This window comes from Meles meles, unplaced genomic scaffold (genome assembly GCF_922984935.1).
Source record: "Meles meles unplaced genomic scaffold, mMelMel3.1 paternal haplotype, whole genome shotgun sequence".
NCBI classification, from domain to species: Eukaryota; Metazoa; Chordata; class Mammalia; order Carnivora; family Mustelidae; genus Meles; species Meles meles.
In genome coordinates, this window is record NW_025721188.1 from 304,794 (window position 1) to 366,964 (window position 62,171).

The 62,171-nt window shown below is 42.9% G+C and overlaps 1 protein-coding gene across 3 annotated transcripts; it reads right to left on the minus strand.

The window, feature by feature from the left end:
* Positions 1 to 34,607: 34,607 nt before the first annotated feature.
* LOC123936087 (transport and Golgi organization protein 1 homolog) lies at positions 34,608 to 60,744 on the minus strand. 3 transcript variants are annotated; one of them, XM_045996859.1, is made up of 14 exons: positions 60,289 to 60,744; positions 56,740 to 56,761; positions 54,916 to 55,004; positions 54,608 to 54,691; positions 53,566 to 53,629; positions 53,262 to 53,400; positions 50,735 to 50,836; positions 43,239 to 43,299; positions 42,948 to 43,015; positions 42,730 to 42,824; positions 41,670 to 41,734; positions 37,866 to 38,019; positions 37,209 to 37,291; positions 34,608 to 34,774 (listed from the first exon to the last, which is right to left on the minus strand). In XM_045996859.1, exons 1-14 carry the CDS (start codon positions 60,430 to 60,432, stop codon positions 34,754 to 34,756), a joined length of 1,191 nt encoding a protein of 396 aa, XP_045852815.1. In that variant the 5' UTR covers positions 60,433 to 60,744; the 3' UTR covers positions 34,608 to 34,753. The 3 variants fall into 3 exon arrangements, with proteins under 3 accessions (XP_045852815.1, XP_045852816.1, XP_045852817.1); XM_045996860.1 differs by lacking the exon at positions 37,209 to 37,291; XM_045996861.1 differs by lacking the exons at positions 37,209 to 37,291; positions 37,866 to 38,019.
* Positions 60,745 to 62,171: the final 1,427 nt, after the last annotated feature.

Sequence of the window (62,171 nt, forward strand, 5' to 3'; positions counted from 1 at the left end):
GTTAATTCCTCCTACCCTTTTCTATCCCCAGTCAACCACTGATCTGCTTTCTGTGACTACAGATTAGTTTGCATTTTCTTGGATTTTGTGTAACTGTGATTCTACATATGTACTTTTGGGATATCCTTTGGTTTCTTTAAATCAGCGTGCTTATTTTGAGATTCACCCATGTTTATCCCTTTTTATTGATGAATACTATTCCATTGTATGCCTGTTTTGCTGTTTTCTCTATCCACGTGTTGATGGACATTTGAGATCCGCTTTCTGGGTAGTACAGATAAAGCTGGCTTATACATCCCTGGACAAGTCTTGTGTAGATGTACACTTTCATTTTACTTGTGTAAAGCAGTGGAATCACTGGTGTTTTAACTTTTTAGCAAAATGCCACACTCTTTCTTCCTCTCTTTCTCTCATTCTCTCTTTCCTTTCTTTCTTTATTTTTTTTACAATGGTTGTGTGTGTTAAATTGCCAAAACAGTGTGTGAGTTCAGTTGTTCCACATTTTTGCCAGCCTTGTTGTGTAGTCTTTTTAATTTTGGGCAAATAGAGGGTGTCTGATGGTATCTCATTGTGGTTTTGTATTTTCCTAATAAGTAATAAAGATTGTTATTTTCACATGCTTATTTGCCATCTTTTTAAAGTTTTTAAAATATCTTTTACCCATTTTTAAGTTTGGTTGACTTAATGAATTATGAGAGTTCTTTATTTTAGGTTCAGATGTATGTTTTATTTATTTTTTTAGGTTTTATTTATTTATTTGACCGACAGAGATCACAAGTAGGCCAGAGAGGCAGGCAGAGAGAGAGAGGAGAGGAAGCAGGCTCCCTGCTGAGCAGAGGGCCTGATGCAGGGCTGGATCCCAGGACCCTGGGATCACGACCTGAGCCAAAGGCAGAGGCTTTAACCCACTGAGCAACCCAGGCGTGCCCAGATGTATGTTTTAAAAGTCTGTTGAAGAACACTAGGTGAAATCCTGTTTGTTTTTTTTATTTTTTGTGTCATTTTAAGAAATCTTTGCCAAACCCAACATCACCAAAATTTTCTCAGATTTTTGCTAGTAGGAGTTTTACAGTCTTAACTCTTATATTTGGGTATGTAGTCTGTTTTGAAGTGGTACTTGTATACAGATTGATAAGGGTGAGGTAAGCTGGTTTTGGGTTTTTTCTTTGTTGTGTGTTTTTTTGTTTTTTTTTTTTAACATATGGCCATCCTGTTATTCTGGCATCATTTATTGGAAAGATTATTCTTTCTTCATTGAATTGCCTTGGCATCTTGGTGAAAATCAGTGGATTGTGTATTTGATGCTGTTTCTGGACTCTCTCTTGTTCCATCAGTCTGTTTTGTGTTTACACTGGTACTATACTGTCTTAGTGTTGGTTTTTTGTTTGTTTGTTTGTTTTGTTTTGTTTTGTTTTTTAAAGATTTATTTATTTGACAGATAGAGATTACAAGTAGGCAAGTAGGCAGAGAGGCAGGCAGAGAGAGAGAGAGGAGGAAGCAGGCTCCCAGCCAAGCAGAGAGCCCGATGCGGGGCTCGATCCCAGGACCCTGGGATCATGACCTGAGCCGAAGGCAGAGGCTTTAACCCGCTGAGCCACCCAGGCGCCCCTGTTTGTTTTGTTTTTTAAGATTTTATTTATTTGTCAGAGAGAGAGAGAGAGAGTACACACAAGCAGGCAGAGAGGCAGGCAGAGAGAGAGGAGGAAGCAGGCTCCCTGCGGAGCAAGGAGCCTGATGGGGGACCCGATCCCAGGACCCCAGGATCATGACCTGAGCTGAAGGCAGCGGCTTAACCAACTGAGCCACCCAAGCGTTCCCTTAGTGTTGTTTTTTAAGGTCTTGAAATCAGGGGGTATAAGACTACTAATGTTGTTCATTTTCAAAGTCAATTTGCCTCTTCTACCAGATCCTTTGTCTTTGCATGTAAGTTTTAGAATTACCCTGTCAATTTTTAAAATTTTTAAACGATTTTTATTTATTTGTCCAAGAGAGGCAGGCAGAGGGAGAAGCAGGCTCCCCACTGAGCAAGGAGCCCAGTGCAGGACCCAGTCCCAGGACCCTGGTATCATGAACTGAGCTGAAGGCACATGCTTCCATGACTGACCACCCAGGCCTCCCCACCCTGTTACTTTCTTTTTTTTTTTTTTTTAGATTTTTATTTATTTATTTGACAGATGGAGATCACAAGTAGGCAGAGAAGCAGGCAGAAAGAGAGAGGAGGAAGCAGGTTCCCCACTGAGCAGAGACCCGGATGTGGGGCTTGATCCCATGACCCTGGGATCATGACCTGAGCTGAAGGCAGAGGCTAACCCACTGAGCCACCCAGGCACCCCACCTTGTCAATTTCTACAAAAAAGCCTGCATGGCTTTTTATTGGAATTCATTGAATTTGTAGAAAACTAACATCTTAACCAGATTAGTTCGGTGTTCAAATCCCTGAAAATGGTGTCTCCTCTTTAGGTCTCCTCTTTAGTTAGTTGGGTCTTCTCTCAGCAGTGTTTTGTGGGTTTTGATGTACCAGTTGTGCATATCTACTGTCAAATTCATCACAAAGTGTTTCACATTTTTGATGCTCTACAAACATTTCTACTTTAAGGATTTCCATTTCTCGTTGTTCTTAGCTGATTTTTACAAATAGTTACTTTCGTATGTCTTATACTACATTTTTGCTAAACTTACCTATTCTAGTAGCTTTCCGAGGGTTTTGCAGTTTTTTTTTTTCCGTAGATGATCTTATCTGTGAGTTCAGACAGTTTTCCTTTTCCAATTTGGATGCCTTTTATTTTTCTCTTCTTACCTACTGCATGGTTTAACTCTTCAGAACAGTGTTGAATGAAAGTAGTGAAGAGCTCACATCCTTGCATTGTTCTTGGGTTTTAATGGAGTAAAGCACTGAGTCTTTTATCATGAAGTATGGTATGAGCTGTCATTTTTGGTAGGTTGAGGAAGTTCTCTTCTAGTTTGCTAAGAGTTCTTAATTAAGGAATAGATGTTGGATTTGTCAAGTACATTTTCCTGTTCTGCATCTCCTGCATTATTTTGCTCTCCTGCATCTTTTAAGACAGTCATACAGTTTTTCATATTTAATGCTGAATCGCATTGGTTGAATTTTGGAATTCTAAACCAGCCTTTCACTCCTGGCAAAAATCCCACTATGTATTCTCTTGGCAGTAATCTGAGTTAGATTATTTTCTTTTTAAAGAGTATTTGCATCTGGGATGCCTGGGTGACTCTGTCTGTTAAGTGTCTGCCTTGAGCTCAGGTCATGATCACAGCATCTTGAGATGGACCCCTGTGTCAGGGAGCCTGCTTCTCCAACTCTCTTCAGTGCTTGTACTCTCTCCTTATCTCTGTCTCTGTCTGTCAGATTGGTTTAGCTTTCTGGCAGTGTACTTGGTTTTGTATTTAGACTGATGGGGCTCTCCTAGAATAAGTTGGGGATGCATCATTTTTCTTCTCCTCATTTTACGGGAAGAGTTTGGATAGAATTGGTATTATTTCTTTTGAAGCATTTGTTAGAATTCACCAGTGAAGCCATCTGGTCCTTGAGTTTTCCTTATGGAGATTTTAACTACAAATTAAATTTCTGTAAGTGCATAGGGATATTTAGATGATTTGTGCCCTCTTGAATGAGTTTTGGCACTTTGTGCCTTTCAAGAAATGTCGAAATTTACCCATTTTATTGAAGGAAAGGTGTTGATAATATTCCTGTATCATCCTTTTTGATACCTGTAGCAGCTGTCTTGTACATTGATTTTTTTTTCCATTTTATTTATTTTTTTCAGCATAACAGTATTCATTCTTTTTGCACAACACCCAGTGCTCCATGCAAAACGTGCCCTCCCCATTACCCACCACCTGTTCCCCCAACCTCCCACCCCTGACCCTTCAAAACCCTCAGGTTGTTTTTCAGAGTCCATAGTCTCTTATGGTTCGCCTCCCCTTCCAAATTTTTTTTTTAATAAACATATAATGTATTTTTATCCCCAGGGGTACAGGTCTGTGAATCGCCAGGTTTACACACTTCACAGCACTCACGATAGCACTTACCCTCCCCAATGTCCATAGCCCCCTCCCCCTCTCCCAATCCCACCTCCCCCCAGCAACCCCCAGTTTGTTTTGTGAGATTAAGAGTCATTTATGGTTTGTCTCCCTCCCAATCCCATCTTGTTTCATTTATTCTTCTCCTATCCCCCTACCCCCCCATGTTGCTTCTCCATGTCCTCATATCAGGGAGATCATATGATAGTTGTCTTTCTCTGATTGACTTATTTCACTAAGCATGATACACTCTAGTTCCATCCACGTCGTCGAAAATGGCATGATTTCATTTCTTTTGATGGCTGCATAGTATTCCATTGTGTATATATACCACATCTTCTTTATCCATTCATCTGTTGATGGACATCTAGGTTCTTTCCATAGTCTGGCTATTGTAGACATTGCTGCTATAAACATTCGGGTACACGTGCCCCTTCGGATCACTATGTTTGTATCTTTAGGGTAAATACCCAGTAGTGCAATTGCTGGGTCATAGGGTAGTTCTATTTTCAACATTTTGAGGAACCTCCATGCTGTTTTCCAGAGTGGTTGCACCAGCTTGCATTCCCACCAACAGTGGAGGAGGGTTCCCCTTTCTCCACATCCTCTCCAGCATCTGTCATTTCCTGACTTGTTAATTTTAGCCATTCTGACTGGTGTGAGGTGATATCTCATTGTGGTTTTGATTTGTATTTCCCTGATGCCGAGTGACGTGGAGCACTTTTTCATGTGTCTGTTGGCCATCTGGATGTCTTCTTTGCAGAAATGTCTGTTCATGTCCTCTGCCCATTTCTTGATTGGATTGTTTGTTCTTTGGGTGTTGAGTTTGCTAAGTTCCTTATAGATTTTGGATACTAGCCCTTTATCTGATATGTCGTTTGCAAATATCTTCTCCCATTCTGTCAGTTGTCTTTTGGTTATCTTAACGGTTTCCTCTGCTGTGCAAAAGCTTTTGATCTTGATGAAATCCCAATAGTTCATTTTTGCCCTTGCTTCCCTTGCCTTTGCCGTTGTTCCTAGGAAGATGTTGCTACGGCTGAGGTCGAAGAGGTTGCTGCCTGCATTCTCCTCAAGGATTTTGATGGATTCCTTTCTCACATTGAGGTCCTTCATCTATTTGGAGTCTATTTTCGTGTGTGGTGTAAGGAAGTGGTCCAATTTCATTTTTCTGCATGTGGCTGTCCAATTTTCCCAGCACCATTTATTGTGAAGAGGCTGTCTTTTTTCCATTGGACATCCTTTCCTGCTTTGTCGAAGATTAGTTGACCATAGAGTTGAGGGTCGATTTCTGGGCTCTCTATTCTGTTCCACTGATCTATGTGTCTGTTTTTGTGCCAGTACCATGCTGTCTTGATGATGACAGCTTTGTAATAGAGCTTGAAGTCCGGAATTGTGATGCCACCAACTTTGGCTTTCTTTTTCAATATTCCTTTGGCTATTTGAGGTCTTTTCTGGTTCCATATAAATTTTAGGATTATTTGTTCCATTTCTTTGAAAAAAATGGATGGTATTTTGATAGAGATTGCATTAAATGTGTAGATTGCTTTAGGTAGCATAGACATTTTCACAATATTTATTCTTCCAACCCAGGAGCATGGAACATTTTTCCATTTTTTGTGTCTTCCTCAATTTCTTTCATGAGTACTTTATAATTTTCTGTGTATAGATTCTTAGTCTCTTTGGTTAGGTTTATTCCTAGGTATCTTATAGTTTTGGGTACAGTTGTAAATGGGATTGACTCCTTAATTTCTCTTTCTTCTGTCTTGTTGTTGGTGTACAGAAATGCAACTGATTTCTGTGCATTGATTTTATATCCTGACACTTTACTGAATTCCTGTACAAGTTCTAGCAGTTTTGGAGTGGAGTCTTTTGGGTTTTCCACATATAGTATCATATCATCTGCGAAGAGTGATAGTTTGACTTCTTCTTTACCAATTTGGAGGCCTTTAATTTCTTTTTGTTGTCTGATTGCTGAGGCTAGGACTTCTAGTACTATGTTGAATAGCAGTGGTGATAATGGACATCCCTGCCGTGTTCCTGACCTTAACGGAAAAGCTTTCAGTTTTTCTCCATTCAGAATGATATTTGCGGTGGGTTTTTCAAAGATGGCTTTGATAATATTGAGGTATGTGCCCTCTATCCCTACACTTTGAAGAGTTTTGATCAGGAAGGGATGCTGTACTTTGTCAAATGCTTTTTCAGCATCTATTGAGAGTATCATATGGTTCTTGTTCTTTCTTTTATTAATGTGTTCTATCACATTGATTGATTTGCGGATGTTGAACCAACCCTGCAGCCCTGGAATAAATCCCACTTGATCGTGGTGAATAATCCTTTTAATGTACTGTTGAATCCTATTGGCTAGTATTTTGGCGAGAATTTTTGCGTCTGTGTTCATCAAGGATATTGGTCTGTAGTTCTCTTTTTTGGTGGGATCCTTGTCTGGTTTTGGGATCAAGGTGATGCTGGCCTCATAAAATGAGTTTGGAAGTTTTCCTTCCATTTCTATTTTTTGGAACAGTTTCAGGAGAATAGGAATGAGTTCTTCTTTAAATGTTTGGTAGAATTCCCCTGGGAAGCCGTCTGGCCCTGGGCTTTTGTTTGTTTGGAGATTTTGGATGACTGTTTCAATCTCCTTACTGGTTATGGGCCTGTTCAGGTTTTCTATTTCTTCCTGGTTCAGTTGTGGTAGTTTATATGTCTCTAGGAATGCATCCATTTCTTCCAGATTGTCCAATTTGTTGGCGTAGAGTTGCTCATAGTATGTTCTTATAATTGTCTGTATTTCTTTGGTGTTAGTTGTGATCTCTCCTCTTTCATTCATGATTTTATTTATTTGGGTCCTTTCTCTTTTCTTTTTGATGAGTCTGGCCAGGGGTTTATCAATCTTATTGATTCTTTCAAAGAACCAGCTCCTAGTTTCATTGATTTGTTCTATTGTTTTTTTGGTTTCTATTTCATTGATTTCTGCTCTGATATTTATGATTTCTCTTCTCCTGCTGGGTTTAGGGTTTCTTTCTTGTTCTTTCTCCAGCTCCTTTACGTGTAGGGTTAGGTTGTGTACTTGAGACCTTTCTTGTTTCTTGAGAAAGGCTTGTAGCGCTATATATTTTCCTCTCAAGACTGCGTTTGCTGTGTCCCACAGATTTTGAACTGTTGTGTTTTCATTATCATTTGTTTCCATGAATTTTTTCAATTCTTCTTTAATTTCCTGGTTGACCCATTCATTCTTTAGAAGGATGCTGTTTAGTCTCCATGTATTTGGGTTCTTTCCAGCTTTCCTCTTGTGATTGAGTTCTAGCTTCAGAGCATTGTGGTCTGAAAATATGCAGGGAATGATCCTAATCTTTTGATACCGGTTGAGACCTGATTTGTGACCCAGGATGTGATCTATTCTGGAGAAGGTTCCATGTGCACTAGAGAAGAATGTGTATTCTGTTGCTTTGGGATGAAATGTTCTGAATATATCTGTGATGTCCATCTGGTCCAGTGTGTCATTTAAGGCCTTTATTTCCTTGTTGATCTTTTGCTTGGATGATCTGTCCATTTCAGTGAGGGGAGTGTTAAAGTCCCCTACTATTCTTGTATTATTATTCATGTGTTTCTTTGATTTTGTTATTAATTGGTTGATATAGTTGGCTGCTCCCACGTTAGGGGCATAGATATTTAAAATTCTTAGATCTTCTTGTTGGACAGACACTTTGAGTAGGACATAGTGTCCTTCCTCATCTCTTATTATAGTCTTTGGCTTAAAATCTAATTGATCTGATATAAGGATTGCCACCCCAGCTTTCTTCTGATGCCCATTAGCATGGTAAATTGTTTTCCACCCCCTCACTTTAAATCTGGAGGTGTCTTCGCGTCTAAAATGGGTTTCTTGCAGGCAACATACTGATGGGTTTTGTTTTTTTATCCATTCTGACACCCTGTGTCTTTTGATTGGAGCATTTAGCCCATTAACATTCAGGGTAACTATTGAGAGATATGAATTTAGTGCCATTATTAGTCTGTAAGGTGACTGTTCCTGTATATTGTCTCTGTACCTTTCTGATCTACTACTTTTAGGCTCTCTCTTTGCTTAGAGGACCCCTTTCAATATTTCCTGTAGAGCTGGTTTGGTGTTTGCAAATTCTTTCAGTTTTTGTTTGTCCTGGAAGCTTTTTATCTCTCCTCCTATTTTCAATGATAGCCTAGCTGGATAGAGTATTCTTGGCTGCATGTTTTTCTCGTTGAGTGCTCTGAATATATCATGCCAGCTCTTGCTGGCCTGCCAGGTCTCTGTGGATAAGTCTGCTGCCAATCTAATATTTTTACCATTGTATGTTACAGACTTCTTTTCTCGGGCTGCTTTCAGGATTTTCTCTTTGTCACTAAGACTTGTAAATTTTACTATTAGGTGACGGGGTGTGGACCTATTCTTGTTGACTTTGAGGGGGGTTCTCTGCATCTCCTGGATTTTGATGCTTGTTCCCTTTGCCATATTAGGGAAATTCTCTCCAATGATTCTCTCCAATAGACCTTCTGCTCCCCTCTCTCTTTCTTCTTCTTCTGGAATCCCAATTATTCTAATGTTGTTTCGTCTTATGGTGTCACTTATCTCTCGAATTCTCCCCTCATGGTCCAGTAGCTGTTTGTCCCTCTTTTGTTCAGCTTCTTTATTCTCTGTCATTTGGTCTTCTATATCACTACTTCTTTCTTCTGCCTCATTTATCCTAGCAGTGAGAGCCTCCATTTTTGATTGCACCTCATTAATAGCTTTTTTGATTTCAACTTGGTTAGATTTTATTTCTTTAATTTCTCCAGAAAGGGCTTTAATATCTCCAGAGAGGGTTTCTCTAATATCTTCCATGCCTTTTTCGAGCCCGGCTAGAATGTCCAGAATCGTCATTCTGAACTCTTTTTTTTTTAATTTATTTATTTTTATTTGTTTATTTACAGCATAACAGTGTTCATTGTTTGGGCATCACACCCAGTGCTCCATGCAGTACGTGCCCTCCCCATTACCCACCACCTGGTTCATTCTGAACTCTTGATCTGACATATTACCAATGTCTGTGTTGATTAGGTCCCTAGCCTTCGGTACTGTCTCTTGTTCTTTTGTTTGTGGTGATTTTTTCCGCCTTGTCATTTTGTCCAGATAAGAGGATATGAAGGAGCAAATAAACTACTAAAAGGGTGGCAAAGACCCCAGAAAAATGTGCTGTAACCAAGTCAGAAGAGACCCCTAATTGTGGGGGGGGGAGAAAGGGGATAAAAACAGGTTCTGAAAAAAAAAAAAAAAAGAAAAAAAAAGAAAAAAATTTAAAAAATAAAACAAATAAAAAATATAAAAAAGAAAGAAAAATATATATATTTAGATAAACTAGTCAAAAAACGTTAAAAAAGAAAAGGGTAAAGGTTTTAAAAAATTTAGCAGAAGAAGAAAAAAAAAAATTGAAAAAAGAGAAAAAAAAAATTGAAGTAGCCGCAAGACTAAAGAATCATGGGGAGAAAGCCATGAGTTCCGTGCTTTGCTTTCTCCTCCTCTGGAATTGCGCAGCTGTCTTAGGAAATGAACCTACTTTCCTTGATAGGAGAACTTCGTCCTGGCTGGATATTTTGTTGCTCTTCTGGGGGAGGGGCCTGTTGTAGTGACTCTCAAGTGTCTTTGTCCGAGGCGGGATTGCACCGCCCTTACCGGCGGCTGGACTAGTAATCGGCTCGGGTTCGCTTTTGGGAGCTTCTGTTCCCTGAACGCTCTCCGTAGAGTTCCGGAGGACGGGAATGAAAATGGCGGCCTCCTAGTCTCTGGCCCGGAGGAGCCGAGAGCCTTGGGCCCCACTCCTCAGTGCGCCCCCAGAGGACAGCACCCAATCACTCCCGTATCCCCAGCCTCTAGCCGCGCTCCGAGCTCACCCAGCCCGCGACCAGTTCAAGGTAACCCCGAGCTGAGAGTTCAGTCCTCGGCTTTGTCTCTGCAGCCGGCTTCTCCGTTCTAATACCTGCGAGCTCTCCGACTCTCTGACACCCCCGATCCTTCTGTGACCCTGCAGGACCTGGGGCCACGCTGACCCCGCGTGGGCTTCACCCTGGTTTAGCCTCTGGAGCAATGTCCCTCAGTGGAACAGGCTTTTAAAAGTCCTGATTTTGTGCTCCGTTCCTCCGCCGCTTGCCGGGAGCCGGCCCCTCCCCCTGCGGTCTATCTTCCCGTCTTTTTAGATTCACTTCTCCTCCAGTCCTACCTTTCAGAAAGTGGTTGATTTTCTGTTTCTACAGTTGCTGTTCTTCTTCTCTTCGCTCTCCCGTTGGATTTGTAGGTGTTTGCAATGTTTAGATAAGCTATCGAGCTGATCTCCTGCTACCTGATGTAGTCTCAGGCTGCTACTTCTCCACCATCTTCTCTTTTTCCTAGGGTTTGTTTTCTTGAAGGCTATTTAAATTTTCATCTTCATGGATCCATTCTATCTTTTCAGCATATTTAATTTTATTTTTGTGTATATATGTGTGTACATATATATAAAAATATATATGCATATATACATGTATGTACACATATAAATATATATGTTACAAGATTATATATGGAAATCTGTAAATTTGTAAACTATAGAAGTATTTTTAATAATATATATCATATAATACTATATACTGTATGTATTATTTATTTATATATTTTTCATATGTATATTTATGGCAGATTTTCCTTCTACACAAGCTTGAGGTGGAGTTTTTTCTAACAAACCAAAAAATACACTCAGGATATGTAGTGTATTGCTCTGTTTTCCCTACATGTCCCATGATATTCTCCCTGTTCTGCTCACCTGTAGGGAGTAACTTCCCTTTTTTCCTCCTTTTTTTTTTTTTTGTTTTTGGACTTTTAAGTTTCATTTATAGGTAATACAATGGCACTAACTTCCTATCTTTTCATAGTTACTCTGAATGTAAATGGAATAAATGGACAATAAAAGGCATGGGGTTTATGATTGAACATTTTAGGATGAAAAGGCCAAGACCCATCCATATTTCATCTAAAGAGAATCATTTTAGACCCAAAGACACCTCCAGATTGAATGTGAGGGGGCTTGGAAAAATATTTATCCTGCTAATGGACATCAAAAAGAAAACTGGGGTAGCAACCCTTATCAATAAATTAGATTTTAGGGGCACCTGGGTGGCTCAGTGGGTTAATGCCTCTGCCTTCGACTCAGGTTATGATCCCATGGTCCTGTGAACAAGCCCCACATCGGGCTCTCTGCTCAGCAGGGAACCTGCTTCCCTCTCTCTCTCTCTCTCTGCTTGCCTCTCTACTTGTGATCTCTGTCAAATAAATAAATAAAATCTTTTAAAAAATTAGATTTTAAACCAAAGACTGTCATAAGAGAGGAAGAAGGCTACTATATCATACTTAAAGGCTCTCTCAAACAAGATCTAACCATGGTAAGTATTTATGTTGCTAACACGGGAGCAGCCAATTATATAAGCCAATTATAACAAAATTAAAGAAACACAGCAACAATAATACAATAGTAGTAGAGGACTTGAACACACCCCCACACAGGAATGGACCTATCATCTAAGCAGAAGATCAACCAGGAAACAAGTGTTTTGAATGACACAGGACACCAGGTGGATTTCACATATATATTCAGAACACTTCATCCTAAAGCAAAACAAAAAAAAAAAAAAAAAGAAGAAGAAGAAGAATAAAGAAGACATTTTTCTTGAGTACACATAGAACATTCTCCATAATAGATTACATACTGGGTCACAATCACATCTCAACCAGTACCAAAAGACTGGTATTATTCCTCACGTATCCTTAGACCCCAGTGCTGTGAATTTGGAATTCAATCACAAAAGGAAATTTGGAAAGAACTCACATACATGAAGGCTAAAGAGCATCCTACTAAAGAATGAATGGGTTAACCAGGAAATTAAAGAAGAATTGAAAAAATTCATGGAAACAAATGAAAATGAAAAAAACAATGGCTCAAAACCTTTGGGATGCAGCAAAGGTGGGCCTGAGAGGGAGGCATATAGTAACACAAGCCTTTCACATGAAACAAGAAAAGTCTCAAATACATAACCTATCCTTACACCCCAAGGAGCTGGAAAAAGAACAGCAAAAAAGCCCAAACATAGCAGATGAAAAGAACTAATAAAGATCAGAGCTTAAAACAATGAAATAGAAACCAAAAGAACAGCAGAACAGATCAACGAAACAAGGAGCTAGTTGCTTGAAAGAATCAATAAGATTGATAAACCCCTGCCAGACTTATCAAAAAGAGAAAAGGAACTAACTAAATACAATCATGATTGTGTTTCTATTTGTTGTATTGTTCTATTTGACCAACAACAAAGAAATACAAACACCAAAGAAACACAAACAATTAGAAGAACATATAATGAGCAATTATACATCAACAATTAGGCAATCTGGAAGAAATGGAGGCATTCCTAGAGATGTCTAAACTACCAAAACTGAAATGGGAAAAAGCAGAAAGCCTGGACACATCACCAGCCAGGAAATTGAACCAATAATCACAAATCTCCCGACAAACAAGAGTCCAGGACCAGACAGCCTCACAGAGGAATTCTACCTCAAGGGGAATTCAACCAAACATTTCATGAAAAACTTATACCTATTCTTCTGAAGCTGCTTCCAAAAACAGAAACAGGAGGAACACTTTCAAACTCTTTCTATGAGGCCAGCATTACCTGCTCCCCAAAACAAAGACCCCAGCAAGAAGGAGAATTACAGACCAATATCCCGATGAACATGGATGCAAAAATTCTCACCAAAATACTAGTCGAGAGGATCCAACAGTCCATTAAAAGGATTATTCACCACAACCAAGTGGTATTTATTCCTGGGTTGCAAGGGTGGCTCAACATCTGCAAATCAATCAATATGATATACTCCATAAATAAAAGAAAGGACAAGAACCATATGCTCCACTCAACAGATGCAAAAAAAGCACTGATAAGTATAGCATCCTTTCTTGATTAAAACTCTTTACAGTCTAGGGCTAGAAGGAACATACCTCAGTATCATAAAAGCCAAATAAGAAAAGGCTACAGTGAATATCATTCTCAATGGGGAAAAACTGAGAGCTTTCCCCCTAAGGACAGGAACATGACAGGGATGTCCACTATCACCACAGCTGTTCAACAGAGTACTAGAAGTCATAGCCTCAGCAATCAGATAAAAAAGAAACAAAAGACATCTGAATCAGCAAAGACGTAGTCAAACTCTCACTCTCTGCAGATGACAAGATACTCTATGTGGAAAACCCAAAAGACTTCACTCCAATATTCTAGAACTCATACAGAAATTCAGCAATATGGCAGGATATAAAATCAATGCACAGTAATCAGCAGCACTTCTATATAATGTGAGAGAAGAAAGGAGAAATAAAGAAGTCGATCTCCTTTACAATTGTACTCAAAACTGTAATATACCTAGGAATAAACCTAACCAAAGAGGCATAGGATCTGTCCTCATAAAACTATAGAACACTCATGAAAGAAATTGAGGAAGACACAAATAAGTGGAAAAACATCGCATACTCATGAATTACAAGAACAAATACTGTTCAAATGTCTACGCTGCCTACAGCAATCTATAAATTCACCGCAATCCCTATGAAAATACCATCAACTCTTCACAGAGCTGGAAGAAATAATCCTAAAGTATGTACAGAGCCACAAAAGACCCTGAAAATCCAAAGGAATGTTGAAAAATAAAACCAAAGCTGGTGGCATCACAATTCCTGACTTCAAGCTCTATTACAAAGCTGTAGTCATCAAGACAGTATGGTACTGGCACAAAAACAGACACACAGAGCAATGGAACAGAACAGAGAGCCCAGAAATGGACCCTTACCTCTATGGTCAACCAATCTTTGACAAGGCAGGAAAGAATAGCCAATGGAAAAGAGGCAGTCTCTTCAACAAATGGTGTTGGAAAAATTGGACAGCCACATGCAGCAGAATGCAAGTGGACCATTTCCTTACACTATACTCAAAATGGATGAAAGACCTAAATGTAAAACAGGATTCTAGAGGAGAACACAGACAGGAACCTCTATGAGCTCGGCTGCAAAAACTCCATGCTAGACATATCTCGAAAGGCAAGGGAAATAAAGGCAAAAACGAAGTACTGGGATTCATCAAGATAAAAAGCTTTTGCACAACACAGGAAACAGCTGACAATACCAAACAACCGACAGAACGGGAGAAGACTGTTGGAAATGACCTATCAGATAAAGGTCTGGTGTCCCAGATCTATAAAGAATTTCTCAAACTCAACACCCAAAGAACAAATAATATAGTCAAGAAATGGGGAGAAGACATGAACAGACACTTCTTCTAAGAAGACATACAAATGGCCAACAGGTACATGAAAAAAATGTTCCACATCACTCAGCATCAGGGAAACAGAGTTCAAAAGCACAATGAAATAAAAGAAAGAAAACAGAATGAAATACCACCTCACACCAGCCAGAATGGCTAAAATTAACAAGTCAGGACATAACAGATGTTGGTGAGGATGCAGAGAAAGAGGAATCCTCTTACAATGTTGGTGGAATGCAAGCTGGTACAGGCACTCTGGAAAAGAGTACGGAGGTTCCTCAAATAATTGCAAATAGAGCTACCCTATGACCCACCCATCACAGTACTGGGTATTTACCCTCAAGATACAAATGTAATGATCTGAAGGGGCACATGCACCCAAATGTTTACATCAGCAATGTCCACAATAACCAAACTGTGGGAATAGCCCAGATATCCATCAACAGATGAATGGATAAAGACGATGTGGGTTGTGTGTGTGTGTGTGTGTGTGTGTGTGTGTGTGTGTACACATACATACATACATACACACAATGGAATACCACTCCGGCATCAAAAAATGAAATCTTGCCATCTGCAATGTCATGGATGGAACTAGAAGGTATTACTGTAAACAAAATGACATGCATGGAAGTAGAAGGTATTACCGTAAACAAAATACATCAGAGGAAGACAATTATTATATAATATCATACTATCATACTAGTGATAGCATGTGCAATTTAAGGCACAAAACAGAGCATCATAGGGGAAGAGAGGGAAAGATAAAACCAGATGAAACCAGTGAGGTGCACAAACAGTAAGTACTCTTAATCACAGGAAATGAACTGAGAGCTGCTAGAGAGGAGGATGGTGGAGGGATGCGGCAACTGGGTGATGGGCATTAAGGGGCTCATGTGATGTAATGAGCACTGTGTTTGATAAAAGACTGATATCACTGACCTCTACCTCTGAAACCTATAATGTATACTAACTAACTGGAATTAAATTAAAAAACTAAGAAACTGAAAACAAAACAATGTACTGCCTACTATGACTAATGTTTTGAAAAGCATGTAGCAGCTCTTGATTTGAATTTCTTTTTCAAATTTTGAAAGATGACAAAACGCCTTCAGGGGCACCTCAGTGACTCAGTTATTTAAGCATCCAACTCTTGATTTTGGCTCAAGTCATCATCTTAGGATCATGACATCAAGCCCTGAGATAGGGCCCAGGCTCAACAGACAGTGTTAAGTGAGCCTCTCTCTTCCCTCTCCTCTCTCTCTCCCCCACCACGTGTCTCTCAAAAACAAATAAATCTTTAAAAAAAAAGATTACATATAAACTTCTTGGATAGTTCTAGACACTTGTCTGATTTTTTTTTCCTGTAGGTTCACATGCCAACCATAGATTCCTATTGGGTTTCTGCCACAGGAAAGAAAGTTTCTCTCTTTTGAGATGATATGCTACTGTACAGAGATCTTTTGCATTTCTATACACTACTAATGAAAATGTAGAAAGAGAAATTAAGGAAACAATCCTGTTTACACCTAGCAATAAACTTAACCAAGGAGGTGAAACACCTGTACTCTGAAAGCTATCCAACACTGGTGAAAGAGATGGAAGAGGACAGAAACAAATTCATGAGCAAATGCCACGTTCATCAACTGGGACAACCAAGATTAAAATGTCCATACTACCTAAAGGAACCCACCGTTTTAATGCAATCCCTACCAAAATGTCAACACCAGTTTTCACTCAACCAGAACAAAGAATCCTACGGAACAGAAAAGACCCTAAGTGGCGAAAGCAATCTTGAAAAAGAAGAACAAAACTGGAGGTACCAAAATTCCAGATTTCAAGATATACACTACAATGCTGTAGTAATCAAAACAGTCAGACCTGCTACAAAAATGAACACACACAGCAATGAACAGAACAGACAATCCAAAAATAACCCCATTCTTGCATGGTCAGTTCATCCATAACAAAGGAGATCAGAAATGCACAATGGGGAAAAGATCTGTCTCTTCCACAAATGATGTGGAAAGACGGGACAGCCACCCACAAACAATGAAATTGCACTGCTTCCTTACACCGTGCCTAAGAAAGACTCAAAACAGATTAAAGACTTACATGTGAGACCTGAAGCCATAAAATTCCTATAAGGATATAGGCTGTAATGTCCTTAACATTGACCAGACAGGCCCAGCAATTGGGCCCAGACAAGGAGAAACAATGTTGCAAATCTAATGACATAAAAATAAAATAAATAAATGATAAAAAATATAATAAAAAACATAAAATAAGAGAATGGTCGAGTTTCATTCTTCTACATATCGCTGTCCAGTTTTCCCAGCACCATTTATTGAAGAGACTGTCTTTTTTCCATTGAATATTTTTTCCTGTTTTGTCGAAGATTATTTGACCATAGAGTTGAGGGTCCATATCTGGGCTCTCCACTCTGTTCCACTGGTCTATGTGTCTGTTTTTATGCCAGTACCACGCTGTCTTGGTGATCACAGCTTTGTAGTAAAGCTTGAAATCGGGTAACGTGATGCCGCCAGTTTTGTTTTTGTTTTTCAACATTTCCTTAGCAATTCGGGGTCTCTTCTGGCTCCATACAAATTTTAGGATTATTTGCTCCAGCTCTTTGAAAAATATCGGTGGAATTTTGATCGGAATGGCATTAAAAGTATAGATTGCTCTAGGCAGTATAGACATTTTAACAATGTTTATTCTTCCAATCCAAGAGCATGGAACAGTCTTCCATCTTTTTGTGTCTTCTTCAATTTCTTTCATGAGTGTTCTGTAGTTCCTCGAGTATAGGTCCTTTACTTCTTTGGTTAGGTTTATGCCCAGGTATCTTATGGTTCTTGGTGCTATAGTAAATGGAATCGACTCTCTAATTTCCCTTTCTGTATTTTCATTGTTAGTGTATAAGAAAGCCACTGATTTCTGTACATTGACTTTGTATCCTGCCACGTTACTGAATTGCTATATGAGTTCTAGTAGTTTGGGGGTGGAGTCTTTGGGGTTTTCCATATAAAGAATCATGTCATCTGCGAAGAGAGAGAGTTTGACTTCTTCCTTGCCAATTTGGATACCTTTTATTTCTCTTTGTTGTCTGATTGCTGTTGCTAGAACTTCTAATACTATGTTGAACAAGAGTGGTGAGAGTGGGCATCTTTGTCGTGTTCCTGATCTCAACGGGAAGGCTGCAGGCTTTTCCCCATTGAGGATGATATTTGCTGTGGGTCTTTCATAGATAGATTTTATGAAGTTCAGGAATGTTCCCTCTATCCCTATACTTTGAAGCGTTTTCATCAGGAACGGATGCTGGATTTTGTCAAATGCTTTTTCTGCATCAATTGAGAGGATCATGTGGTTCTTCTCTCTTCTCTTATTGATGTGTTCTATCACACTGATTGATTTGCGAATGTTGAACCAACCTTGCAACCCAGGGATGAATCCCACCTGGTCATGGTGGATAATCTTTTGAATGTGCTGCTGGATCCTGTTTGCTAGGATCTTGTTGAGAATCTTTGCATCCATATTCATCAGTGATATTGGTCTGAAATTCTCCTTTTTGGTAGGGTCTTTGCCTGGTTTGGGGATCAGGGTAATGCTGGCTTCATAAAAAGAGTCTGGAAGTTTTCCTTCTGCTTCAATTTTTTGGAACAGCTTCAGGAGAATTGGTGTTATTTCTTCTTTGAAAGTTTGGTAGAATTCCCCAGGGAATCTGTCAGGTCCTGGGCTCTTGTTTCTTGGGACGTTTTTGATCACTGCTTCAATCTCATTACTAGATATCGGTCTATTCAGGTTGTCCATTTCTTCCTGGTTCAATTTTGGGAGTTTGTAGTACACAAAGATAAACTCAAAATGGATAAAAGACCTCAACGTGAGACAGGAATCTATCAGAATCCTAGAGGAGAACATAGGCAGTAACGTCTTCGATATCAGCCACAGCAACTTCTTTCAAGATATGTCTCCAAAGGCCAAGGAAACAAAAGCGAAAATGAACTTTTGGGACTTCATCAAGATCAAAAGCTTCTGCATAGCAAAGGAAACAGTCAACAAAACAGAGAGGCAACCCACGGAATGGGAGAAGATATTTGCAAATGACAGTACAGACAAAAGGTTGATATCCAGGATCTATAAAGAACTTCTCAAACTCAACACACACAAAACAGATAATCATATCAAAAAATGGGCAGAAGATATGAACAGACACTTCTCCAATGAAGACATACAAATGGCTATCAGACACATGAAAAAATGTTCATCATCACTAGCCATCAGGGAGATTCAAATTAAAACAACATTGAGATACCACCTGACACCAGTTAGAATGGCCAAAATTAGCAAGACAGGAAACAACGTGTGTTGGAGAGGATGTGGAGAAAGGGGAACCCTCTTACACTGTTGGTGGGAATGCAAGTTAGTGCAGCCACTTTGGAGAACAGTGTGGAAATTCCTGAAGAAATTAAAAATAGAGCTTCCCTATGACCCTGCAATTGCACTGCTGGGTATTTACCCCAAAGATACAGATGTAGTGAAAAGAAGGGCCATTTGTACCCCAATGTTTATTGCAGCAATGGCTACGGTCGCCAAACTGTGGAAAGAACCAAGATGCCCTTCAACGGATGAATGGATAAGGAAGATGTGGTCCATATACACAATGGAGTATTATGCCTCCATCAGAAAGGATGAATACCCAACTTTTGTAGCAACATGGACGGGACTGGAAGAAATTATGCTGAGCGAAATAAGTCAAGCAGAGAGAGTCAAGTATCATATGGTCTCACTTATTTGTGGAGCATAACAAATAACATGGAGGACATGGGGAGATGGAGAGGAGAGGGAGTTGAGGGAAACTGGAAGGGGAGATGAACCATGAGAGACTATGGACTCTGAAAAACAACTAGAGGGTTATGAAGGGGCGGCGGGGGGGGTGGGGGGGTTGGGAGGTTGAGGAACCAGGTGGTGGGTAATAGGGAGGGCACATACTGCATGGAGCACTGGGTGTGATGCCAAAACAATGAACACTGTTATGCTGTAAATAAACAAATAAAAATAAATAAATTAAAAAAAAAAGAATTCAGAATCTGTAGATCTAAAAAAAAATAAAATAATATAAATAAATAAATAAATACATAAATAAAATGATCAAAAGAGAGAATTCAGGCTTGAAGCAAAGAACAATCTGGCCCTGCTCAACATTCTATAATTCCTACTCCTGACAACTGTATCAGCATTCAACCATTGGTCTGCTGACAGCTTGAGAGAGTTCATGAACCACTACTGGCAGGGAAATGTTACAAAGACTGCAAAAAGGGCATACCTTGCTTGTCCCACTTGTCCAAAATACAATTCTGGGAAACAAATCCGTACCTCCCCTGGGCATTTTAAACCACTCAATGAACCATCTGACATTTGGCAAACTGACATTTGAAATTTGCAATTTCATGCAATTTCCTCATCTCATGGATATAAGTAGGTGTTAGTCAATGTGCCTTTGTCTTCTCACTGGACAACAGCTTTCCTTTGGAGAAAGGCCAAGGACTCTTCTGCGGCTAAAATCCTGTTAGAAAAAAATTACGCCTCCCAGGGAAGCCCTCTTGAAGTATACACAGTGACCAGAAAACCCATTCTACCATGCAGGCGTTTCACCAATTTGTGAAGTTTTGCTAGTTTTACAACAATTTCATTGTATGCTACTGTCCTCTATCTTCAAAGTTAGTCTCACACGATGACCGCACTACTGGGGACTCAATTGGCAAAATCTACAGAGACTTTCCAGCTCCCTGGGTCAAAGGGATTCCTGTCACTCCTAAATCTCAAGTCCACCCTTTGTGGAAATCAGTCTCTCCCCCTGGGAGATAGTCACTGGACACCGTGCATTCGACCACTGCCTCTCTGGACCCACAGTTGGGAAAAGGGGATATATTTTAATAAAGCACAGATCGAGTTGCCTCTATTCAACCTAACCACACTGCAGTAGACTTTTTCACAGCAGCCTTTACACAGTGCACTCCCAGGGGACACTTCCCTTGACTGTCACACCTTGCAACCTGGAGATTCAGTTGGGAAAAACCTCCACAAAGATTCTCTCCAACCTCCCCTAAGAAGCCCCTCTCCAATACTGCTAACCAAACCTTGCACTGCCAAACCTCAGGGAATGGATGCTTGGGTCCTCGGGACACCTTTAAAGAAGGCACCAAAACCTGACTCGACCTGTACATCGTCTGGTCACAAGAAGGTTAATACTGCGCCAACTGAAATACAGAACATCTGGGAAGACAGCTTTCCCCACATGTCCCGACCAGGCCTGCATTCCTCTCCTCACTATTGCTCCTCCTCTGTCTTCTGTGCAAAGAACATGCCATTTTCTGCATCTCCCAGTCTCTTGCAAAAGGAGGAAACGTCTTTGGATTATGACCTTTCCAGAAAACACTCATTTTGATCTTGTGAGCATTTCGAGAGGTTTAGAAGGTTCAGAATTCAAAAGTCGTTCCTTTACCTCTACTATTAACTGAATCCTGATTCTAATCCAAATGTATGGTTTCTGAATTTACAACATAACAGACCGCTTTTGATAACACATAGAGTTCTAAACAGTTCTTTTGAAAAAACGATACTGTTTGGGAATGGCCCGGAAGTATTCCTATTCTTGCAACAAGTTCTCTAACATAGGCTTCACATTTTTCAGTGTATTCTATGTCTCCAAACGTGCTCCCTGATTTCATTCAGTGAACTCTCCCAGTATTTCACTATTTTGCTCATAGCCACTCTTGGAGGACACTTCCAGGAGGCAAACAGGACTCCGAGTTGACCTTCATAGGGAGAAAACCATTCTTCTTCAGTCCAAAGAAGTGCCAATAACTATTTTCAGTGGCTACTTTCCTACCTGGGTCCTGGTTTAGACCCAATATATGGTTTGGAATTGTCACCTTGCTTTGGTTCTGCACTTGCTGTCTCTCAAATCCTCTGTAGAAACACTGTCCCCAGTGAGGTGACGCTGGCTCACTGATCTCCATCTTGAGCAGACACAGACTTCACATGGGGAGCTGGTGAGAGTTTCTGCCTTATAACCCTCCCTGCTCCTCAAGGTCACTTGAATAGTTTACAACTGTGATGCACATACCCTCCAATATGAGACATGCCAACCAGAAAAGGCTTTGCTGGCACTGAAACACAAAACCACTAAATACAAAGAACTTGACTCTTGATTTGAAATTCCTCCAAGGAAACTTTTCTAAAGTTTTCATTTATATTACAATTAACTCACACACTGTTCTATTCATTTCATGTGTATAATCGTGATTCAGTACTTCCATGCAACACCTGGCGCTCATCACAAGAATACAACTCAATCCCCATCGCCTGTTGAACCCATCCCCCCACCAACACCTCCTCTATGATTACCAACAGGTTGTTCTCTAGTTATTAGTCTGTTTCTTAGCTTGCCTCTTTTTCCTTCTCTTTGCTCATATGTTTCTTATCACAATTTCCACAAATGAGTGAAATTGTATAGTATAGTGTATTTATGAAGGGAGGGGTGCAAACACTACACATTGTGTAATGACATTGTCAAATTTGGCTTCATTCATCACTCACACAGAAAGGAGAAGGAATCAATTTGTGTCTGAGGCGCTGTCACAAAGGTCTGTCTCAGTGTAGTGAACAGGCTCCCTGGGACCAGAGCTGCCTCAATGCCTCCCGCTGAGCCTACTTTGACACCCACCCTACTTAGAGCTTGCTGAGATTCCCAGGGTATCCTGCAGAGGGCGATCGCGTGCCTCCAGCTGGCTGGGGGCTGTTTGCACGTGTGCACAGCAGCCTCAGGGGACCGAGTGTGCCCCATGGCGTCATCTGACGCTGGGTTCTTCAGGGACCAAAGGGTTTCTGCCACCAGCTGAGGGCCCAGTACCCCTCAGAGGGCCAGGGCTGCATTTGCAGCCAGTTCTGATGCTGCCCCGGAGATACACTAGGGGCTTTGCAGCAGCTTGGTGCCTCCTGTAGTGTGATGCAGAAGTGGCTTTGTTGGCTGAGAGCTGAGGAGGGGGCTCTGGGCCGCTTTCCGAGTCCTGCTGGTAGGTGAGCCGCCTTGTGTTGCATTTTTGGTGTTGTTCCCACAGTTTGGTCCCCATTTTCCTTGAGGGTATTTGAATAAAACCTATTTTACTTGGGGCCTGATCTCTGGATGGAGGGGTCACATGATGCCATACCAGAGATGCCATGGTTGGTTTGTTACAGAAGCAGGCCTCTTTTTGGGGAGAAATCCTGACTCAAATTAAGTGGAACAGGAGCAGCATGTAGTTGGGAGCTGAAAACACAACCTGCTGAGTCTCAGCGTGTCTTAGAAGAATGTGCTTGGGGCCCACCTGCAGATTACTGCTGGAATCAGAACCCCAGGTAAAAGCAAAGTGCCATCCAGTTTGTAACCTTCAAGGTTAGAATTATCAGCAGATGTTGGGTTTGTTGAGAAGGAAGAAAACTGAATGGAGGCCAAAGAAGCTGTGACTGATCCTTTGGCACATTGGGGAACTTCGGAGAGGTTCACTGTTGTCAGACACTGGGGGCAATTTGAAAGGCTGTTAAGAACCAGAAGTGCATTGGAGGCATCTGGTAGTTCAAATCTTTATGACTTTTCATGGGTGAGTCCTGTTGGAGGAGGTGGGGGGGCTGGATGGAGAGATGAGAATAGAGTTCTGCTAGCTGGAATAGTGGGGCACCCATGTGCAAGATCAAGTCCATGTCCTCTTGTTGATTCCCCAGTTTATTTGGAGTGGTAGTGTGTCAGAACACAACCTACCAAAACCTCTTCCCTCTGCTGTGACATTCCCCTTATGACTTTGCCCCTTCTGATAAAGATTTGCCTTGATAAATGAAATAAGTCAGTCAGAGTCTCTCTCTGTGTCAAATAAATAAAATCTTTAAATATATATATATATATATAGACACAGTATATATATATATATGAACATTATATATGTATATATGGTTGATTTCAAGTTACACAGTTAATTGTTAATGTTTATAGGAAGGGAACATGATTAGATTTTTAAATTTTTTATTACTGCAATATACTGTCAATTGTTGTTCAACGTGTAAAGCTGCACTTATTAATACTGATTTCAAGGATAGTGAGCACTCTTAAGCCTCAGATCCTATGCCTTCTGAGACTCCAAGGAATGGGATTTTTTTCCTGGGGAGAAAAGTGTTCACTGTTCTTGGGACAAGGTATACGTTGTCAATAGTCCTCCATCCCTTGTTAAAGGTGCACGTCTTTGTCCCTGGCAAGATTTAAAGAGCGCTTGGAAGAAGAGTTGCTTGAATTGAAACTTCTGGAGTGAAAGAGTGGGGTTGGAGTAGTCATGGGACAGAAGTTACTCGTTATTGAAGAAGTATCAGTGTTGAGACTGTAAGTGATCATGAAAGTAAGGTATCCTGACCGTCACTTGGTGTATGATGTGCAGTGCTACACTAATTTCTCAGCATTTCAGATCCCATGGGTCATGATAGGGAATACACCCATGAGAGGAGAGGGTTGGTGCCCTCTGGTGTCTTCACTGGCAAGCCCTGTCTTGTACACACAGTGGCTGCCTCCCTCAGTTGGCTGCAGCTCTTTGCCTGAGGGTGTCCATTGGCTTCCTTGGCTTCTTTGGCCATGGCAGTGAGCTCGTCAGCCAGGTAACCAATGTCCATAAGAACAACACTCATCCCGTGCAGGTCTTTTCACACTTGGATGGGATGACTCAGGGCTGTTCGGCACATATTTAGGACGTTCCCAGTGGATGGAGACAGAGTTGCCCAAACAGTGACCTTTAAACTAACGCCCTGTCTTGTGTGTTGGCTGCACTCCTCCTTCACGTCTTAGCTCCCATCATTTCTTCCCATCAAAGACCCTTCCAGAGAAACTACTTATACTCACATCTTTGTCTTAGAGTCACTTTCTGAGGGACCCAACCCCTCATAACTCCTGGTGCTGCTGAGAATGGTGGGTGTTGTCCCTCTGTGCCCCAGGGGAGGATCTACCTTTTAAAAGACACACATTCTTGGGAGGTCTCAAAGCTCAGTCATGAGAATCAACTTACATTTTTCCCTTGTGTAGGAGCACTGAAAATCCATGCTTGCAAGGCAGTAGAGTGACCTAGATAATAGCAGATTATTCAACTTGTCACACAAAGTGGAACGCTCAGGTTGGAAGGAGACATTTATTGTAGTATCGTTATCAGTGGTACTGTTACTGATTTCAAACATCCTATCCCTTGACGGTTCTTCTTTGAGTACCATTTTGCCCATAAGGGTACTTCTTGGATATGTGCTCCCCTTCAACTCTAGCCCAGTCCTTATCTTTGTATCCAGTCCTAGACTCACTCTCATCTAACCCTGCCTTCCCTCTTCCCACTTTCTGTGTCCCTTCCTCCTTTCCTGCTCCCCAACTTTTCCCAAGATCCATCTTGGCTCCAGACTCTCACCCTTCAGGTGTCGGAGGTTCCTTGCATCCACCATCTCTCCTGATCCCCTCTGGTTAGTAGAAGGGGGTGTGAGTATAAATGAAGGTCTTGCTCTACCTTTCCTTATGTCCTGGCCCTCCAAGTGGGAATGCGCCCCAGTCTGGAGTCCTGGATTGCCTGGATATTAGTCTATAACAATGAAGGAATTGAATTCAACACAAATATGTTGAACTGTAGGCCTTTGCTGGGCACCGGAATGACAACCAGCATATTTGTGGGAGGGTGGAGGTCAGGAGACACAGTCTGGTTAGGCCTTGCCCTGAAAGATGATCCAGATGTGAAGTCAGGAACTCAAAAATGCGAGGGAAGAAAATGTAAGTAATAGGATGTCATGTTTATTGAATGTTTATGTCAGGTGTGCTCCAAAACCTTCTGTTCTCAGGGGACAGTGCCTTACAGTACATAAATCTCATTGTCCTCCCCATTTTGGAGGTGAGCACGTTGAGACTCAGAGACAGTCACACAGCTAGGGAGGGAGGGGGCTAAGATACCAACCAAGAAGGAGCCTTCCCTTCCACTCAAGACTCTCTAAGCTTTTGTAGAGCTCCTTGCCACTTGATTGTTACCAGTGAAGGGAGAAAAGGAGTATTCAATCCTAACAGAAGTCAAAATATTCTGCACGGAGGAGAGAAAACATAAAAAAAGCAGGCCCTCCCAGGAAAGAGTACTTTCAGATTGCCTGTCTTGGGGGAAGATGCCATATTGACCTCAGGTCAGGGCCTTCTTAGTCCACCTCTGATGAGGTTACTTATCAACCAGAACCTTGATCAGACCCTTCACTTTGTTCCCCAAACTTCCTGGACTCTAGTATAGACTGAGAGACTTTTGTATCCAAGGAGATGTGAATCTTGTCTCAGCCTCTGGGTTTCCATGCCTGAACTTGTTCAGACTGAGAATGAGGATATCTTCATGTGAAAAGGATGCAGGAACCAGCTTGAAAGGGTCACCATTGAACAAATCAAGACAACCTGCACCAAAATGAATCATGGCAGGATTGCTTTCCCAACACTGAATAATAATCCGTAAATCTAGAGTACTACTTAAGAGAACCTTTAGAATCAGGATTGGAGAGAAGGGAAAGATCCTTACAAAAGACTGCTCAGAAATAAAGACAGAAGTAGAAAGTGGAAAGAAGAAATCATCTTTCAAAAGCATAGGAACCAGGTGGTGGGTAATAGGGAGGGCACGTACTGCATGGAGCACTGGGTGTGATGCCAAAACAATGAACACTGTTATGCTGTAAATAAGCAAATAAAAATAAATAAATTAATTTAAAAAAAAAAGCATATGTAAAAATTCAGCCACCGGTTTTCAGTAGATGCTAAGGTCTTTGGGTGAAATGATGTTGGAGCACAGGACATGGACTGTGGGAACCATGGTGAACTTGACACCACTTCCTTATAGTGAAACTAGGCTGTTGCCATGTGGCTCATGAGGCAGGGTCAAAGTGAAGGGTATGATATCAGTAACCGATTTTCCAAAGAAGCAAAAATAGAGAATTCTGGACAAATAAAGAGCAGATCATGAGATGGTGAATGTAAAATTGAAGAGAATAGGGTCCCAATGACTGCTAATGGACAGGAAGATCAGATGAAAATCCACAACTTGATAAACCAACCAACTGACCAATCAGTGTAAACTTTTGATATGATAATCCTCTAAGAATTAACGTTGTAGATATTTGGAAAATAAGACAGAGGAAAAACAATGAACCATGCAAACACCAATTAAGGAAATGCTGCTCTGACTATAGTAATATTGGGCAAAAAGCATTACTAGATACAAAGAAAGTTGGTACAAAATGATAAAATCTGTGGTTTACCCAGGAACGTCAAACTGTGGATCTTGGTTACATGGATGTCAAACCCATAAAGGAATGTTTGACAAGACTGCAAGAAGACAAGCACCTGGGTGGCTCAGGTAAGCATCTGCCTTCAGCTCAGGTCATGGTCCCAGGGACCTTTGATGGAGCTGCACATCCAGCTCCCCAACAGCAGGAGTCTGCTTCTCCCTCTCCCTCTCTCCTTACCTCCACTCATGCTTTCTCTCCTAAATAAATAAATACAATCTTTTAAAAAATACTGCAAGAAAAATAAAATCCTCTATGAGGCAAATTTTCACAGCCCTCCCTCTGCAGCTGATAAAAAGCAGACCCCGAATCAGTAAGGATGCAGAAGATTTGGACGGTTAAACCATCTGAATGTAGAAATAGATACATAATCAAATACAAGTACATATCATATAGAAGTATGTACAAAATAAGTATATGAAATGTATGTACGGCAATTATACATTTCGATATTATCCTCACGTCCAATGAGCATCCTGACGCAGGATGTTAGGTGGACGGTTTCAACCCCTGCAGCCTTCTCTTACATCCAAGCAGAAACATCTACTTCACCAAGCCTCCTTCTGCTAGTGAAGAGATGGCAATTAGTTATTTCGAAGGTAAAATTGGTTCCCTGCCAGACTGATGGAAATGATTTCATCCATCTACCATGTCTAAATCCCCTTTCATTGAAAATATGATCTAAAGAGACATGCAGTAAATTCATAATGCACGTGTAGCTCTATCTAGGTTTGCATTTTGGATGGTAACCTATGTGTCCCCAAACACTTTATTGGCAAGGTTGAAAATAAAGTCTCAGAATCAAGATCGTAGTGATGGATGATGTCTTTTATCAGTGGACTTTCATATATCCTGATCTGACTGGAAATTTCTTCCTAAAAGGAAGAAGAAGGAAAGAAAAACTAAGATAGTGTAATGGGTATCAGTGATTTATGTAGTAGGAATATTTGGGTGGGTAAACACAGTTATTTGTTACTTTACATTTGTATGTTTGTAGTCAGTTTTTTAAATAGACTATTTATTTGACAGAGATCACAAGTAGGCAGAGAGGCAGGCAGAGAGAGAGAGGAGGAAGCAGGCTTCCCAATGAGCAGAGAGCCCAATGCAGGACTTGATCCCAGGACCCTGGGATCATGACCTGACCCGAAGGCAGAGGCTTTAACCCACTGAGCCACCCAGGCACCCATGTTTCTTCTTCTTCTTCTTCTTCTTCTTGTTCTTCTTCTTCTTCTTGTTCTTCTTCTTCTTCTTGTTCTTCTTCTTGTTCTTCTTCTTCTTCTTCTTCTTCTTCTTCTTCTTCTTCTTCTTCTTCTTTTTTTGAGAAAGAGAGAGAGAAAGAAGACTGAATGGGTGGGGTGGACTAGTGGGAGAGGGAGAATCTTTTTTTAAAGATTTTATTTATTTATTTGACAGAGAGATTGCAAGTAGACTGAGAGGCAGACAGAGAGAAGGGAGAAGCTGACTCCCCACCAAGCAGAGAACATGATGTGGGGCTCGATCACAGGACCCTAAGATCAAGACCTGACCTGAAGGCAGAAGATTAACCCACTGAGCCACCCAGGCACTGGAGAGGGACAATCTTAAGCAGACTCCATGCTCAGTGTGGAGCCTGATTTGGGCTTAGGCTCATAACCCTGAGATCATGACCTGAGGCAAAATCCAAAATGAAGACTCTGATTCTTCACCAACTGAGCCACCCAGGAGGCCCCCCTATCAACTCTCTTTTATCCCCTCCAGTAACCTCTAAATAGCCTTTGTTGGTATTAATTGCTCTAATATTACAACCACGATTTTTCTCCCCATGGATAATTAGCCCCTGGAATGGCAGGCACCAACTTCGCAGAGCGCCATGTGATGACACACCCATTCTAGATTAGAAAACTACATTATGATAGAATACATAATGTTATATGTGTTTTACCTTAACATAAAAGATCTGCAATAGCTCCTTCTGTGGTTTCTATATTGTTGTGTATTACTCAATTTCTGTAACATGAATGTTATTATTTAAATAAAACAATAGAAGAGAATAGGTGTCAATTACTACTAAGTAATGGTAGCACTAATTATGCAACAATATGTGTTAAAAATAAAAAAAAAAACAATGATTACTAATAAGCTTTTCACTTTATAATAGGTTTAGATTTACCAACAAAACCAAATAGGAAGGACAGGACTGAACATTTCCATACACCTAACACAGTTTGCCAACTATTTTCCTTTTCTTTTAATTCCACTATAGTTCACATACAGTGTGATATTGGTTTCTGGAATACAACAGAGTGATTCAACACTTCCATGCATTCTCCAGGGCTCATCAGGACAAGCAGCTCCTTCATCCCCATCACCTATTTCACCCATGCTGCCAACCATCGCTTTGTTGTCTGTCGTGAAAAGTCTGGCTAAAAGACCTCAGACTGAGGCAGGAATCCATCAAAATCCTAGAGGAGAACACAGCCACCAACCCCTTTATCCTCAGCCACAGAAACTCCTTGCTAGACACAACTCCAAAGGCAAGCGAAACAAAAACAAAAATGAACTTTGGGGACTTCCTCAAGATCAAAAGCTTCTGCACAGCAAAGGAAAACCGTCAACAAAACAAAGGGGCAACCCACAAAATGAGAGAACTTATTTGCAAATGACACTACGAAGGGCTGATATCCAAGATCTATAAAGAGCTTCTCAAACTCAACACCCAGAAAACAAATAATCAAGTCAAAGAATGGGGAGAAGATGTGACCAGACACTTCTGCAAATAAGACATACAAATGGCCAACAGACTCATGAAAAATGTTCACCATTAGCCATCAGGGAGATTCAAATGAAAACTACATTGAGATACCACCTTCCACCAGGTAGAAAGGCAAAAACTGACAAGTCCAAGAAACAAAAAGTGTTGGAGAAGTTGGGAGAAAGGAGAACCCTCTCACACTGTTGGTGGGAATGGAAGTTGGTGCAGCCAATTTGGAAAACAGTGTAGAGGTTCCTCAAAAAATGAAAAATAGAGGATATGATATTTCACACCAGGGCTGAACCTGTTCAAAAAATTACATGTGGCCAAGTGATTCATGTTGGCTGGCTCAGTTGTTCTCAGGATACCTCGTTTTTCTCTTCTTCCCCTTCATCCTCTTCAACAGTAAGAGGACAATCAAATATTTCCAATTTAAAAAGACATTCCAAGACTGGAAGGAGGTTAGAGTGAGTTCAATGAGTTTCAGGCTGAAGGAAAAAGATGTGACCATGAGGTGGCAGTAACATGTGACCCCCTTACCTGGGGGACTCACAGGTTTGCAAGAGGGGTGACCCATCACCGTATTAATCCTTCCAATACCGGGGACATTGAACTGGGTATACATGTGCCTAAGTAATGCCTTTCTGTAGCCTGGCTCTGGGGGGGAGGGGGGGGCGGTGGTCTCTGCATCAGGGATTTAGAAGGCCAACAGTTGTTCAGGGTCTTTTAGAGCTGACGGGTTAATCTGGATTGCTTGATTGACTCACTGACTTTATTTATGATAAGAAAATGTTGGTCACAGTTTCACGAGAAATGGAATTCAGGCTGGCAGTCAATACCTAAACATCTGCTCTCCAGGGTGATGTTTTTAAAAGACTGGATGTGTAGAAACCAAATCTGACTTAGGCACCAGCCACAGGTCTTTAGCTCATGGGTTGCAGCCTGCCAATACACAGGGGCTGTCTCGGGCTCACTGATATCACAGAACAGAAACAGAATCTGTCACAATGAAGATATAATATTTCATCATGAAGGTTTTTTTTCAAAACAAAGTTCAAAAATTATGCAAACTCATAATTTTTTCTGTTGTGCTTTGTAGCAAATGAAAAATATTTTTTAATGAAAGAATATTTGGGAAGTGATTTAGATATTAAGTTTTGTGCAATAAACAATTTGCATCTTAGGGGATCACAAGAAAATATTTAAAACCCAAACTTTGGAAGGATTCTGAACTTAGGGTATTATACACTATTATAATGTCTATATGCCTAATCATACAGTGATAATAAGATTTAGTCTTATTTGTATAACAAAATTCAAAAAGAATTTGTAATGCTACTACAACATTATGTTAGACTGAAACACTATTGAGAATATTCAAAGAACAATGCTACCCCTTGGTTATTGATGGGAAAACAGACACAGCCCATCAGTGAGGAAAAGCTTTAATTATAAGAGATGTCACATTAAGAATGTCAGAAGGGTGCACCTGGGTGTCTCAGGGGGTTAAGCACCTGCCTTCTGCTCTGGTCGTGTCTCAGGGTCCGGGCATCTAGCCATGCAGCAGGCTCCCTGCTCAGCAGAGTCTGCTTCTCCCTCTGCCTAACCCCCTCCATGCATGCTCTGTCTTTCTCTATCTCTCAGATTAATAAATAAAATCCTCAAAACAAAGAATTGGGTCATAAAAACAGATGACACATTTGTTGATTTTAATAGCATGGAGAAGAAAAAAATGATATGTTAACGTATGAAATTAATAAATGGTTAAAAAAAGGATACCGTCGTAAGATTGCTTATAGCCATACACTGCATGTTAACTAAGTAGAACTTAAATAAAAATTTGGAAAGAAAAAAAATTGCCCATATCCAGACATAAGATAATGGAGCAACAGCAGCATGTTTGGAAGAGAATGGAAGACATTATTTCTTCCCCCACAACGATTATGTCCACTAGCACCTTGCTCAGCAAATAACCTTAACAGGGACATCATCTCCATTTAGGAGGTGCAAACATGCATCTTTCATATTATATATTCCAATATGCAAACTTTCAAAATTTCATACTTAGGATATATGCTTTTTGCAAATTCAATGAACTTGGGAGATATTCTCAGGCCTTAGTCATAAACAGAAAATCTCAAATAAAGAAATATACTATAATTAAATGAAATCTTATGGATGCATATAGATTACACTTCTTTTGTAATATGCCAAGGTGGCATGATCGTTTCAAATGGGTGGGAAACGTTGACAGAGATGTAAACAACAAATCCTGAAGGGACACAAAGCTGCATGCTCACCAGAAGGTCTGTTTTCCTTACAAGTCACAAAGGAACCTTGAAAGTACGTGTGAGGCATGGAAAACTCAGGAAGAGCTATGAGTATGATATCTGAATTAGAAATAAGCAAAAAGGAAAAGAAAAAAGTGGGAAGTGCATGAATCAGTGGAACTAAGCATCTATTTTAATGTCTTCCACAAATAGCAGCAGCTTTCTCTTCAAACACTGATTCACAAATTTTGCTTAGTACAGTCTTCCTTCCGTATATTGAGAAGTGGTCTTGACACTTTGAACAGAAGAAGTCTCAGTGGAATCCTGCGAATGAGCTCTTACTGAACTGTAACCAATTTAAAACTGCTGAAGATTGTTACCGGCTCATGAGAACATTAGAAAACGTGGCAAATCTCAGTTAATAAGGAGATAAGCAGAGGCACCTGGGTGGATCAGGTCTTGATCTCAGGATCCTGGGATCGAGTCCCACATTGGAATCCCCACTCAGTGTTGAGTCACCTTCTCCCTCTGCCTCTGCCTCCCCCTCTTCACCACTGTACTTGCATAACATTGTTAAAAAAGAAAACAGAGAAAAGGAGATGAGGTAAAAGGCACGTTTTGAAGATATTATTGATGAGTTTCCTTCTAATGAAGACCAGAAAGGATAAATAAAACAATCCCTGTTTTCCTTTTAAATCTAACTCTAAAAGAAGGAAAGGTTTATGGAATCAGGTACCTGTCAAGTGTTCACTTGTTTTCCAACTACTGTAACGTTGTTGGAAACAATAAACACTGAAAAGTAATAAAAGCATAGTTCAGTACAGGACAGTCTGTGCTTTTACCTGGGGCACTGGGTCTAGCAAATCTCAGAGAGGGGGATCCCAGCTCCTCCTTCTAGAAGGTCCTGAAGGTCAGTGGTTCCTGCATTCCTGTCCCAACCCAATGTAGCTCCAGTTCCTCTGAAGCTGAGTCACGATTTCACCCAGAAGCAAGTCGGCATCGGTAACAAGACCAACCACAGCATTTCTGACGTGGTGTCCCCTAACCTCTCAATCCAGAGACCCCTGAGTAAAATAGGGTCTTTTCCAGTGCCCTCAGGGACAATGAGGACCAAACCCTGGGAAGTGCCCCAATATGTAAGCACCTGTACTTCCCACCTACCAGCACGTCCCGGAGAAGCTCCCAGAGCCCCCTCCTCAGCACTCAGCCAACACGGCATCTTCTGTGTCACACCTCAGGAGGCAACAAGTTGCTGCAAACCCCCCACAATCTCCCTAGGGCGTGGGGGAACCGGCTGGAAATACAGCTCTGGCTCTCTAACCCTTGGCAGTGAGACTGGAGCTACATCCCTCAGCAGCTACAGAAGCCCTTCCTGCTGAGGCCCCTTGGGTCCGAAAAGCCAATGGCGCGCCCTCTGCTGGCCATGGCTGCACACGCAGAGAACCCGCCCCCTTTCTGTTGGAGGTGCACAGGCTCCGTCTGCTGGCCACCCTGGGAATCCCGGCAATGCTGCAAGTCATGGCATCTCAGCTGGAAGGTCAGAGGGTGCTTTCTCTCTCCCTGACAGATCCTGAGGCTGGGCCCCACAACCCCATGCAAAAAGAGGTGCGCCTATCTTCCCAAGTGAAACGGCCTCTGCACAGCTCAGCCCCAGAGAGGTCTGAGCTGTGGGCTCAGGGAAATCTGATGTCCAGGATTCCCACCTTCTCTGGTCCCAATGCTCAGAGCACCTACCTAGACCTCCTCCACCATGGTCCATGCTCCACCTCCACACACCTAGACCAGCAACCTCTCTTCATCCTTGAACTTCTTCTTTGTCTCTGCTTCTCTCTACCCTGTCTCCCTCACTTCTTCTCCCTTGCTAGCACTTGCCCAATCCCCCCCACACTCCCTCAGAGTCTCACCCTGACAATCTCTATCACCCTGCAGACCTTCAGGCCTTCCACTCTCTGCAGCTCTGTCCAGGAACACCACAGGGAACCACCTCTCCTGTCTCCCCCTCTCTCCTGCCCTCATTCGGCCCAGGCACTGCCGCAGGGCGTGACAATCCCATTTATAAAGGCTGTTCAGGCTGACCCTGACTGCTGCAATGCAGTTACCAGCTGCTCCTGGGCAGCATGTGGACAGAATGACCTTGATACTTTGGTGGCCCAGCCATGACCTCAAAGCTGCTGGAGGACGGCTGCGTCCATGACCTGGGAAGAAGGAGGGCTTTGCAGGATGCAGCAGCTCTGCTGCAGAAGGGATTGGCAGAAAGGGCCTAAAAGCTGACAGAAGCAAACACCCAACTCCTCCTGCTGCTGAGGAAGGGATGGGTCTCCTGTCATTGACCTCTGCCCTCCCCATCCCTTCACAGGGAACTGTGGGAGGACTGTGGGGCATCATGGGTCTTACCAAGAAAACTGTCACCATATGCTCCACTCAAGGCCCCCCTGTAGTTGGGGGGCAGCTGGTAAGGTGAAACCACTGCACAAAACCTGGATTAATGCAGGGCCTCCAGGTTCTCAGCGCCTCACCAGCTTCTCAGGGCCTCTCCAGACACTTCATTGTCTGCCATCACAGCAGACCACTGCCTGGGGACAGCCACCTGTCTTGCTGATCACTACCCCCCTAAACTAGCAGGGTCCATGTGCTCAAGAGGATCTGTCACCAGAGTTAATACCAAAGCAGTGGATCTAAATTCAAGCTGGGCACCTCCCCAGAAGGATTCCTGGGGTCTCTTGCAGTAGAGGTACCATGAAGGGTAATCTTGCTCTATCCTCCATCACCCCACGGCTGCCAGGGTGTTATCTGTGTCTGAAGGCTTCACCCTGTGCACTCGAAGGAGAGGGACTTTGGTCCTCCTGAAGGCAGACGCTGACACAGAGACAGAACTGTGAATGGTTTATTGGGGGGATACCAGGAGAGACAAAGCACAGGGGACAGGATGGGCAGGGAAAGCATTCAGACCACCAGGCAGAAAGCATTCATATCTTTACTAAATATAAACTCATTGGAGCCTGGTTGTTGGAGGTCAAGGAAGTCTTCAGATTACAAAGTGATTAGCCTGTAAGACAAAAGGATTTGGGTTAGGACAATGGGACCTTCTGTTTTCCCAAATGCTCTCTGCCTCCCATAGTGTATCTGAGGCCTTGGAGCAACACTTGAGTGTGTGGCCGCCTCTGCGAGTCTATTCATAATAGACAGTAACTGTCTTTACATCTCACATATAATTCTGTGATTGTACCCATTCTCTTAACTATCTTTTACATTTAATAGAAAAAGGGGGCTCTTTGCCTTGACTTTGAAATGAGAATTGCCACTACCTGGGTGAGGTGTTACACTCTTAGTGTATTTTGTGGACTTAAATGAACATATTTTGACACTCATCGGCATGGAGCTATTTTCCTTTAAACGTGAGAACAGTGAATGGTCAGAGCCCAGACACTTTGCCAATTATTTATTTTTTCTTTTTGAGACAGAGACTGCGAAAGAACAAACTTGTGAGCGAAGAGGGAAGGGAAAGAAGGTGAGAGAGAGAGAGAATCCCAGACAGGCGCCACACTCAGCACCGAGCCCGACTTGGGGCTCAATCTCAGAAGCTCGAGATCATGACCTGAGCAGGAATCAAGATTCTGCTGCTTAACCGACTGAGCCGCCCAGGGGCCCCTGCAGGTTCTTTACGTACTTCAACTCCTACTGCTCTACTGACCTCAGAATCCAGTATGCTCTATCACAAATTTAAAAAAGGCTGAGGCCCAGAGAAAGCCCCACTGAGAGCTGGTATTTGGGCTGAGAAATCAGGAACACAGGCAAATCCGCAGGACACTGGGACTGAAGTCCCGGGGAAGGTGCACGGCCGGGGAAGGTGCACGGCTGCAGGAAGATGCAGAGACCTGGTGACAGGGCTCCAGCTAGAGCGGCTCCTGGTCAACAAGGACTCCCCCACTAACACTCTGTCTCAGGCTAAGGGGAGGGCAGCCACCCTTCACCGGTTCTCGGTCCTGTCTTCACGTGTTCTCAATGGGGGACATAAAGTCAGCCAGGCAAGAATCCCCAAAGACCATGTTAAATTTCCCAAATCTCCACGAGTCTTTCACATGGTTCAGAGCCTTCAGAAATTCAGGGAAACAATGCTCTTCACAGACCCTTGAGTGAATGGCTTCATGGCAAAAACGACATTCTGAGACAAATAACGGCGTGATCCACACTGTGTGAGTGAACACATGCAGCAGTTGGTGTGGACCGCCTGGTGTCCTCACACTCACTCTCAAGCTGCTGGCCTGCCGGGAACATCCTCACCCTCCCTGAGAGAAGCCCAGGCTCTCCCTGAGCACCTCCAGGCTTCTTGGCACCCACAACCTCCTGTTTCTGTGTGACTCGGGGCTCCCTCCCTTCCTTCTGGACACATCTCTAGTTCTTCCCTTATACAGAACGCACCGTCTATGTCCTTTCATCAGTGTGTCCCTCCCTTCGCTCAGACACACACCCTCAATTCCTCACATTAAGAGCAGGCCTCATCCCTCCCAGAGCACAGAGTGTCGTCTCTGTACCATCTGCGCATGCACACCTGCTGTGCCCAGCTATCAGAGAAGGGCAGCTCTCTGTCACCACAAGGGACCTGACAACCCCCTCAGTGTGACTGGAAGACAAGGTCCATCAATTCTATCTACAGAACAACTGGATTAAAGTTGCCATGTCCATAGCAGCCTTCACTCCGTCATGACATGAGAGGCCTGTGGGCAGCACCGCTGGTTCTTGTGGAGGACGCTCCAGCATCCGTATCTGACACACGCCATAGAAAAGACAGAAGCTTCTCCCCCTGGAAGTGACTGAGCAACATTCCAACGAACCCTCCACACCAGCCACCAGCATCGGCCACTGTTTCTCGTTCTCGCCTCCCAGACTAGACAAGACATTTCCCACAAGTTTCCAGACTGCACAGGACAAGGGCAGACCCCTACACTAATGATCAATGAAGGGACCACAGCCCTGTGAAAGGGGTTTACACAACTAAGGAAATGACAGCTCAAACTCTACACGCTGCAATTGAAGTGAGAGGTGTTTCATCCCTCCCAGAACGACATATGCGGATGCTGGATGTGCACGATGTAAGAGACAGATGTCTGCCATTGTGCAACGGAGACACTTCCTTCCCAACAAAGGCACTTGCCCACTGCTCAGTGCGTGCAAACAGCTAGGAACACGCACGTGTGTCCTGAGGAACTTCAGAATATTGCTGCGTCCCCAGCCCGGTTTCCCCTTGAATGTCAAGCCCTGAGCACAAACGATGCCTTTGCTCCACCAACACAACCTCAGGGTGATGATCTGGAAACAGAGACACCTGTAAGCTCCCCACAAAGACTTGTCCCTTTGAACAGGAAACGACACCACACGTGGACCTCAGGAGATACCCAACAGACACAGGTCAGGACACTGTGCTGCCCAGAGAGGAACAGGACTCCAGAAACGGGTATAACTGAAAACACCCCAGTATTTACTTGGATCTTCTCTGGGACCTCCTTGGGCACAGGGCTGCTATTGTCCCCTTGAGCACCACAGGCTTCTGAAAGGGAAGGAAGCCCTAAAAGGGGTGGAGGTGGATTCAGACTGGCGATGACCACACAGGATTCAAGCCAACCCTCTCCCCCGGCCCCAACCTATTCTCCTCTCTCCCTCTGGCGTGTCCTTCGTGTTTCTCACAGGACTCCCCTGACCCCTGTGGAAGGAGAGAACTGTCCCTCACCATCGCGGATATGACCACTCTGCCAAGGGACAGATGTTTCCAGAACTAATCTATAATGCTAAACAACTGGGGCCTCCACACGTGAGAGTGATGTGAAGGTTGTGCTTCATCCAGCCCAGAGCCCAAAACATCATGCCTGTGTAGTGCACCTGGGCAATGCTTCTATGTCTGTCCTCTGTGAAATGTCACTTTTCTTCTCCACGGCAGACACCTGCTGCCCGGTTCTGTATGGTGAACCAGACAGTCCATGAGATGGACGTCCACCCAAAGTGGAGGAATGTTACCATGTCCTCACTCGGGCTTATCATTGCACTGCAATGCCTTGTGGTACCACCTCTCCATCCTCTCCACCGACAGAAGGGGTTCAACTATGAATAAGCTTTACGACTCACGTCAGTTCAGATCATCTCACCATGTGGTGGAGGAACGAGGTGTGGCTGAGGCCCCCATGCCCACCACTGCGGAGGTGGATGAGGAGGAGGGAAGCCTGGTACATTCTGCCCCATGTGGTAGGGCATACGGAGGGGCCCTGGGCAATGAGGAAACACTCTCACACCTCTACTGACCTGCAGAACAGACAAGAAAATATTTTAGTAAAACAGACAAAAGTTGCAACACAAGAAAAGGAACCAAAACAAAGAGCTCTCAGCACCCGGCTCCTTCTCCAATGCCACTTCCAGGAGAGCTGCATCGTGTAGAAAACGTTCATGCCCCTCCCAGCTGGTGCCAGTACAATGAGGGGGGAGAGGGCAATGGCTGTTACAGGAAAAGCCTGTCACCAAACATCACTGCCCATGTCTGCCCATCAAGAAGTAGTTAGTGTCTTACAGTTGAAAAAGGATCATTGCAAACTAGTAAAGCAGCACATTCCAGACACGGAGGCATCAACACCCAGGACAACACTTCCTCTTTCCTCCTCAGCCACCGGAGAAGATTTTGTTTTGGTCAGAATAGAGAGCATGTGACAAAACTAAATGCCCTTTCTCCACAAAGTTTCCGAGCCACTTGAGGGGAATCGTTTGCTGGTAAGTCCCTGACTGTCTCCACGCTGCCTTGCCTCCTGACAAAGGGGTCCTCTACTCTCTACAGTTTCTGTCCATGGCCACAAATACCTTGGGGCCTTGTGGTCTGACAGGGGCACTGGAAAAGTGTCTTCTGAGGACCATGATACCAAAAACCCTTATGTACACTTAGCACCTGTGTTTTTCCTTTTTCCTTTTTTAAGATTTTATTTATTTGACAGACAGAGATCACAAGCAGGCAGAGAGGCAGAAAGAGGGAGGAAGGGAAGCAGGCTCTCCACTAAGCAGAGAGTCTGGTGTGGGGCTTGATTCCAGGACCTAGGATCGTGACCTGAGCCTAAGGCAGAGGCTTTAACCCACTGAGCCACACAGGCGCCCCCTGAGTTTGCCTTAAAAGACAGTCATTTGGAAATTTCAACCTACTGAGTTCCAGTGTAATTTTGTCCATGGGAAATGAAGATGGTAAGGCCATATAAGAGAATTCACAAAAGGGTGTATGCTTCCCGATGGAAAACTCCACACATGTGATGAGAAAAGAAATCAGCTCTCACACTAACTTAGGACCAAATGACCTGCTCCTGAAGCCCAGTTGAAGAGCTGGGAGGCACTGGTCACACAGGTAATCACTGACGTCCCCTTCAGAACGTGTGAGCCAATGTGTGATTACGACAGTGCACCTGAGAGCTTTGACACTTCAAAATACTTGTATAAAGGGTGATAATTGGGCTAGTTCTGCATGGCACGTTTTCCAGCAGAAGTAAAATGGGGATGACTCATGAAACATGCCCTGAGAACATTCCAGACTGCAAAGGAGACAGTATAAAATGCACAGAGAGTTTTCCCCAGTTTCCTTTTGTGAGGATTACCAGACCCATCTATCCCCAGCATGAGCACAACACCAGTGCACCTGAACGTAACCTAAAGGGAGTCAGGCCGGCCAGAGGACTTCACTGTGGAGGGAGGGGTCCTTCTCCCCCAGTTACTTCCCCGGTGTGCGCTGTGGGCAGGCAGGGGTGCACACACACGCACACGCATCTTCCCCACCACCACGTTCCAAGACAGTAGCATAGGTGCCAGAATGGCTACCCGTCCCCTGTGTCTCCCCTAGAAACTGGGGTGAACAGATGCCATGGAGAAAACTACTGTCACCACATGTTAATATAGGTCTGCACCTCGACAGAGACAAGGAGTCTGCTGCCAAGGATAATCAACTCAGGAAAAAACTCCATTCAGTGGCCGAAATTAGCAAGACAGGAAACAACGTGTGTTGGAGAGGATGTGGAGAAAGGGGAACCCTCTTACACTGTTGGTGGGAATGCATGTTGGTGCAGCCACTTTGGAGAACAGTGTGGAGATTCCTCAAGAAATTAAAAATGGAGCTTCCCTATGACCCTGCAATTACACTAATGGGTATTTACCCCAAAGATACAGATGTAGTGAAAAGAAGGGCCATCTGTACCCCAATGTTTATAGCAGCAATGGCCACGGTCGCCAAACTGTGGAAAGAACCAAGATGCCCTTCAATGGATGAATGGATAAGGAAGATGTGGTCCATATACACGATGGAGTATTATGCCTCCATCACGAAGGATGAATACCCAACTTTTGTATCAACATGGACGGTACTGGAAGAGATTATGCTGAGTGCAATAAGTCAAACAGAGAGAGTCAAGTATCATATGGTTTCACTTATTTGTGCAGCATAACAAATAACATGGAGGACATGGGGAGATGGAAAGGAGAGGGAGTTGAGGGAAATTGGAAGGGGAGATGAACCATGAGAGAGTATGGAGTCTGAAAAACAACCTGAGGGTTTTGAATGGGCGGGGGGTGGGAGGTTGGGGAACGAGGTGGTGGGTAATAGGGAGGGCATGTATTGGATGGAGCACAGGGTGTGGTGCAAAAGCAATGAATACTGTTACGCTGAAAAGAAATTTAAAAATAGTGGGAAAAAAATCTGCATTCAGGACAGGCCAGTATCTATGGCTAGGACCACACTTCCCCCATCACGGCAAGCACATAATCTCCTCTGTACATTGAGAACAGACACAATGAGAGGCCATGGGAAGGCTGGTGTCCACGCCTGGAAGCGCAGTCACTCGTGGGTCAAGCGGCAGCCCACCAGCAACCCCCTGACCAGCTCTGCTTCCCTCCCTGACAAGGAGGTGTGCTATGCTGCACAAGGGCTGTCCATGGCTACAGACACCGCTGAGGAGATAGGAGTGTCCGGAGTCCTGCAGAGGCCTGGAAGAGAACTTTCTGAGAGAAGCACGACCCTACGAGTGAGCGAGACCAGCTCTATGATCCGCATCCCCGACATTCGGGCCTCCTTAGCTCAGGCACAGAGCAAATGTATAGTCCTTGGTGCTGAGAACCACTAACGGGCTGATTTGACATCCCCAAATGCAAACCGATGTGTCTGGAGAGCACATGCAATGCTCCCAGGATGGGTCGGGAGAGACGCTATGAGCTGGCACAGCCACCAGACCCCATCAGCACCCGCTCACGGGAGCACAACTGAAACACATGTGAGGGGTGGGCCCTGCGGGGAGTCACCGGGATTCCCTCTTTGGGGCCGCTGCTCCAGGGCGCGTTTTCTACGACACACCTGGAACTTCCAGAGTTCACCATCATCTCACCCAGGGGCCAACTGGAGGGATTCCAGCTCACATCTTCACCCACACAGATGGGACGCACAGGAGGTCACAGCTCACCTTCTCCACTAACACTCAAGCTGCCCAAAGCATGTGGCCCAAGTGTGAGGCAGTCTTGGCTTTTCCCATTTTCCATCTGTGAGGACCTCTGCAGACATCCTCCCAGGTTAATCCTGACCCGAAAACCAAAAATGCTCCTGCTCCCTCAGGAAAACAAACAGCAAGGAGTCAGCCGGACTAGCCAGCTTCACTGTGGAGTGAGATGTCATCCTCCTCGAGTCATTTATACACTCGCACACACACACATGCATGAGGTGAGCATCCTACCATCACGTGCCTCTAAGCATCTACAGCTTTGGGAGGAAGCACGAAATTGCAGATCTCTAACGGAGCAGCCCGGAGGCTCCTGGGTGAACAGCGTGCACTCTGAAAGGGATGATCGCAGGACACACACAACAGCCACAAGGCCAGGACAGGGAACTGTCCACACTGCAATCCTTTTCAGAAACGGACACAACTAAAAACGCCCACGGCACTTACCGTAGCCATCAATGGGTCCCGTTGAGGGCTGGTGCAGCTGTTCATCCTGGGAACAAGTCTAGGTGCTGGATCAGACAAAGGTCAGAGGTTTATTGTGGTTTGCATGCCCTCCATGCCTTCCTCCCCCATCTTGCACTCTTTCTCACACTTGGGTCCCTTATCAGAGGGTTTCACCTGTGACTCAAGTGACTCCTTTGCGAAGAGAGACACCAGTCACTTGACTCTTGTGGGAGACACTCCAGGGCCCTGGTTCCAGGGTTTCCGTAAGTAAACCATCACGTGTGGACAGGTAGGGGAACAACTGGCTGGAAATCAACACTAAAATTGGGGTGCTCAACACACATCAGGCAAGATCACTTTTTCTTCATAGACTAAACATCTAAGTGAGAATATCCTTGTGTGGGTGCCATCCCCAAACCCCAACATGAACGGCCCACGTTCTCTTCTCAGGCCACAGGTGGATGGTTCATTTGTCCATCCTGCAGATGAGACCTAGCATGTGTGCCTGGCCAACAAATAAACATTTCAGGGAAGAAACAGACTTTGACATTTGTATAGTCACGAACAAAGAAAACATAGGCAGATTGAGCAATAAAGCTATGGCATTGCACCAATAACGTGAGAGGAGTAAAATATGTTTCATTGCTGAATATGGTTTTATAGATTACAAATAAAACAAAAATATAGGAACCTCCATAACGAGTTAATAATTGCCCTTTTTCAAATAGTCTTTTTTTTTTTTTTTTTTTTTTTTTGGCCAAGTCTTGACCACTGAGTCAAGGTGGGAAGGGCGCTCAGCTCCCACCTTCTCAGGCTCAGCTCTTCCAAAGGAGGTAGCAGATGGGAAGGTGTGGAGTGGCGTGAGCTCCACCTGTCACAGGGGCTAGTGTCCTGCTGCCGGGGGGCATATAAGGAAAGCACCCTCTTGTCACCCCTTCAGACAACCTTCAGGCTTGTGATTCTCTCCAGGACACACAGCGATCACCCACAGCAACGGGAAGGACACCGTGTGGTTTCACAGCAGAAATCAGACTGCTGCATTTCATGTCGTGCTCCCTACCTTGCCACACAGGCTTCTGCAACATAGGCCTTCCCGGCATCGGTTCACGCCTCATGGATCCCCCAGACATCATCTCCCTTTCCATCATGCATAGTCTTGAACACAGAAAAAGAAAGGACATCTCTAAGAATTACAACACCACGTCCTCTCCTAGGCACTAAACAGCAGAGCCGTCACCTCTGCAAACACCCGTAAAAACGCACGTCAAACTCTCACACCTGTATTTCAGGTAGGCGTTCTCCCTGCTCTGCTGCATCATCCTTGTTTCCCAATATCGAGCCTTCATCTGTGGGAGAAAAACACACCCACATTCAGTTGTGCCCGACTGTGCCCCAAACGAAGATGAGGAAAAAGAAAACACTTAGCCAGTTAGCCAGAGCATTCCTCTCCTGAACTGCGATCTGAAAAAAGCCAACACACCCAAAGCCCATGTTCAGGGCTCGAAGGACCACTACCATCACCTGCAGGGGGCGCCAAGGGGTCAGTGTGTCGGACACAACTCAGGTTACCTTGTGATTGAAGGTGAGCTTGGACTCCTGCAGCTGATCTTGCATTTCTTCCACTTGTTGTCTGTGAGGGACAATTGTTTGCATCAGACAAAACCCAACACTGGGTGTGATTTTCAATCATCTGCCCACGTGGCCATCCTCCTCTGATCTGTCCCCTCATACAATGGATCCTGACACAGGAAACACTTTCAGCGGACTATCACTGGACAGTAGGATCAAAGCTATTGTTACAGCCTTTCCTTAATCGTTTTTCTTTGCCTGCAGGTTCAGAATTGACATAATTTCTTTACCTGTTTTCAATCTTTCCCTCAGTTATCAGATGACAAGTGTCTTTGGTCATGAAGCTCTATTCTCCTTTAACTCTGTCCTCGCCATGGTTCCCAGGGTTGCAAAGACCAGCGCCATCAGATGGCACTACCGTGTTTATGGCTAGGACTCATCCGAGGACAAACTGCTTTCCTCAAGATACCACCCCAAGGACACTGCAGTGGAGCCAGTTTCCACAGAGTCAGGCCAACACTGGGGATCAGGACGTGTTTAGTCACATAATTGTTTTGTGCCTTATCTTTCTGTGTCTGTTAATTCTTTCTGGATACATCCTCTGAATTTTGGGGTATATTACTTAATTGAGTCCTCAAAATGTACAAAGATTAAAAATCCAAGGGATGGGAGGAGTTAAGATGGTGGAGAAGTAGCAGGCTGAGATGACATCAGGTAGCAGGGGATGAGCTAGATAGCTTATCAAACCATTCTGAACACCTACAAATCCAACAGGAGATTGAAGAGAAGAAGAGCAACAATTCTAGAAACAGAAAATTGACCGCTTTCTGAAAGGTAGGACCCACGGAGAAGTGAATTCAAAGCGATGGGAGGATAGACCCCGGGGGGAGGGGCCGGCTCCCAGCAAGCGGCAGAGTAACGGAGCACAAAATCAGGACTTTTAAAAGTCTGCTCCACTGAGGGACATCGCTCCAGAGGCTAATCCGGGGTGAAGCCCACGCGGGGACAGCATGGCCCCAGGTCCCGCAGGGTCAAAGAAGGATCGGCGGTGTCTTAGTGTCGCAGAACTCACAGGTATTAGAGTGGGAAAGCTGGCTACAGAGACAGAGCCGAGGAGTGAGCTCTCAAATTGGGGTTACCTTGAACCGTAATCCATGCATGGCACAGGCTTCTGCTCTGTGAGTGGGGTCCCCATAAGATCCGGGAAGACGCCCCCGGAAGAGCTCAGGGATCTAAGGGGTTCGGAGACTCCAGGTGGAGCTGTGTGCCAGAGACAGAGATGCTTGGTCACAGGCTGGGTGAGCTCATAGCGCAGCCAGAGGCCAGGAAGACGGGAGTGGTTGAGTGCTGAGGGTGCACTGGGGAGTGGGGCCCTGAGCTCTCAGCTCCTCCAGCCCATAGATTGGGAGGCCGCCATTTTCATTCCTGTCTTCCGGAACTCTACGGAAAGTTTTCAGAGAACAAAACCTCCTGAAAGCGAACCGGAGCAGATTACTTAGCCTGGCCCCTGGAAAGGGCAGTGCAATTCCGCCTGGGAAAAGACACCTAAGAATCACTACTACAGGCCCCTGCCCCAGAAGATCAACAAGAAATCCAGGCAAGACCGACTTCACTTACTAAGGAGAACAGTGGAATTGCAGAGGAGGAGAAAGCAAAGCACGGAATTCATGGCTTTCTCCCCAAGATACTTTAGTCTTGCAAAGTTATTTTTTTTATTTAATTTTTTTTCTTCTGCTAATTTTTTAAACGTTTACCCTTTCCTCTTATAGCTTCTGAAAACTAGTTTATCTTAAAAATTTACTTTTCATTTAAAAAATATTTATTGAACCTTCATTATTATTATCATATTTTATCCTTCTTTGTATCTAACTTCAGTTTTTGTATACACATAGGGTTTTCCTTCTAGAAAATTTTGGGTACAACTTCTTCTAATGGATCAAAATACACCCTAAATCTACCACCGGTCTTGTTCTAGTCTCCAGCCTGAGCAAATTCTTTCCACTTTCTTTTCTTTATTCTCCAAGCCAACTTATCTATCAACTCCTTTTTTAGAAATTAATTTTTTATCATCTTAATAGTCATATTTCATCTCTTCATTGTGTTTACCCTTACATATGTTTTTCATTCTTTAAAATATTGGGAGGTAATTTCTTCTAAGAGACCAAAATACACCCAAAATTAAGTGAGTGACCCTGTTCTAGTCACCAGTCTAATATGTATATATATTTTTTCTTTTTTATATTTTTTCCTTATTTGTTTTCTTTCTAAATTTTTTTTCCTGAACTTCTTTTTACCCCCTTTCTCGCCCCCCCCCCCCATGATATGGGGTCTCTTCTGATTTGGTTAAAGCACATTTTCCTGGGGTCTTTGCCACACTTTTAGTATTTTATTTGCTCCTTCATATATTCTTATCTGGACAAAATGAGAAGGTGGAAAAACTCACACACATAAAAAAGAACAAGAGGCAGTACTGAAGGCGAGGGACCTAATCAATACGGACATTGGTAATATGTCAGATCTAGAATTCAGAATGATGATTCTCAAGGTTCTAGCTAGGCTCGAACAAGGCATGGGAGATATTAAGGAAACCCTGTCCAGAGAAATAAAAGCCCTTTCTCGAGAAATAAAAAAACTACAATTGAACCATGTTGAAATCAAAAAAGCTATTAAAGAGGTGCAGTCAAAAATGGAGGCTCTTACTGCTAGGATAAATGAGGCAGAAGAAAGAATTAGTGATATAGAAGACCAAATGACAGAGAATAAAGAGGCTGAGCAAAAGAGAGACAAACAACTATGGGACCACAAGGGGAGAATTTGAGAGATATGTGATACCATAAGATGAAACATTAGACTAATTGGGATTCCAGAAGAAGAAGAAAGAGAGAGCAGAGCAGAAGGTATATTGGAGAGAATTATTGCAGATAACTTACCTGATATGGCAAAGGGAACAAGCATCAAAATCCAGGAGGTGAAGAGAACCCCTCTCAAAATCAATAAGAATAGGTCCACACCCCGTCATCTAATAGTAAAATTTACAAGTCTTAGTGACAAAGAAAATCCTGACAGCACCAGGGGACAAGAAGTCTGTAACATACAATGGCAAAAACATTAGATTGGCAGCAGACTTATCCACAGAGACCTGGCAGACCAGAAAGGACTGGCGTGATATATTCAGAGAACTAAATGAGAAAAATATGCAGCCAAGAATACTATATCCAGCTAGGCTATCACTGAAAATAGAAGGAGAGATAAAAAGCTTCCAGGACAAACAAAAACGGAAAGAATTTGCAAACACCAAACCAGCTCTACAAGAAATAATGAAGGGAGTCCTCTAAGCAAAGAGAGAGCCTAAAAGTTGTACATCACAAAGGAACAGAGACAATATACAGTAACAGTCATCTTACAGGCAATACAATGGCACTAAATTAATATGTCTCAATAGTTACCCTGAACGTTAATGGACTAAGTGCCCTAATCAAAAGACACAGGGTATGAGAATGGATAAAAAAACAAAACCCATCAATATGCTGCCTACAAGAAACTCATTTTAGACCCAAAGACACCTCCAGATTTAAAGTGAGGGTGTGGAAAACAATGTACCATGCTAATGGACATCAGAAGAGAGCTGGGGTGGCAATCCTTACATCAGATCAATTAGATTTTAAGCCAAAGACTTAATAAGACTTAATAAGCCAAAGACTTAATAAGAGATGAAGAAGGACACTATATCATACTCAGAGGGTCTTTCCAACAAGAAGATGTAACAATTTAAATATCTATGCCCCTAATGTGGGAGTAGCCAACTATATAAACCAATTAATAACAAAATCAAAGAAACACATTGACAATAATACAATAATAGTAGGGGACTTTAACACTCCCCTCACTGAAATGGACAGCTCATCCAAGCAAAAGATCAACAAGGAAATAAAGGCCTTACATGACACCCTGGACCAGAAGGACATCACAGATGTATTCAGAACATTCCATCCCAAAGCAACAATACACATTCTTCTCTAGTGCAAATACACAACCTAACCCTACACCTAAAGGAGCTGGAGAAAGAACAACAAAGAAAGCCTAAATCCAGCAGGAGAAGAGAAATCATAAAGATCAGAGCAGAAATCAATGAAATACAAACCACAAAAACAATAGAACAATGAAACTAGGAGCTGGTTCTCTGAACAAATTAATAAGGTTGATAAACCCCTGGACAGACCTATCAAAAGGAAAAGAGAAAGGACCCAAATTAATAAAATCACGAATGAAAGAGGAGAGATCACAACCAACACCAAAGAAATACAAACAATTATAAGAATATATTATGAGCAACTGTGCGCCAACAAATTTGACAATCTGGAAGAAATGGGTGCACTGTTAGAGACAATATAAACTACCACAACTGAGCCAGGAAGAAATAGAAAACCCGAACAGACCCATAACCAGTACAGAGATTGAAACAGTCATCAAAAATCCCCAAACAAAAGCCCAGGGCCAGATGGCTTCCCAGGGGAATTTTATCAAACATTTAAAGAAGAATTAATTCCTATTCTCCTGAAACTGTTCCAAAAAACTGAAATGGTAGGAAATTTTCCAAACTCGTTTTATGAGGCATCACCTTGATCCCCAAACCAGACAAGGATCCCAGCAAAAAACAGAATTAGAGACCAATATCCTTGATCAACACAGATGCGAAAATTCTCACCAAAATACTAGCCAATAGGATCCAACAGTATATTAAAACGATTATTCACCACCACCAAGTGGGATTTATTCCAGGGCTGCAAGGTGGTTCAGCATCCGCAAATCAATTAATGTGATCCAATACATTAAGAAAAGAAAGAACAAGAACCACATGATACTCTCAATAGATGCTGGAAAAGCATTTGACAAAGTACAGCATCCCTTCCTGATCAAAACACTTCAAAGTGTCGGGATAGAGGGCACATACCTCAATATTATCAAACCCATCTATGAAAACCCACCGCAAATATCATTCTGAATGGAGAAAAACTGAGAGCTTTTCCGCTAAGGTCAGGAACACGGCAGCAATGTCTGTTATCACCACTGCTATTCAACATAGTACTAGAAGTCCTAGTCTCACAATCAGACAACAAAAAGAAATGAAACGCATCCAAATCGGCAAAATAGAAGTGAAAGTCTCACTCATTGCAGATGATATGATACTATATGTGGAAACCCCAAAAGACTCCACTCCAAATCTTCTAGAACTTGTACAGGAATTCAGTAAAGTGTCAGGATATAAAATCGATGCACATAAATCAGTTGCATTTCTTTACACAACAACAAGACAGAAGGACGAGAAATTAAGGAGTCAATCCCATTTACAATTGCACCCAAACCATAAGATACCTAGCAATACACCTAAGCAAAGAAGCAAAGAAAGTATACTAGGAAAACTCTAAAGTACTCATGAAAGAAATTGAGGAAGACACAAAGAAACGGAAAAATGTTCCATGCTCATGGATGAGAAAAACAAATACTGTGAAAATGTCTGCTAAGTAAAGCAATCTACACATTTAATGCAATCCTTATCAAAATACCATCCATTTTTATCAAAGAAATGGAATAAATAATCTTAAAATTTATATGGAGGGGTGCCTGGGTGGCTCAGTGGGTTAAAGCCTCTGCTTTCGGCTTGGGTCATGACCCCAGGGTCCAGGGATCCAGCCCCACGTCGGGCTCTCTGCTCAGCAGGGAGCCTGCCCCCTCCCGCCTGCCTGTCTACTTATGAGCTCGCTGTCAAATAAATAAATAAAATCTTAAAAAAGTACACTATTACTGAAACATACATCTATCAATAACTGATAACAACTTGATTATATATAATTACTTTTAAAAAAATTTATATGGAACCAGAAAAGACTTCGAATAGCCAAAGGAATATTGAAAAAGAAAGCCAGTTGGTGGCATCACAATTCTGGAATTCAAGCTCTACTACAAAGCTGTCATCATCAAGATACCATGGTTCTGGCACAAAAACAGACACCTGGATCAATGAAAAAGAAGAGAGAGCCCAGAAATAGACCCTCAACTCTATGGTCAACTAGTCTTTGACAAAGCAGGAAAGAATGTCCAATGGAAAAAAGACAGCCTCTTCAACAAATGGTGTTGGGAAAATTGGACAGCCACATGCAGAAAAATGAAACTGGACCACTTCCTTACACCACACATGAAAACTGACAAAATGGATGAAGGACCTCAGTGTGAGAAAGGAATCCATCAAAATCCTAGAGAGTACAGGCAGCAACCTCTTCGACCTCAACCACAGCAATTTTTCCTAGAAACATTGCCAAAGGCAAGGAAAGCAAGGGCAAAAATGAACTGTTGGAACTTCATCAAGATCAAAAGCTTTTGCACATCAAAGGAAACAGTTAACAAAGCCAAAAGACAACTGACAGAATGGGAGTAGATATTTGCAAACGACATATCAGATAAAGGGCTAGTATCCAAAATCTATAAAGAGTTTAGCAAACTCAACACCCAAAGAACAGATAATGCAACCAAGAAATGGGCAGAGGACATGAACAGACATTTCTGCAAAGACATCCAGATGGCTAGCAGACACATGAAAAACAGGTCCACATCACTCAGCATCAGGGAAATACAAATCAAAACCACAATGAGATACCCCCTCACACCAGGCAGAATGGCTAAAATTAACAAGTCAGGAAATGGCAGATGCTGGCGAGGATGTGGAGAAAGGGGAACCCTCCTACACTGTTGGTGGGAATGCAAGCTGGTGCAACCACTCTGAAAAACAGCATGGAGGTTCCTCAAAAAGCTGAAAATAGAGCGACCCTATGACCCAGCAATTGCACTACCGGGTATTTACCCTAATGATACAAACATAGTGATCTGAAGGGGCACGTGCACCCCAATGTTTATAGCAGCAATGTCCACAATAACCAAACTATGGAAAGAACCGAGATGTCCATCAACAGATGAATGGATAAAAAAGATGTGAGATATATATATATACATATATATATATCTCGGGATACTATGAAGCCATCAAAAGAAATGAACCTTGCCATTTGTGACGATGTGGATGGAACTAGAGAGTATTATGGTTAGCGAAATAAGTCGATGGGAGAAAGACAACTATCATATGATCTCCCTGATATGAGGAAGTGGAGATGCAACATTCGGGGTTTGGGGGGTAGGAAAAGAATAAATGAAACAAGAAGGGATAAGGAGGGAGACAAATCATAAGAGACTCTTAATGTCACAAAACAAACTGAGAGTTGCCGGGGGGAGGGGTGTAGGGAGAGGTTGGTGGGATATGGACATTGGGGAGCGTATGTGCTATGGTGAGTGCTGTGATGTGAGTAAGCCTGGCGATCCACAGACCTGTGCCCCTGGGGGCTAATAATACATTATCTGTTTATAAAAAAATTTAAAAATTAAAAAAACAAAACAAAAACAAAGGAACAGGTTTTTCAGGAGCCACTATATGTAGTGTCTGAACTTACCTGTACTTGTCTATTTCTTCTTTGGCTACTTTCAGATTTTCATCGGCCGCTGACAGCTCATTCTTGGCTGCATTCAGTTCATAAAGTGTCTCTTCTAGTTTCCTAAGATGGGAAAGGTATATACATTGTCCAGTAGCCAAGGTCCTGAATTTCTGCCATTTATCCTCCCAGCACACTTGTTGGCCTATGTTGGAATGTCTCCACTAAAAGCACAGATTGACAACACAACAGGGAAATGAATGAAGGCCCCATTTAGGGTTAAAGAAAAACCGAACTCTGGTTGCTGGCCAAGCTCCATGCAATCGGGGCTGTCTTTATACTTCTCTACTTTAATTCACTCACCATGTCATCAAATAACATTGCACTTTGTGCCTTCTTGGAGTATGTCTTTGGTTTGAGATGGTGAAGGCTCATTTCAATTCAAAGTGAAAAGCCAAGCCTGACAAGCTACACTCATTAGGATGAAGCACGGGCCCCAGCATTAGTCTCACCTCCGTGGGGAGCCCTGATCCTCAGACAAAGGCTGGGCCCCACACAGTCAGTCAGCCCAAGGAACCTTCCAGAATATGGCTTCACTGGCATGGAAACTCACTCCCACACATCTCTAGGCTTTAGAAGTACAACCCCTGGCCCCACATGAAAGATCCTCGTGTAGGAAAAGGCCAATCTTAGTGCCGAAAATATGTCCTCTAATAATCCATGTGAACTGTCACATACACAGGGAACATACTTCAGATGCAAAACTGTCAGCTCCATTGAGACAACCTTCTTCTTCTTTTTTTTTTTTTTACAGATTTTATTTATTTATTTGACAGAGAGAGATCACAAGTAGGCAGAGAGGCAATCAGGGACAGAGGGGAAGCAGGCTCCCCGCTGAGCAGAGAACCCAAAGCAGGGATGGATCCCAGGACCCTGGGACCATGACCTGAGATGAAAGCAGAGGCTCTAACCTACTGAGCCACCCAGGTGCCCCGAGTCAATCTTCTTGAACAAGACCAAGTTCATGGATGGCGAAGGCAGCAAACAGCAATGCTTAGAAAGGTTGGTTTGCTGTGCCGCCCTTGACTCTTTTGTTCATGGTGTTGATACACAGGTTTCAACTGGACACTTGTCAAGAATCTCATGCAGAAAGACTCAGAAACAGACAAAAGCTCTAGAAAGAGAAGGACATGAGCATCTGCTTCTGGTCTCTCAACTACCCTTCAGCAAATGTCTTCTGGAGCGGCAGTCAATGTGTGGCTGAGGGATGTGGTGTTGAAGAGAGAAAGGTGGTCAGGACACTGGACCTGCCCCAAGAAGAACCTACCAATGAACACAACCCAGGTGCCTGTGAAAGAGAGCGACCCCCATCCCTGGAGTCGGAAGGAATAACAAAAACCTGAGTCTGCAGGGAAGACAGGGAATTTCAACATGAATGAGGGACTCCAACATCCTGATTTCCTGAGAAACAAAAGGAAACACTGGATAAGAGAGCGAACTTGTAGTGAATGCACCCAATTTCTGAAGAGCACATGAAGAAACACGAGAACCAGATGGAGAAGAAGGAAGCACAGGAGAAAGAAAGCCTGGAAGTGGGAGCCAATCTCCCCAGGACACATCAGTGAATTCTGGAACAGGCGAGTGAATACACAGTAAATGAACAAGTAACCTTTTGGTGACAGGTTGGAATGCAACAAGTGAAGTTCCAGTCCAGCCAGCAAAGATGAGACTTAGTGAAACTGCAGGCTTTGGTTGGGATCCGGGAGAGTTACACCTAGAAAATCATGTGGAGGGGCACCAAGATGGCTCAGTCATTAAGTATATGCTTAAAAGTATTTGGTTCAGGTCATGATCCCAGGGTCCTGCAATAGAGCCCAACACTGGACTCCCTGTTCGGCAGGAAGCCTGCTTCTCCCTCTCCCACTCCCCCTGCTTGTGTTCTCTCTCTTGCAGTGCCTCTCTCTGTCAAATAGATAAATAAAATCTCTTTTAAAAAAAGAAGAAAGAGAAAATCAGGTGGACAGGGAATACGCTGGCCTTCTTAGGGATTCGCCTTGAGTGAATGATCTCAGTTGTACACCAGATGAAGGGACCCAGTATTATTGGAGGCCCAGCCCACTTTCCACAAAGAAACTTTCCCTGTTTCTGCAGGAAGAGAATTCCATTTTTCTCTCCACATTCTGGACCCAAGTCTCATGCTGAACAAGAAATGGACCTGATGCAGGAGTGGTAAGAGCACATGATGAGAGTGAAACTGAAAAGACAATGCAGACTGACCCAGAGGGGATCCAGGTATCAATGTGATTAATGTTGGTACCTTTCCCCTTCTACTCCAACGAATCACACAACAACGTGGGGCAAGTCGTTAGAACAGAAAGGAAAATGCAGGTTACACAAATCAAGATCGGAAGGGCAGGCACAATTCTACAGCACGCATTTGGCAAAAGTACTCTAAGATCCAATTACAGAAGATCCAAATACAGTTCTCTAGACTTGCCGCCACGTAAATTCATACAATGGTATCTGGGACAACACAGCAGTAGCTTACTCTTCTGCAGTCAGTTTTCGTCTTTCAGAGAATTCCACCACCACATCCAATTTCTTCTTTAGCAGGATAAGTTCTGCTTCTTTAGCTGTTTTCTGAGAACTCAGGGCATTACACCGGCCTTCCAGGAACTTTTTACTTTCTGTAAAGGATGAGTTTGCTTTTGTGTGTTTGTGCCATGACCTGAGAACTTGGTTTTGATGAGGAAAGGAGAAGGGCAAGACTGTGAAGGCAGGAAGGCATCTTTCCCTGCCCGAGGCAAACTCATGGTCACCATATGGAGATTTCTTCCCCCAAAACAACATACCTTTCAGTTCGTGGTTTTTGGATGTCAAGGCTCTCAGCTCTTGATCCCCCAATTCATCTTGGGCCTTTAAAACAGATTTGAGAAAAGACATATGAGGGCACCTAACAGGACAGGCTCATGGAGGGCAACAAAGAAAGCCCTTGAGGCATAAATGGAATAAGGAGAAAGTAAGGAAACTAGTTCATGTCAAAAAACACACAAATGGCTTTCTTAGTGGAACAGATATAAAATAATCTTCTACTATACAATTGGGCTTGCTATCGCCCTTCATCGCTCATGTATTTTGTGGGATTTTCTACATAACTTGGAGGGCAGCGCTAAATGATGTGATGAGGACCCAGCTGTGAAATAAACCATACTTCCTAGACCTTGAAATAGCAAACCTCATCGGGGTGGTCGTAAGTGAAATCACAGCTCACTGCTCTGTAGGAGTTGCAGTTCCTGGACGCCCACGCTCTACTGCGTAAACAGCACAGGAGCACGCTGCACTCACCTCACCCAATAAACGAAAAGCCTCCCAAGCCACATTATAGGACAACTAACACCTAACTCTTACCACATCCACATTCTGGATATTCTTTTCTCTCTCAGCTTGAAAGAGAGCCTGTTTACACTGAAGCCTGTCCTTCAAATGTTCATTAATCTCTTCCACCTTTTTGATGTTCTCCTTCAAGAAAATATATTGAAATATATATATATATCTATTGAATGAGTAGCAATGATTCATTGCTTTGGACACCTGGGTTGCACCTGGGTGGCCCAGTCTGTGGAGTGTCTGACTCCTGCTTCCGTTTGCCTCAAGTCCTGATCTCAGGGCCATGGGATTGATTCCTGCATCAGGCGACACACTCAGCACAGTGTCTGCTTAGCATTCTGTCTCTCTCTCCTTCAGACCCCCTCCCCTCACTCTATCCTTCTCTCAAAGCAATCAATCTTAGAAATTAATAATAATAATAATAATAAATAATAATAATAATAATAATATTTCATTACCTTTACTTCTGTTTTTAGAACACAATTCAGGCAAAGAAAGGATTCTTACTTTCAATTTATGTACTTCAGCAAGGGAAAGCTTATGTTCTCTCTTAGTTTCTGATTGCTTCTTTGCTTCTTTTGCTTTCCTGACCTATAAAACATATGAAAAAGGAATCAGAATTCCAAAATAGCATGTTGGAGAAATCTATCTTTGTGACTCCTTTCACAAAGACAGAGGCAGTGCGCTACATTTGTGAAGCTTCTCTTACTCAAGGACCGCTTCTGGATCGCACAAAATAGATTAATAGAATGAACTACCAGAGGGGGAAGTAACCAAAATGAAATCACAAAAAATATTTGAAAGGGCACACATACCTTCTCCTCCCAACACGCTATTTTTTTTTCAAGGTCCCTGTTTTCCTTTTTAAAGTCATCAATCTTCTTCTTTATTTGGTCTAAAGTAACTGAAAGGAGAAAAAAGAATTTTAAGATAATTAGCAAAAACAGTGACATTGAATAAACCCACTGTGTTAGCACCAGAGAGCATTCTCTGACACTTGGGTGTCACTAACTTGCTAGCATTCCCAGTGTGCCTCAAGAAAGCAAGTTGTAGCAGCATTTGAAACCTAAGACTTTCTATATCAGTGAGATTCCTACTTAAAATGTTTTTCAAACATAGAGAAAGGCAATCGAATGTCTTCTCATTTTTCTCTATCTGTAAGCACCATTTTTGGAAAATCCAATCCCTGCAAATGCTCATGTCATTGCCAGAGCTGTGACAGAAAAATCGAGCATCCTATCAACGAACATCTCTCTCCTCCAATAATTCAGATACAAAATCAGGTCCCTGCACACAACCCAAAATGAGCAAATCTATCTTTTGGTCCTGCTCAGTGCCACGTCCACTTCCAGGTCCTACTTGGAATTCCACACAAGGAAAACTCAAGATGTCAGGTGAGTGACAACTCGCATGCCTTCAGAGAATTTCTGCTGCTCACAGATCGCCTTTCATGAACCCCAGGCTGGGGGCTCTGGAGGACAAGATCTCTGCTATAAACACACTTGGGTAACAATCTCCACATTACACAGAGTCTCTGGAGGGCCTGGATAATGCACACACCCGAGAAGACAAGCTTTTTTCATCACAACAGGAGAATGTTACCCTCTACCCTTACAGGAAAACAACACTCAAGAGGAGCCTGATCACAGCTGCATAACACATGTAAGGTCTAGAACACAGACTCCTCTAAGAGCCAATTGATTCTCTCATCTTGGGGCACCTGGGTGGCTCAGTTGGTTAAGGGTCTGCCCTCTGCTGGGGTCAGGACACCGGGTCCTGGGATCGCATCCCACATCCAACTCTCTGCTCAGCGGGGAGCCCAATTCTCCCTCTCTGTCTGCCTGCCACTCCGCTGCTTGTGCGCGCGCTCTCTCTCTCTCTCACTTTCTGTCAAATGAATAAACAGAATGTCTTAAAAAATAATTCTATCATCTTTCCTCAAAGTGCAAACTTCTATTCTGGCCCACTGTGATCGCTCTCCTGCTCTGAGACCTCTCTTCTCACCAGCAGCACTGCCGCACTCACAGCGATGAACAACGACATTCGAAAGTTTCCTAAGAGCCAGTCGGCCACCCAGGCCGTCAACAGCCAGCACCACGGAATCACCACAATCTAGGTGCCCCAGGCACTATCCATTATCCCCGCTGGCACAGGCTCTATTCCATTCATTCTCCCCTGGCAGGAAAGGCTCCCTCCACTTCAGACTCAAAACCACCATTTAATCCTCTCCTGTGACACACGCCCTGCATGGAAATATCTGCCTCCTTCTCTAAGTGTAGCGTGTTTGCTAGACTCAGAGAGTTTTCTCCTCTTGACATTTCACCAAGAGCCAGCTCATGGTGAAGTACTCACTCCAGATTTCAGACTGTGATCCTCACTTGCCTCCTAAACATCTCTCTGCAAAATTACACCTTGTATTCTCCCTAGTCCCACCAGGTGTTCCTCGTCCTGGTCTCTTAGAGATGGCAACTCCCTCCAAACTGTCACTTAGACTCCACATGGGGAAGAGAACCATTTTCAAGACATAACAAGTCAGTGTGACATCAGAAGTCACCATATTTATCCCTCATCAAATTATGCCCACATCAAACACCGATACTGAGAATTTTTGGTAAAGAAACTGAAGCCGAAAATCTTACCTTCATATTGTCGAGGCTTTATCTAAGAGAGGAAGAAACAAAGATAAGCTGGATGTCAAAACATATTACCAGTAAAAATCTATAGTTCAGATAAATACCGCAATTGTAATTAAAGGTATTACAATAATCACTGTGCCTACCAGAATAAATTCACAGGATTAAAAAAGAAGACAAACTTAGAACTTCCTGATTACATCATCATTGTTCACAATCCATTTCTGATAAAGAGCACACGTGTGTTTAGCTTATTTTTGACCCCTAATTCCATTCACATTGTAGTCAATGAATGTTCAACCTATTCAATTTTGACAAGGGATCATGCAGACATTGAAAAAAATCCATTAATTCATCATTTCCCTAGTTTTATTTATGTTAGTCACCACAAAGGCTGTCTTTAGTTTTTTATGTAGTGTTCCAGGATGCCCTGTTTGCGTATAACACCCAGTACTCCATGAAATACGTACCCTCCTTAATACCCATCACCAGGCTCCTCCCACCCCTCTCCTCTGAAACCCTAAGTTTGCTTCCCAGAGTCCATAGTCTCTCATGGTTCATCTCTCCCTCTGAATCCCCCCCGCCAAATCATTTTCCCTTCCTTCTCCAAATATTCTCTACGCTATTCCTTATATTCCACAAATAAGTGAAACCACGTGATAACTGACTTCCTCCAGTGGACTTATTTCACTTAGCATATTTCCCTCAATTTTTTGCAACCCAGTATCTGCACTGAAGTACAAAACCTGCAACTTTTTTAAAATCCTGAAAGAAAGAAAATGGAAGGAAGGAGGAAAGAAGGAAGGCAGGCAGGCAGGCAAGGGAGCAAAGGCTTTGTCAAGGATATGCCTCTTTCCTTCTCTACAAAGCTTTCCTGAAACCGTAAAAAGAGTTGGCTGTTCGCTGAATTCACACACAGTCACAGCCCATCAGGTGCTATGAAGTTTCCCAGACTGTTTCAAACGCGGTGTCATCAAAAAGAAGTAAAAGCCATAGGATGAGAAAAAGAGTGGCCCATGACGAGAGATGAAGCGTAAGCCACAACAGAAATGACAGCTGATGTTTTCAAAAAGGGGAGTCAGGCAATTCAGATTCGAGTCACCCTGATGTTATTATAGCTCAATAACATCGAGGCAAGACCTCATTTTGACACCATTAACATATTTCCTCATTCTAAAACTTCACAGGATGATGAGAGTTTGGGGCCAATCTCCAAATCTTGCCAGGATATTGGAGTATCACCATGCTATCAAAAAAACCAGTCATAGTATGTTGTTGGGGAGAGTACATCAGGGGAGGGCAATCAGAAAGCCATGGTTGTTCCTTTAATTTCCCATGTTGGTTAGGAACCTCTGAGCTCCCCTGGCCCATGTCACCAGCCCCACGGGCAGGGCAAGTGGAAAGTAGATGGCTACACCAAATACATAATATTTTTCTTTTCTCTTTGAAGGGAAGTTTTCTCCATTGGCAGGGAGAGGGGGAATAGTCCCATGTAGAAAGAACCTCAAAAGAGCTCTTTCTTCTTAGAAGGGTCTGCCCTCAAGTGAAACCATGTCTCCAGAGTCTAACTGGGGGTTTCCCAAAGACTAAGCCACAGAGCTGAGGGAAATCACTCCAGTGCCACCTCCTCCCTGTCTCACCGGCGAGGACCTCAGTCTAACCCCGAGCCAGAGGCGCAGAAAACCTCACCCTAACTCCCACTTACCTCACTTCCTTTACCAGGACACAGTATCTGGATTTCAACACAACCCAACAAGGCATACTGCAGGTAAAAACCATGACAGCAAGCACGAGAATCACACTTCCTGTGGCAGAAGTGATGGGGAGAGCAGGCTGGACTTTAAAGTCTCTTCGATGTATGATACTGGGTCTAAGGGAAAAGTGCACAAGAGGAAGACGAGATGGTAAATGTGGGCAGAGATGTGAAACTCTAAGGCTGTAATATGATTCCAGACAACAACACCATTACAGAAATCAAGAGTGCTTATGCTGGCCTTTTGAAGAGGCTCAAAACAAACCAGAGGAAAGAATCATTAACAGTAAAGAATGTCCAGTAGAAACTTCCAAAAGAGAAACACAGAGACAAAAATGACAAAGACAGCACAGAAAATCCAAGATTGGTAGTTCATTACAAAATGTGTAACACACATGTAACAGGAATGACAGAGCATTGTCCAAAATTAATGGAGTTACCAAATCAAGATCCAGGAAATGAAAACATTGGAAGAGGATAAATACCAAAACACACACACAAACAATGAACAAAAAACACCGATGTTGCCTAATCTAGAATATTCAGCTACAGATCATTAGAGACAAAGAAACAGTTCTGGAAATCTGGAGCAGGGGTTGGGAGTGGGTGGGGGAAGGGGGAGAGGGGAGCAGTAGTAACACCTTACTCCAGAGGAAGAAGGATAAGAACATCACACTTCTTTCCAGAAACCATGCCATCAAGAATGATGAAATGTTTATAGTGTTTAAAGGAACATCGAGCTAGAAACCTGTGGCCAGTGAAATGATCCTTCAAAACACACCACAGAGTAAGGAAAGCCGCCAGGAATAATGACGGGCATTATTTCAATGAGGAAGGGGTCACTTCTCCAAAAAGACACAGCAATTTGTAATGTGCATGCATCAACAACAGAGTATCAGAGCACATGAAGCAGAAACGGAAAATATTGCTGGTGGGAACAGATGAATCCATTCCTACAGCTGGAGAATTCAAAACCCTCTTATCAGTCATTGACAGACCCAGAGATACAGAAGTTCCATGAGAACGCAGGTGAACTGACCGGCATCACCCATCCACTGCATCCACTAACATCGGCAGAATACTTCATTCAACAACCAGGTATAGACATTCTTCTCAAGCTCACATGGAACAGTCACCGAGAGAGCCCATATTCCGGGCCATACAACACATATGAACCACCAAAGGAATCAAAACCACAGGAACTATGTTCTCAGACCACAGATGAGTCAAACGAGAGATCGAGAACAGAAAGATAACTGGGAATGACCAAAAATGGAGATTCACCAGCACACTTCTAAAGAAGACATGGGTGGGAGGACAGTTGGGTAGAGGGAAGGGTGAAAGAGGTGAAGGGGAAGAAGAGTTCACTTCTGGCATGAGCACTGAGAAATGTTCAGAATTGCTGAGTCATGTTGTACACCTGAAACTCATATTATACTGTTTGCCAATTATTCTTGAACTTAAAAAAAAAAGAAGAACATATGGATCAAGAAGTCACTTCAATAGAAATTTAAAACTACATCAATCTGGTGATAATCAAAATTGACATATTAGAGGGAAATTTGTAGTACTGAATGGACATAGAAATGTCCAGGGACTAGGGGGGTGGGGTTATGGTCATTGGGGAGGGTATGTGCTATGGTGAGTGCTTTGAAGTGTGTAAACCTGGCGATTCACAGACCTGTACCCCTGGGGATAAAAATACATTATATGTTTATAAAAAAATAAAAAAATGTTCAGTGACTATAAAATTTTCTGCTTATTTATGAATGAAAGTACAGAAGGTATATTAATATACTTACAGCAAGGACGGTTCTCCAGAGGTAAATGAGAAAGGCACAGGTTCCCAAGGAGGCAGTTAAAATGAGAAGCTTCCACAGAACTTCAATCTCATGAGGGCCAAGAAGGAAATGGTCAGGCAAGGAAAGGACAAGCTGAAATACCATTTGAGACAATGAGGAATCTCAAAGACATTTACTGTGTATCTGTCACAAAGAATCAACTGTACAAACCCTCAACCAGCCTCCAGGAGGTAAGCATACCTCTCAACTGTCTCCTCCTAGAGGAGAAGGAACACAGAGGGATTTCCAAGGAGCTGGGGCAAACTTTTGGCAGTGATGAGTGTGTTTATCATCTTACCATGGTGATGGCTTCCTTGTTGCTTACCTATGTCCAATATCAACAAACAGTATTCTTTGAAAAGATGTTGTGATCACATATACATTATAACACACTGAAGCTGTAGGCAAAATCTAATAGACAAATCTTAAGAGATTTTATTTTACCTACAAGCACACTGCAATTTTTTTTCTATAGCTAACAGAACTTGAGAATTTATAAGCCAACATCAAATAGACAAGATAAGTCAAAGTGAACTTAGAATAGGTAAGAAGTCAGTGACTTCTATTGTACATCCATGAAGGACCTGGATAAACTTCTTTGGAACATTTCCAAAACTACACCCAAAATTTATGGAAGAATGAGAGAAATCATGAATATAATGTACTAGAGGTACAAATGAGCATGTTATATGGACAGATGTTTATAGATTAGGACATAAGTGAGAGAGACAGGAGGATGCTTGTTAATACAATATGCGATAATTGTCCAATAAAAATAAATTAGAGTTATTGCTTAGTTTCTGAAAACATTTGTTTTCTTTCAATGTTCACTTTGATTCTGAATCACAGTCCAAGATGTCAGATTTCTGAAGGACATAAGGATTTGCATAATCAGGCAATCATGTATGTTCTAAGGTTATCTGTGACGTTTAGTATCTCCAAAAAGCCAATGGAAGGAATTCATGTTCCTATTTCTTTCTACTGTATTTAAATCATGCAATAGCAACTATAAAATTTAGCTTTCTAAAGAGAGAAAATATTAACGAATATATTTATTTATATGAAAGAGAGAGGCGGAAGGACAGAGGGAGACTGAGCAGCAGACTGACAGCTGAGTAGGGAGCCCAATCAGGGCTCAATCCGAGGACCCTGGGATCATGACCCAAGTCTAAGGCAGACACTTAACTGCCTGAACCACCCAGGTGCCTGTGAATTTTAAGAATACAAAATTCCTGGACATGAACACCAAGGCAAGAAACACATCATTTTACAAAAACTACATTTAGAAGCATTTCAGGAGAAAAGACATTCACAATGCAATTCATACTAATTCCCACCAAGCTTGAATTTTGTGCAAACACACCTCTCTAGAAAGGAGCTCCTGAAATCTGTAACATTTTCCTCTTCAGGCCTCACAGCTGAGGTCAGGAAAATGTGTGCTGGTGGGAAACGTACACTGTCTTTGAATAGCCACTGTCTGAAAGACCAGTAGCTGTCAGCACAGTGGTTGATCATGGGGACCAAATGCACAAAAGACAGAGGCTGTCTGGTCACGAATGTAAAACGTACCCACTTGTGGGCACTCAGTACATCTGGCAGCTGTCTGGATGCTGATACCAGTAGCTGAGTCTTAACTAGATGACAGCCAGCGGGGCCAAAAACACTAGGTTCTCCGACAGTGGCCATGAGCAGGTGGAGGTGGGAAATGCAAGACCAGTTCATTCAAGCAAGAGTTCAGAGATGGGGTAGGGTGAGAAAGGTGAACTGATCCATGAGATGCAGCCTAGGTAGAGGGGAATGATTCCAATCAAGATGACCAAGAAATTCTCTCTTCTGAAGACTCA

Bases quoted from the DNA above. Each gene is read 5' to 3' on its own strand.
- LOC123936087 (XM_045996859.1), bottom strand. From the start codon at position 60,432: ATGGTATTTCAGCTTGTCCTTTCCTTGCCTGACCATTTCCTTCTTGGC. The intron at 53,630-54,607 runs GTAAGAATCCTT...TCTGTTTTAAAG, and splicing joins CTGAAGTACATAAATTGAAA to GCCCAAGATGAATTGGGGGA. The intron at 37,292-37,865 runs GTGAGATGATCT...CACCCCTTTTAG, and splicing joins CCTCGTTCCTCCACCACATG to GGCTTCCTTCCCTTTCAGAA.